General features: G+C 36.1%; 1 protein-coding gene across 2 annotated transcripts; it reads right to left on the bottom strand.

The window, feature by feature from the left end:
• Positions 1 to 36,245: 36,245 nt before the first annotated feature.
• LOC136222963 (putative hydrolase C777.06c) lies at positions 36,246 to 48,781 on the bottom strand. 2 transcript variants are annotated; one of them, XM_066010669.1, is made up of 13 exons: positions 48,550 to 48,781; positions 47,811 to 48,445; positions 44,226 to 44,350; positions 43,979 to 44,091; positions 43,611 to 43,652; positions 39,716 to 39,771; positions 39,492 to 39,568; positions 39,124 to 39,243; positions 37,316 to 37,392; positions 37,162 to 37,225; positions 36,980 to 37,030; positions 36,716 to 36,764; positions 36,246 to 36,598 (listed from the first exon to the last, which is right to left on the bottom strand). In XM_066010669.1, exons 2-13 carry the CDS (start codon positions 47,983 to 47,985, stop codon positions 36,480 to 36,482), a joined length of 1,068 nt encoding a protein of 355 aa, XP_065866741.1. In that variant the 5' UTR covers positions 47,986 to 48,445; positions 48,550 to 48,781; the 3' UTR covers positions 36,246 to 36,479. The 2 variants fall into 2 exon arrangements, with proteins under 2 accessions (XP_065866741.1, XP_065866740.1); XM_066010668.1 differs by having other exon boundaries at positions 47,811 to 48,781.
• Positions 48,782 to 72,089: the final 23,308 nt, after the last annotated feature.

Genomic DNA, 72,089 nt, shown 5'->3' with positions numbered 1-72,089 from the left:
ACCTCATAAATTTGTAGAATTAAAAACACATGGCGGGTTGGCCTGTGTTGTACATGTTGCAAGCCCAATAGGCATTTACATGTAGGGGTGTGTTGGGGATTAATATATTATTTAAATTTTGTCATAATAGGCAACAAGCTTGAATTCTTGTAGTGATATGATGAACCAACACCCTTCGCTATCTTAGCAAGATACGGGGACTGCGACGAGACCAACAAAAACAAAAGGAATATTTAGGACATTCCTATCCCACATGTGATACTTATAAATAGCGAGGCCCTTTCCATAATAACAGACCAACATTTTCTCCTTCTCTCTACCACTTCTCCTTACTTTCTTTCTAGATTCACCATTACCTTTCAATATTCGTTTACCTTGATCGTCAAAGTTTTTTCTAGGGATCGCTCTCAGCGCAGGTATTAAAGCTAAGTTCTTCAGAAAGCCTTCGATCCCAACTTCTTTTTTTTTTTTTTACTTCTCGTCAATAGCAAATGGTAAATTAGTAATTTAAATAAATCGAGTGAATAAATTGTTGAATAGAACGAAACTTAAAACTCCTATAATATATTATTGAACATACGAGAATTAAACAATGTATTAACTAAAAATATAATTATTTCCCTAATTATATATGTAATGAGCAAAAGTTAATGTGTAAAATTTAAACAGTCATTTTATTATATTCAAAATATTACGTGGAATTGATGAATACTCAGATATGATTTCAGCACAGAAAAATATCAGAGAGGAGAATAGGGCTCAAAAGTTCTTTATTCCATCATAATGATTGCAAAACAAAATACCCAGCTATAAAGGACAGTGTACATAATAAGCAAACAAAATAGGAAAACAACCCCACCTATTCTGCAACCTACACGTGTCTAGCATAAGGGAATAACTAACAGTACAAAAAAAAAGGATAAAAGGAAAAATGCTACTAGAACTACTAAATTATTAATTTGAGTTAGAATTTCCTTCAATACTCTCCATCAAGCTGTGAATGAGACGTTGGTGAAACTCCCAGCTTGTGAACATGGTGGAGATGGTCTTTAACTGGCAGGGCTTTTGTAAGCAAATCAGCAACTTGATCAGATGAGGATACATGGAAAGGAATCACAGTAAGTACCAGCATTGACTTGATCACGAACATAATGACAATTAATTTCGATATGTTTTGTGTGTTCATGGAACACATGATTTGCAGCAATTGAGATAGCTGCTTGATTATCACAATGAAGGATAGTAGGAGGTAAATACTTAAAGCCAAGATCTCGAAGTAAAGTAGTAAGCCACACAATTTCACAAGTAGTAAATAATTATCATATATATTTATTATCTGGCTAGCTAATTAGCCAATGCAATGTAACAAAAATAATAGGCAATGCAATTAATCAGATATGAGTTTTATTATATATATATAAAAAAATGATTTAATATACTTATAATTTAATGTTAAGATATTAGATGTCATAATCTATGAGGCGGCTGAAATACCTATATTATATGGGTCGGCTAATCTTTTTGTTCCATAAGGTCACTCTCGGTGAGTCGGTGGTAGCTAGCTACGGATTATTTTTCTTTTTCTTCTTTTCTTCATTAATCAGAAAAGGAAATTTTATGACCTGTGGGTGGCAATAAGACGGGATCAAGGCGGAAATGCATTCTACGAGACTTATAATTAGGGATGTAAATGGGATGAGGATTATCTATCTCCATTAGTGATCTGTCTCGATAGGACGAGGAATCCTCTATAAAAAAATCCTTATGAAATAAGGATGGGGATACTTTTATCTCCTGTGATGGGGACGGGGAAAGGTATCTCTGTTTTGTTGGGATTCCCGTTCGGGTTCTGTTAATCCCTATTGAGGATCCCTGAGTATGGGTGATAATTGATTTTTTTGGATGATTTAAGTACATATTAATTAGGTGTGTTTTATTTTTAATTTTTTTATGGTTTGGAAAATTTCAGAATGATTATTGATGTTTGATATTATTAGCTATTGATTCTTAAAAGTTTTAGGTATTATTATTTTTTTAACATAAACGGTGATTTCCCATGAGGGATGGAGAATGGGGAATGGAGAAGAAGTTTTTGAAAGATCTGTAAACGAAGAATGAGATCCCTATAGAGACGGGGGATTCCCTGTAGAATGAGGATAGGAAATAAATCTACTATCGTTTAACTCACAGGGACAGAAATAAAGAATTCCCAACTAATTAGGAAACGTGAATATTATATTTCCGCACTGTCTCATTTACATCTCTACTTATAATTGATATTTCGCAAAATAAATGAAAACAAACATAAACATATTTAGCTTTCGGAAATTTGAATTATATAATTTTGGAGATTTCTACCGGTTTTTTTTTTTGGAATGGAACAGAATCTCTCCTGTTTAGAGATAATAATTTCCACCCCATCCAAATTTTGCCATCGGTGGGAATGTAGTTTTTTTGTTTCCTTTGTCCAATTCTTTTTATTAAATTTTAAGACAAAGAATGCAAGTTGAGGTACGAAATGTCTATCCAAATTTGATTAAAATTAATTTATTCCTTATATATATGTCATAGTCTCCATGACCTTTAATTTAGGTCCAAACTATACAAAACTGAGCTTTATTTAATTGATTAGAGACGTAATTAAATATATATAATATGGTTCAGTATGCAACTTAATTAAGCTAATTTGATATTGCATATATAACTAAGTACTGAAACATTGCCTAACTTAACCATCCAAAAAGACAAAAAAACATTGCCTAACTTGTTTGATTAAGACATTATAAGTTGGTATTTTCTATATCTTTTGTTTTATCAAATAAAGATATAATTACATCAGCATATTCCATATTCTTGCATCTCGTTATGAACGTTTTGTTAAATAATACTAAAAAAAAAAGTTCAAAATGAGAATTTGAATTTCACTGAATTACAATTAGAATCTATTGTAGTTTTGAATTTTACAAAATGTTTTCTTTAAATCTCTTTTTAACCATTCTATTAGAGACATAATTAAATATATATAATATGATCATTCTTTTCTCTCATCAGTGTATATTGGCCAAACTTATGAAGACCTTTGTATTCTTTATTTTAGAACATGTTTAGTGGTAGTAACAATGTATATTTGACACCAAAAATAACATCTTATTAGAAGTTATTGTTTCTTTAAGATTTTGTGGGGAAAAAAAAATATAGGGCTAATTATATATAGATGTCTTGTGGTTTCGTCGATTTGCAGATGAATACTAGTGGTATTTTGTTTACAAACGCAACTCTATAGTTTGCGCCGTTACTAAATTCAAGGAAAATAAATGGAATCTGTTAAGTAGGTGCTAAGACGAAAAAGAAGAACTTAGGGTTTAAAATTTAATATTGATGGAGCCGAGACCGATTATAGTAAAGCAGACTCTTTTGCTTATTTGACGCCATCCGTGGTCCTCAGTTCTTTTAATGCCTGTTTTTTTTTAATCTTAAGGAGTGATATAAAGTTTGTTACCAAACTTAGTAACATACCACACAAAAAGTTACAACCTATATACTACCTGGTTACAATCCAATAGTGTATTTTTTTTTGATAGGAAATGCTAAAACTTCATTAAAATATAAGATTGATAGTACATGATGACAATAGTAAGGAATAAAACCTCACATACATATAGGCTAAGCCTAATACAAGAACCACAAGGGCATGAAAAAGACTACGAAAAGCAAGAAAAAGACTACGAAGAGCAAAAAATACCATTAAAGGTACAACTAAAATAGAAAAACGTTGAAGCATATATTTATCGGAATCCCAGATACGCAGCAGAACAACGGTAGTCCAATCTTCATGCTTTGAACCATTCTGAAACTTCGGATCTATGTCCTTTCTTTTGCAACCACGTAGATCCAGTGATCTACGGATAAGATCTACCTTTTCTGCACTTGCTACAACAGAAAAGGTTACAAAAACAAAAGTCTTAAACAACAGATGTATTTCAAACGGATCCAGAGATCGGATAGAATATAGATCCAATTAAAATAAACTGATACACACCAAAAGAAAACAACTAACACAAAAAAAACAAAGACAGGGGGAGGAGGAAGAAGGAAGACAAGCTTCCTTCTTCCTCCTCAACTTGATAGAGATAACTTGGGCTTTGTTATGAGGAAGATGGAAAAGAAAGGAAAAAACTGATATTTTTCAGAAAGAAGGAGGAGAAGAGAAGGAGAGGGCGTCGGCGGCGAATGAGAAACAAGAGGGAAAGTGATAAGGTTAGAGAGAAGGGAGACCTTCTCTCTATTATGCTGTTTTTACAATCCAATAGTGTAAAGTAACAAAGACTTTACTACCATTAAACATGCTCTTGCATAACATTTCATAAAATATTGCCCTTTCCGTTTAGAGAGAGTAGTCATGTTAGATAACACGGGTAGAGAGATAGGATGTCAACGGAGAAAATGAAAATATTAGATTTATCACTAAAATATTTTGTAATGAGAATTTTTATTTGAAATTTAATTATATTTAGAATCTATCATGGATTGGGTACCATTCACGAAATTTTCGATAAGAATATCAATATCTGATATTTAATGCTCTCCAAACAAAACAATAATTTTTAATAAATTTGCATCCATCGACCTTTACAGTTTGTTTTTTTTTTTTTTTTTTTGTCTAGTTCCACCGTTGTTAAATAGCAACATATAATTAGGGATGGTAATAGATATTGTATCCGACTCTCATGAGATTACATGTATCCTATATAAAATTGTATATGACGGGTGAGGATCAAAAAAATTACTCGTCACGAGTATGAGAATACCGCGCAGATACCTATTACCCAGTACCCACCATATAATAGTTTTAGATGTAGGAAGAGATTTAGAATTTTTAGTGTATTTTAATTTCTTATTAATTGGAGTGATTTAAAATTTTTGAATTTGAAAACATTTGCTAAATTTGTAGATAAATTTTTATGGATGGTTTATTAAATTTATCATTTGTTAAATTTGTAATATTTTTTATTTTATATATTGATTTTTAACGGGTAAGGGTGCCCGCCATTTAAATGGGATGGAAATGAGATTCATGAAGTATACCCGTTAAGGTAATGGAACGGGTACGGATAGTAAAAAAATAAACGAGTAAGAATTTGAGATTGACACTACTTGCGGATATTCTACTCATTGCCATCCCTACATATAATCACACATGAAGTGATTATATATCTTTTAAAATGGAGAATGTGACACGCGTTTGATAAGTGTCGTGATTTTAACTGTATATATATAGTTTATAACTATTATATATAAGAAAAATTAGATACTTTTGGGTATAAGGTCTATTAGTCATATAAAAAAAAAATATTGTACCCTAAGGTATTTTAGCAACCACACGTTTAACAATATTGTTTCCTTCTTTAAAAAAAAAACAATATTGTTTCCACAATGATTTAATTTTCTAATATTCAATGAAAGCAGAATGAGAAAAGAAAGCATAGCTATACCAACATCTACTACCATATGAATAGCAAAGTTTAGCCAGATCGAGATGAGAAAGACTTGTTAAAATATTGAATAGAAAAATCGATCATTCCTCTTTTCCTTAATTACACATACAACAGCAAAACCAAGTAAGTTATTGCTATTTATTGTTGAACCAAGGATTCATATTAGTTCAACTTATTCATAATAAGAAGAATGAAAGATGTGAGTGAAGCTTCCTACATCACAGCCAGCTAGCCAGTTTCTTTACCTTGTAGAAAGATATGTGTGCTTTTAGAAACCTGCTTTTGCAGAAGTGTTTTAGCGTGCTTCCTGTGGTTGGGACTGTGCCAAAGAGACGATAGGTAGTGATTGAGTAAGGGTCAAGCCCTGGGTGAACGTACTAGGGCTATGGTACTTCCTAATCTTATGAAAGAATGTATGCTTACCTGTTTTAAAACTTTCCAGTTCTATGTAGAAACTATGTAGATGAAACTATGTTATGCTTTTTCTTTAAAATCAATGTGGGAGCTTGCCTTAGGACTACACGACTGGAAATAGATGCCACTAGCACTGAAAATATATATTCATCCTCAATAAGTTTCTTCCTTATAATGTATCAAGTGAGATTAATACCACAAGAATGTCGAAATGGAATCTCTCTATAAGAGGAAGTAGCTTACCTAAATATGCTGGCGTGGCGGGTCGACACATCATACACAATTCTAATTAGAAAAAATGAAATTTTAATTAGAATAGAGAAATTTCATTGTAATTCTTTCCTACAAAGTAATAATCAGAAGATATGAAATTATTGTTTGCCAGTTACACTAAAAACAAAACCCTTAAAGAACTTAACATACTTAGTAATGGGAATTAATGGCCATTAAAACATACAAAACATTCTCAACTTTAACAATGGATAGTCAATCCATAAATCTTGAAACTAGTTTCATCTCCTTCTTCTCCAATATAAATACTTACTAACAAGGCAGTATAAGAATTTTTTTCTGCATCGGATTTAACATTGAAGCAGCAAACTGATGAACTAGAGGAGTGAAGAGAAATTACCTGTTTGAGGAAGAAAACCAGACTTCAAACTTTAAATGACGGACAGACGACCGAATGAGGTGATTAATGATCGCCCAATTTAGGAATTTCAGGGTATTTGAGGATTTCAGTTTTAGGGATTTGGGGATTTAAGGTATCGCTTCGCAAACGGATGTGGAGCAGATGACTTTTTTTCCTGTACTAAGTTTGTATATTTGTTTTTTATTTAAATTTTTTTCTTTTTCTTAACAAAACAACGTTTTTTCAAGAAGAAAGGCAGAAAACGGCTATCTTAATTCATCTTCAACCTTGGAGATGCAGAAAATGAACCAAAAAGCTTTATCCGCCAGCAATGGAGGGGGAAAACATTCAAATGTCAAAAATTACTGTATAGGGTTTTAAAGATGTCTAGATCTCAGTGGAGGCAAGTGCCCCCATTGCCCCCACTGTAGATCCGTCCCTGGTGGGGATATACCTTCTAGCGCATAAAAGGCATAATGGAATTAAATCCTTAGAAAAAAACCTCAAATGAACCTCCAACCTCAGGGAAAAAAAGTTCGTAGCAAGGTCTATGATTGCGATTTTCATCAGAATGAAGGCCATCCAACAAACCATTGTAGGAATCTGCAACACGAGATTCAAGATTTGATTGAAAAAGATTGCCACGATAACTTAGATCTCCTAAGGTGGGTGCCGATGCTAAATTAGATCTAGACTCTCTGCCATAGGAACATTGTTAAAAGATTATTGTGTGCTCCTCTATCCATTGGGAAGGCATCTTACCTTACTCAGGTAGCTAAAACTACAAGTGGTAATTAAGAATGATCCTATCTGTCTGTCATAATGTTTCCACTATATCTCTCAGGAGCAGCCTTTGCATAGGAACCTCTGATTGGGCCTACGAAGCAGCCTTACTGAATTCCAAATTGTTGAGCTTGGCTCACTTCATCTTCAGAGTTGGATATTGCTAGCTTTTAGGGGGAAGCATGCATTGGTACAGAAGCGGCATATGATGTTTCCCGTTATTTCCCTCTCGACGATGAAGCTTATCCTCCATCGTCTCACTATCTGACCTTGTCAACTCATAGCAAGGCAGTGTACATGCTTATATTCTCCAAATTAATCCCACATATAAAGCCTTCCAGCTCGACCTCTTTTTTCTGTGAGTAAATATTGAGACAACAACTTAAACTAGCGGAGAATTCTCATAAGGCTTTTTTACTGTTGCTGACTAATGAGATTAATCTTGCTTTAGGGTAACCACTTCCCAATCATCATCCTCATGGAGATTGGGGTCTCCCCACATTCTATTTACATCTAGGCTATTAACGTCCACCAATCCCCGCTCTATTTTTTCTAAGTTAAAATGGGTGACCCAAATTTTGGTGTCCAAAGTGTAGCCTATTTGCTTAAGACCGTTACGTAGGTAACTCAGTTCTCCATATGGGAAATGAAAGAAAAATTCATTCGAATCCTCCCACATATTCAATCTTTTTTAGCGGTTTCTCTAGAGATCTTTATAGTAGCAAGCTCAACCAAGGAGAAATGGGCCTTATACGGCTTAGACCCTAACCAAAACAGTAAGATAACTCTATAACCAGAACTAACAATACCGTAGCCCAGACTATCACTAACGCTAGGCTTATCTAGCTGCGTAACCTCATACACCCATTCTTCTCATCTAGGCTAACTTAACTCACTTTCATCACTGCCTCTAGTTGGGATATTCAGGTCAAGTTCAAGCACAAATTTCCCAAAGGTATTTTCGTATTTTCCTTTTCCATCCATGGACATCTTTATCCAAGGATGTTTTTTAAATTTTCTTTTTCTATAATTTCAATGTTGGAAATTATGTTTATTTTGTAAAATAAAAAGAAAAGAAATAAAGTGGGGAGATGGAGGGTCTAGAATGATCTACAAGGGAGAAAGTGCATACTACTTCTACATACTATAAATATAAGATTAAGGCATCAATTCCAACCTCGGACCAATCAACTAATCAATCCTATAACCAAACAACTGATGGGAGAAATTGCACATAACATTTCCAAGAAGATGGGAGAAAATATACGTAACATTTCCAGCAACTTCTAAAAGGCGGTTAGTTCTACGGACTATAAATACAAGATTTGGGTATCTATTCCAACCTCTAACTAATCAACCAATCAATTATGTAATTAAACTACAAACCCGTTTGTGTAATACCCCAAATTATATATATTTAAGCTATTTGCTAAAATGAATTAGTTAGAAGGAGTTAAGGCTAAAATATAATTACTTTTAGGAATTGTTTTAAAAGATATTATAAATATAGGGACCAATATGGAAATTTGACCAATTGGTGGTAAATTAAAATCTGCTATTACGCAGATCACCTTCTTCCCCACATTCAAGCTTCATTTCCATTCTACAATCTTCACATATCTTGTTCTTCCTCATTTCTTCACCGTTTTTGACGTTCTTTATACCGAAACGAAGCTCTCAACTCCAGCTACAAGTGCATGTAAGTTTTATTGTGAGATTTTGAGTTTATAAAAATCATTTAGAGAGAGAAAATTCGCCACTTTTGCTATTCTCTCTATTTCTCAGTCCTATGTGAACAAATGGTGGCTTCCAATTGTATGTTTCTGTATTGATTACGTTGAATATAAATAGAATACAGATAAGGAGTTACAACTGAAAGATATCCTAGATACAAAGAATATTTGACTAGTTCAAATGACTTAGTAATTATCCTAAATGACAATAATATAAACAGATATACATCAATCGGTATATTACAATACCGTCCTCTATCAGTCCCCCTCAATTAGAAGGAAGTTGAACCTTCAAATTATCCCTTAGTTGAAGAAATCGACTCCTGGAGAGGGGTTTTGTAAAGATATCAGCTGTTTGATCCAAGGTAGATATATAACCAACTTTGAGCTCCTTCTTTGCAACCTTGTCTCTGACAAAATGAAAATCTATTTCAAGATGTTTTGAGCGATCATGGAAAATCGGATTGGCAGTGAGATAAGTGGCTCCCAAATTGTCACACCACATCATTGGAACCTTGGGCGAACCGAAACCAATTTCATGAAGCAACATGCGTAACCATAAGATTTCAGAAGCAAGAGAAGCTAAGGCTCGATACTCAGCTTCTGTTGAAGAACGAGATACAGTTCTTTGCTTGCGGGAACGCCATGACACAAGGTTAGGACCAAGAAAAATGGCAAAACCGGAGGTGGACTTCCGATCATCAGGATCACCGCCCCAATCGGCATCGGTGAAGCCAATGAGATCAAACGTATGACCTCGCTGAATTGAAATTCCATGCGAAGGTGTAGAGTGGAGGTAGCGAAGAATGCGCTTTACCGCTTGCCAATGCTCCATAGTAGGACAATGCATGAACTGACTAACTTTGTTAATGGAAAAACTGATATCAGGACGAGTGATCGTAGTGTATTGGAGTCCTCCAACGATGCTTCGGTAAAGGCCAGGATTATCAAAAGGTTCCCCGCCATTGAGTGTTAACTTTGCCGAAGTACAAGCCGGTGTCGAAATTCCATTAGCACCATTCATTTGAGCTCGAGTAAGTAAGTCTTGAATATACTTATGTTGATTCAAGTGAAGACCAGAATCTGCCCAAGAAGCCTCAAGACCGAGAAAATATTTGAGCTGCCCAAGATCGCGGATAGCAAACCGGGACTATAATTGACAAATTAATTTTTGAATTGCAGCAGCACTAGACCCAGTTATCAATATATCGTCGACATACAGGAGGCAAACAGGTTTGTGTTGTGACGATTAAAACAATAGAGATAAGAGTCAGCTTTAGAGCACACAAATCCAAGATCAACCAATGCTGTTGTAAGACACTGATGCCACATACAAGGAGCCTGTTTTAATCCATACAAGCTTTTCTTTAATCGACAGACATGATCAGGAAACTGAGGATGAACAAAACCGGGTGGTTGTTGCATATAAATCACTTCATCAAGGGAACCGTGTAAGAATGCATTTGAGACGTCTAACTGACGAATATCCCACCCCTTTGTTACTGCAATTGCCAAGAGAACCCAAATTGTAGTTGGTTTTATAACCGGACTGAATGTTTGTTCAAACTCTAGCCCAGGCCTTTGATGATAGCCCTTTGCAACCAGTCTAGCCTTATAGCGATCAACAGTGCCGTCAGGGTTTAATTTGATGCGAAACACCCAACGACATCCAATTTCATTTGCCACTGTGGTCTTTGGTACGAGTTCCCATGTCCCATTTTCGAGCAAGGCATTATACTCTTCCGCCATTGCCTTGCGCCACTCAGGTCTTCGGATTGCTTGTGTATAGCATGTCGGGGTATTGGTTTCAACAGCAGCAAGGTGTGTATTGGGGCATAAGGATCCAGTTTGTGTCCTGGTATCCATTTTGTGCGTTTTTGTTGGGTTAGGGACTGCTGGTCTGTGCGAGGGTTTAGGAATTGGAATAGGGGCGATGATATTGGGTAGCAGGTTCGGTGGAGTGGGATTTGTGTTTGCTGATGATGTAGCAGTATTGGTAGAGTCAATTGTCAATGGAATTAGTGTTGAAGTAGTATGTCGTGGGGCTTGGGTTTGTGAGATTTGCTGCAAAAAGTGAGAGGGTGCAGTATAGGGTATAATAGCACCATTTGTGACCAGAGTAGATGATGTGGGTGCTGTTGAAACCAAAGGTGTATAAGAGATGGTTTCTCTTGGAGGAATCACCGTAAAAGGTTCCCGAATCGAAGGAAAAGTTGCCTGAACCGGTGAACTGACTGTCTAGCATGTTGATATGGAGCGAATTTCATTATCTAACTCTGAATAGGGAAACACCTGTTCATTGAACACAACATGACGTGAGACAAAGATTTTATCAGTTAGCAAATCATAACACTTGTATCCTTTATGAACTTTGCTGTAACCAAGAAAAATGCATTTACGAGAACGAGAAACAAGCTTATGATTATTATAGGGTTTAAGCCACGGATAACATAAACAACCAAATGGACGAAATAAGTTATAATCAGGAGCAACACCAAACAATCTTTGAAAAGGAGTACAATTATCAAGAGATGATATAGGTAATCTATTAATAACGTACATAGCACATTCAAAGGCATAAGTCCAGAAGGAATTAGGAATTTTTGCTTGATGTAATAAAGATAGACCAGTTTTGACAACATGTCTGTGTTTTCGTTCGGCACACCCGTTTTGCTCAGGTGTGTAAGGACATGAGACTCTATGATTAATGCCATTGGATGACAAATATTCAGTTAGAGCCTGAAATTCTCCGCCCCAATCAGATTGAAAGGTTTTAATTGGTTTCTGAAAGTATTTTTCAACAAGTGCTCGGAACTTTATAAAGACACTCATGACTTTAGATTTGTATTTAACAAAAAATAACCATGAGAATTTACTGTAATGGTCAAAAAACAGTACATAGAATCGGCATTTGTCATGGGAAGGTACGGGTGCAGGACCCCAGACATCAGAACAGATTAAATCTAAAGGAGCAGATGCAACATAATCAGATTTAATAAAAGGAAGTTTATGGGACTTGCTAACACAACAGGAATCACATAAATCATTGGATTTATTATTAAACGGAATGTTATTCAAACAAAGTGCTTTCTTAACAAGAGGAAAATTCGCATGGCCTAATCTAGCATGCCATTGCAATAGAGAAACATTATAAGCTTGGACCCGATGAGACATAGACTGCGGAATCGAGAGAGTATAGAGGCCATCTTTATTCCTTCCTCGGTAAATTTCCTTCTGTGTCTCCAAATCCTTCAAAATAAAATGATTAGCAAAGAATTCCACAGATATAGGATTGGATTTGGTTAGAGAAGACACAGATAATAGATTATTGACAGTTTTGGGAACACGTAGTATATCCTTAAATTGAACAGAGGAATTAGAAAGACGAAAATTCGATTGACCAATATGAGAGATAGGAATTGTATTACCATTGCCAACTGTTACTTCTTCGGGGTCGTCATACTCTGAATGAACAGTGAGGTTCCCTAGATTAGCAGTGAGATGATGAGTGGCTCCAGAATCAACAAGCCAGTCAGTGGAGCTAGAATTTGATACAGTTGCAACATTGGAAGAGGGCCGATAATTGGTTCTATTGTTACTGCGATGTGGTCTAGGTGAGGGACATTGTTTTGAGATATGCCCAGTACCTCTGCAGTTGTGACAAGTCAGTGAACTGACATCAAGAGGAGCAGAGATGGTGTATTGAGGTCCATAGTTATGGAAATAGTTTCCGCGGTCGCGACTTCTGCCTCTCCCATTAGTGCGGTCGGCATAATGAACCGATGGAACAAAGGTTGGTGCTGGTACCTCTCTGGTTAATTGTCTTTCTTCTGACAGTAATAATCCAGTTAGGTCATCAAACGGGATTGCCTCCATACGAGCCTCAATGGCTCTGGTGAATGGACGAAATGCGGGATTGAGTCCATCAAGAACTGCCATGACAAAATCATCCTCGGATACAGGACTCTGAAGAGCAATTAACTGATCATAAAGAAGTTTGGCAGTTGTCAGATAAGTGGCAATTGAATCGTTATTTTGTTTGAGATTGTGAATTCTCTGTTTCAAATCTCTAATCTGAGTCCGAGACCCAGTTCCATAAGCTTTCATCAACTTAGTATAGGCTGCAACAGCAGTCTTTGCACCGACGACTTGCGGTAACACACTCGCATCAAGCGAGGAAATTAGCAAACTGAGGACCTGTTGATCAGTTTGCTCCCATCGTTTGGACGCCGGATTGACAGCTCCGGTAGGCAATTCTTTCGGTGGAGGTTCTTGAGTTGCGTCAATATGGTGCGCTAACCCCTGTCCTCGCAGCAGCGGCATCAACTGTGTTTCCCACAGTAGGAAATTAGATGACGCGAGCTTTTGGGTAATTTGGGCAGAAAGATTTGCGGTGAAGCAGGCGGATGAAGTAGCTCCGTTGGTGGTCATCGTGAAAAGGAAGCAGAAAAAGGATCGAAAGAGGGATTTTAATCCTTTTGTAGCTCTGATACCATGAACAAATGGTGGCTTCCAATCGTATGTTTCTGTATTGATTACGTTGAATATAAATAGAATACAGATAAGGAGTTACAACTGAAAGATATCCTAGATACAGAGAATATTTGACTAGTTCAAATGACTTAGTAATTATCCTAAATGACAATAATATAAACAGATATACATCAATCGGTATATTACAATACCGTCCTCTATCACTATGTTCATTATTTTACAATTCTAACACCAAAAATGGACTCAGGGGGTCGATTTACCTATGGATACATTAGATTTTGATGCATGCAAAGAGTTTTGAGGTGTAATCGGAGCTACACCGGAAAAAGTAAGAAATCTAACCAAAGTTTAATTTTCCGGTTGATTTTGGGTGTTTTGAGAGTGATTCTAGACTCCTGGAATCATAAGGAACAAAGTGGTATAATTAATTTCTCAAAACAATCAACTTTAATTTTTCCGATAGGCGGATCCCGAACACCGGTGATATTTTCCGGTGACATACAAAATAAGTGCAGAAAAATTATTTGGTTAAGTTCAGAATGTTCTAAACATTATTTGGAGCAACATTAATTCTTGGACCTTGGCCAAATTCCTTACCGTTTAGTCTCTATAAATTACGAAAGTATATAATCGGGTGAAATTAAGGAAAATAAATTAAATTGGGTTAAAAATAATTTTTGGATCCTTATTTAAATAAATATTCAGAATATATAATTTTAAAAATAAGGGTTGAAGGAAGATTGGACTAAACATAATTAATTAATTATACTCTTAAGATTATTGGTTAGTTAATTTGATCGATATAGATATTATGAAAATGAATTATAAGTATATATGTTTATATTGTTATTTGATTATGAGTAAATTTGGAAGTAAAGTATTGGAATTGCTGACAGTTATGGAACTGTCAGATGATTGATGTCCAACCGGGTTGATAATTGCAGTCTATGGAGTACTGGTTTGGACTTTGGATATTTTTAAATATAGAAGTGTATTTTATTGCAGGGTTGACCCTAGTTATTACTAGGAGGATGTCCGTTTTATAGGGGAGACTCTGCCGAATTTTCGGTAGACAGTCTGTAAAACGAGACAAAATAAATTTTAATATTTCCCTAAACATATATAAATTCTAAAAATAATATTATCTCTTTTAGATACTCAACTGGTAGGAGGAGCGGCAGTACCTGAAAATTAGGACAGTCGGCTAGGAGCAATTTGTGAGTTAATTATATGTTATGCATTTTTAATTTAGCATTTGCATTCATAATAAATGATTTCATGATATTTCAAGTAAAGTATTATTTTTACTTATAAGAGTGTCTTATCGTTTATAATAATTTATACGTAATTATTTGTGGATAAATACGTGTTATGGACATGCTTCCTGGTGAGCGGTATCAGGACCTTGTGCGCACAGGTACTATCGGGTTATTGGATATTGATGATACTAATGTTGTGAATGTTGTGATATATGGATAAGCTCGATTGAGATATTCTCGAGCTATATGATATGTGGATTTTGGATTTTAAGTGAGGCTGTGTACGGAATCGGTTGAGTTATTCTCGGTCCTCCAGCTAACTGGGCGTGTGGTCGGTTGAGTTATTCTCGGTCCCCCAGTTATTGGATAAAAGTGATATGGTGATTATTGGTGGATTATTAGATTGGGTATTGAGGTTTAGGGTCCAACACACGTATTAAACCACATATTTATTTATTTACAAGACAATTTTATGAAAAGCATATTGTGTACATACTTATATTATATATTATTATTATTATTATTATTATTATTATTATGTGTGACATCAATGTTAAATTACTCATGCATTGCATATAATTAATTCACTATGGGAGGTTTGACTCCTTTAATTTTTCAGGTGATTAGAAGTCTCTTGCAGCCCAATATCTTCTTCCGGGCGGCACACTTATCTTTATTTGTATAATCCTTCTAGCTAATATAAAATTCTAATTCTAGACCGCGGTACCAGATATACGAGTATTTATTAAATTATATTGCGCAATGATTTAATGTTTAATACTTTTAAATATTTTATTAAAAAAAATAAATTTATGTAATTGATTAGCTAAGATAATTTAGGCTTGCTACGGGTTCCGGTAGCTTAAGCTTACCCGTTCCCTAGCGCCGGTCACGGTCCGTGGGATGGGTCGTGACAAAGTTGGTATCAAAGCCTAGGTTAAAGATTGTATGACCTAGGATGATAGAAAATCTGGATACTGCGGAAATAGGTTTCGAATTCGTCTTTGACAGTCTTCTTATAACTAGAGTTCAGCGTACCGTAAGAGTCTGTTATTTTCTAATCATTCATTATTTATTCACAAAATGAGGCAATCAATATCTAAAATAGTTTAAACCGAATTAGTAAAAGAACTAATTACACGTGATCTTGATTATGAGATTTTGTTCGCAAAAAGTGTAATGATTTATTACCCCAACTACCTCCTCGGAGATGAAGATGCAGTTTAGAAGGCAAACGAACTAGAGGACTAAACAATTGGAATCTCATTTGAACCAACAAGTTCGACAAAAAGAAATAATTTTCTCTATAAATGGAGGTGGTTTAAAATTCAATCAATTCTTTCCATTGTCCTTCATTCGTTCTATCGATATTTACATTTCTCCTCAACCTCCGGCTTACCAAACTACTATTATATTTTCTTATGAATTGTGACTTCAATGCCTTACATTAAAGCTTATCTCATTTTGCCCTCAATTCCTAAATGCGGCACATATATCCATAATTTGGTTCGTTTTCTTTCATGTCTCTAACGAACCTAGAACTTATTAACCCTTTTGATCATCTACTAACCTTCGTACCACACACACAACTATTCACCTCAACTCAACTTGTACAAATTTTGATAAGATGATATCAGTTTGGTGGAAATTATCGCAGTTTATGTTAGTTGAAAGGTTTTTCAGAATGATACATACTATGTATGATGGTGTCGCAAATTACCTTATGGACTAGCTAATTAAGTAGAGAAAAATGCAACAGCTATCTTACTATACATATGGTAGAGTGCTCTTTGAAGAGTGATGTATAAGTATGGTTCAAGGATAATATCTAAACTTAAATGGAAAGTATGATGTGGGATCAATTTAAGAAATTATTTACTCTTACTCCACAAGATAATGAGACTTGAAATGTTTCATGGGACGCTATAGTATTTTGGATCTTGGTGTTACTCATTCTTTTATTGCTCTTTGCTTTCCTATAATAATAAATATGACTCTAGAAAGGTTAGAGTTCTCCTTATCTGTTGCTACTCCACTAAGCAACTTGGTGAAAACAGATCTTGTATTTTCTTCTTGTCTTGTTACGGTAGAATGAAGAAATCTACTAGCAGATTTGATTCTATTAGATGTGATTGATTTTGATGTCATTTTTGGGAATGGATTGGTTATCTCAATATTTTACCACTTTAGATTGTCGTGCAAAGGTGGTGAGATTTAACATACCGGGAGATGTTGAATTCGAATTCAAATTCAAAGGCAATAAAGATACTTCCTCTTCGATTTTGATATCAACCATAGCAGCTAGAAAGTTGTTGCATAAAGGGTGTAGAGGATATTTAGTCTTAGTCAAGTATACAATGGCAGATGAGGGTAAAGTAGAGAATGTTCATGTTGTTAATGAATTCCTAGATGTTTTTTTTTCTTTCTTGAGGAATTACCGAGGTTATCTATTGAAAGAGAAATTGAGTTTTGTATTGACTTAGTTCTTGGTACTACCCCAATATCCATGCCACCTTACAGAATGGCGCCAGCAGAATTGAAAGAGTTGAAGGAACAGTTGCAAGATTTAATTGATAAAGGCTTCATTCGATCTAGCGTGTCTCCTTGGGATGCTCTTGTGTTGTTCGTTCAGAAGAAAGATGTGTCACTTCGGCTTTGCATTGATTATAAACAATTGAATAAAGTGACAATCCGTAGCAAATACCCTCTTCCTCGAATTGATGATTTATTTGATCAGTTGCAAGGTACGTGCCACTTCTCTAAAATTGATTTGCGGTCTGGATATCATTAGTTGAGAATCAGGAGCGAAGATATACCCAAGACAGCATTCAGAACACGATATGGCCATTATGAATTTTTGGTGATGTCGTTTGGCTTAACCGATGCACCAACATCATTTATCATTCTAATGAATATGGTGTTTAGGCCATTCTTACACTATTTTGTGATTTTATTCATTGATGATATTTTGATATATTCACTTAGCAATGTAGAACACGCATACCATTTGAGGATGATATTGCAGACTTTGAGAGAACAACTTTATGCCAAGTTCACTAAATGTGAATTTAGAATGGAAAGTCTGTCTTTCTTAAAACATGTGTTGTCCAAATATGAAATACAAGTATATTACAAAAAAGTAGAACTAATCACCAATTGGAAGAGACCTATACCACTATAACCGAATTTGTAGTTTTCTAAGTTTAGTCGGCTAACATAGGAGATTTGTTCAAGATTTTTCCAATATATCAACACTTTTAACTCGGCTAACTCAGAAAAATTTTCCTTTTATATGGTCAAAAGCATGTGAGAATAGTTTTCAAAAGCTAAAAGAATGTTTGACTTCAACATCAGTATTATCATCTGGATCAGGAGGATGCACTGTATATTCTAATTTTTCTAGAGTTGGCTTAGGCTGTGTTTTGATGTAAAATGGTAGGGTTGTAGCTTATGCTTCGAGACAGTTAAAGAAATATGAACAAAACTATCCTACTCACGACTTAGAGATGGTAGCAGTAGTATTTGCACTAAAGATCTAGAGACATTATATGTATGGAGAAACTTGTTAAATTTACATGTATCGCAAATGTCTTAAATACATTTTCTTGCAAAGGGATTTGGATTTTTAAGGCAGAGACATTGTATGAATCTTTTTGAAGGATTGTGATTGGATCATATTATATCTTTCAGGTAAAGCTAATGTTGTGGAAAATGCTCTAAGTAGAAAATCTTCAGGAAGTCTAGCTCATATTATCTTAGAAAGAAGACCTTTGATTAAAGAAATGCACGATCTGTATGATTCTGAAGTGCAACTAGAGTTGGATCATCAGGGCACATTCTTAGCTCACTTTAAGATTAGATCGGTATTACTTGATAGAATCAAGGCAGCTCAATCAAGAGATCCTCAGTTGTGTAAGACTGTAGATGAATTGAATGATGGTGAGGCTCGAGATTTTAGAATTGACGATGGTGGATGTCTACGATATGGAGACCAATTTTGTGTTCCCAATGTAGATGATTTGAGGAAAGCGATCATGGAAGAAGCACACTTTGCAGCTTATAATGTGCATCCAGACTCTACAAACATGTCTCAAGATCTTAAGAAGCAATATTGGTGGAATGGTATGAAGCGAGACGTAGCGGAGTTTGTATCTCAATGTTTAACTTGTCAACAAGTGAAACTCGAACATCAGAAGCCTTCAGGATTATTACAACAATTGCTTATTCCAGAGTGGAAATGGGAGTGAGTAACCATGGATTTTGTAGTTGGATTGCCCCGTGCTTTAACCGGATATAATTCTATTTGGGTCATAGTTGATAGATTAACCAAGTCAGCACATTTTCTTCCAATAAAGACAACATATTCAGTGGCAAAATTGGCACAGTTGTACGTGGATAAAATTGTTTGCCTACATGGAGTATCAGTGTCTATTGTGTCAGATAGAGGGTCGGTATTTACTTCAAAGTTTTGGAAAAAACTCCAAAGTGCTTTGGGCACTAGGTTAAAATTTAGCACAACTTTTCATCCGCAGACAGATGGTCAATTTGAAAGAACAATCCAAACGCTGGAAGACATGTTGAGAATGTGTGTGTTGGACTTTGGTGGTCATTAGGATACATATTTGCCTCTCATTAAATTTGCATATAATAATAGTTACCACTCAAGCATTCAAATGGCTCTTTATGAAGCATTATATGGTAGAAAGTGCAGATCTTCTTTATGTTGGGAAGAAGTTGGTGAAAGGAAGCTCACTGGTCCTGAGCTAATACAAATAACTTTTGAAAAGGTTCCTATCATTCGTCAAAGATTGCAAACTGCCTTCAGTAGGCAGAAAAGCTATGTCGATCCAAGGAGGAATGGCGTGGTATTCATGGAAGAGGACTATGTTTTTATCAAAGTGTCACCAATGAAAGGAATCATGAGATTTGGAAAGAAAGGAAAGTTGACACCTAAATACATTAGACCATTTGAGATTTTGAAGAGAATATATGAAGTTGCATATCAATTAGCATTGCCTCCTAACTTATCACAAGTTCATCATGTGTTCCATATATCAATGCTAAGGAAATATGTTCATGATCATTCTCATAATCTCCATCCTCAAATTATTGAAGTTAGAGATGACTTATTCTATAAGGAGCAATCATTGATCATCAAGTCGCCAACTTAGATTAATCATCCTAGTGGTGAAGGTGTTATGGATTAACAATTCTATATATATAAAAAATTGCACTTGTGAATAAGAAATACAAACATAGAACAATTATCCTTATCTATTTTAAATATGAGATTAGTCCTTCAAATTTAAATTCGAGGACGAATTTCTTTAAGGGGGGAAGAATTGTAATACCTCAAATTATATATATTTAAGCTATTTGCTAAAATGAATTAGTTAGAAGGAGTTAAGGCTAAAATATAATTACTTTTAGGAATTGTTTTAAAAAATATTATAAATATAGGGATCAATATGGAAATTTGAACAATTGGTGGTAAATTAAAATCTGCTATTACGCAGATCACCTTCTTCCCCACATTCAAGCTTCATTTCCATTCTACAATCTTCACATACCTTGTTCTTCCTCATTTCTTCACCGTTTTTGACGTTCTTTATACCGAAACGAAGCTCTCAACTCCAGCTACAAGTGCATGTAAGTTTTATTGTGAGACTTTGAGTTTATAAAAATCGTTTAGAGAGAGAAAATTCGCCACTTTTTCTATTCTCTCTATTTCTCAGTCCTATGTTCATTATTTTACAATTCTAACACCAAAAATGGACTCAGGGGGTCGATTTACCTATGAATACACTAGATTTTGATGCATGCAAGGAGTTTTGAGGTGTAATCGGAGCTACACCGGAAAAAGTAAGAAATCTAACCAAAGTTTAATTTTCCGGTTGATTTTGGGTGTTTTGAGAGTGATTCTAGACTCCTGGAATCATAAGGAACAAAGTGGTATAATTAATTTCTCAAAACAATCAACTTTAATTTTTCCGATAGGCGGATCTCGAACACCGGTAATATTTTTCGGTGACATACAAAATAAGTGCAGAAAAATTATTTGGTTAAGTTCAGAATATTCTAAACATTATTTGGAGCAACATTAATTCTTGGACCTTGGCCAAATTCCTTACCGTTTAGTCTCTATAAATTACAAAAGTATATAATCGGGTGAAATTAAGGAAAATAAATTAAATTGGGTTAAAAATAATTTTTGGATCCTTATTTAAATAAATATTCGGAATATATAATTTTAAAAATAAGGGTTGAAGGAAGATTGGACTAAGCATAATTAATTAATTATACTCTTAAGATTATTGGTTAGTTAATTTGATCGATATAGATATTATGAAAATGAATTATAAGTACATATGTTTATATTGTTATTTGATTATGAGTAAATTTGGAAGTAAAGTATTGGAATTGCTGACAGTTATGGAACTGTCAGATGATTGATGTCCAACCGGGTTGATAATTGCAGTCTATGGAGTACCGGTTTGGACTTTGGATATTTTTAAATATAGAAGTGTATTTTATTGCAGGATTGACCCTAGTTATTACTAGGAGGATGTCCGTTTTATAGGGGAGACTCTGCCGAATTTTCGGTAGACAGTCTGTAAAACGAGACAAAATAAATTTTAATATTTCCCTAAACATATATAAATTCTAAAAATAATATTATCTCTTTTAGATACTCAACTGGTAGGAGGAGGAGCAGTACCTGAAAATTAGGACAGTCGGCTAGGAGCAATTTGTGAGTTAATTATACGTTATGCATTTTTAATTTAGCATTTGCATTCATAATAAATGATTTCATGATATTTCAAGTAAAGTATTATTTTTACTTATAAGAGTGTCTTATCGTTTATAATAATTTATACGTAATTATTTGTGGATAAATACGTGTTATGGACATGCTTCCTGGTGAGCGGCATCATGACCTTGTGCGCACAGGTACTATCGGGTTATTGGATATTGATGATACTAATGTTGTGAATGTTGTGATATATGGATAAGCTCGGTTGAGATATTCTCGGGCTATATGATATGTGGATTTTGGATTTTAAGTGAGGCTGGGTACGGAATCGGTTGAGTTATTCTCGGTCCTCCAGCTAACTGGGCGTGTGGTCGGTTGAGTTATTCTCGGTCCCCCAGTTATTGGATAAAAGTGATATGGTGATTATTGGTGGATTATTAGATTGGGTATTGAGGTTTAGGGTCCAACACACGTATTAAACCACATATTTATTTATTTACAAGACAATTTTATGAAAAGCATATTGTGTACATACTTATATTATATATTACTATTATTATTATTATGTGTGACATCAATGTTAAATTACTCATGCATTGCATATAATTAATTCACTATTGAAGGTTTGACTCCTTTAATTTTTCAGGTGATTAGGAGTCTCTTGCAGCCCAATATCTTCTTCCGGGCGGCACACTTATCTTTATTTGTATAATCCTTCTAGCTAATATAAAATTCTAATTCTAGACCGCGGTACCAGATATACGAGAATTTATTAAATTATATTGCGCAATGATTTAATGTTTAATACTTTTAAATATTTTATTAAAAAAAAATAAATTTATGTAATTGATTAGCTAAGATAATTTAGGCTTGCTACGGGTTCCGGTAGCTTAAGCTTACCCGTTCCCTAGCGCCGGTCACGGTCCGTGGGATGGGTCGTGACAGTTTGTTTGGGGGAAAATATTCTGCAAGGAAAATATTTTCCAATTTTCCACTGTTTTTTTGGGTAGGAAAATAAGTCAAAGGAAAATAAGTGGAAAGTCAATGGAAAAGGAATAAAGAAATAAGGGAAAATGTTTTACTCTTTTCAAAAGGGTAAAACATTTTCCCCAAAACATACGCGTCTAAAGAAAAAAGGGAAAAACGTTAAAAAATGTAAAAATACAAAAATATGGAACACGAAAAAACATGAATAACGTGAAAATGTTACAAAACACGAGAATATGGAACAAAACCTTGCAAAAAACATGAAAATGTGAACAAACGTGAAAAACACAAAAACGCAAAAAAAAAACACTTGAAAAGGCACAAAACATGAACAACGCGAAAAAGTGAGAAAACACAAAATATACAAAAATGTGAAAAATAAAAAAAACACGAAAATATGAAAAAATACGAAAACGCGAAAAATGATAAAATACAACAACATGACAATAAGTGAAAAACACGATAAACATGAAAAGACGAAAAAATATAAACAAAACACGAAAACTTAAAAAACACAAAAACGTGAAAAATACGAAAAACATGAAAACTGAATAACATGAACAAGTAACAAAATGCGAAAAATAAAAAACACGAAAAAAAAAGAAAACGTGAAAAGGGGAAAAACCGAAAAACTAAACGTGAAAACACAAAAAAAAATGAAGATAAAATGCAAAAAAAAACACAATAACGTTAATAACACGAGAAAACGTACAAAAAAATGCCAAAAATTTGAAAAAAAACATTTTTCGTGTTTTTAACATTAATTTTTTTTTCGCATTTTTGTGGTTTTCACATTTTTCCATGTTTTCAATATTTTTTTTACTTTTCGTGATTTTTGTATTTTTCCAATTTTTGTGTTTTTAACAAAATTTCACATTTTTTTTTTGTGTTTTTTCACGTTTTTAGTGGTTGGAAACTATTTTCCAGTGTTGTAGCCAAACACCGTAAAATATTTTCCAGTGTTGTTGCCAAACACAGAAAAATATTTTATTTTCCTGCATAAAATTTTTCAGAACACAATATTTTTCCCCAAACAAACGGGTTAGAGTCTCAAAATCAATTCAGATCCCAAAGATCTTCAACCTTAAGTTAGACAAATTTAGCTTTCATTAACTCTCCTTATCATCGAATTCACATCGAGTTAAACATTCTTTTACATTTCTTTTGTAAGTCAATCTATTTTTAAAGTTCAGTATACTTTTCCTATACATTTTCAATAGAAATCTTTATCTTTTACTTGTTATTGTCTTTTTTTAATTAAATTTCATGTTAGAATTAATTATGAACTTTTATCATTTTCATCATTTCTGCATTCACAAAAATTGGAAGTGAAAGCAAAGCACACACATTATTTTTATAACCATTTGCTTTTAAAGTAATCATTTATTTTTGGATTAATATCAAATAAAACCCTACGGTTTTACGTTTTTTTAGATCAGTACATATGATTGGCAAAAAATTTATTTACCAAATTTAACTGATAACGACCTCAAAATAAAAATTAAGAATTAAAGTTGTTTAGTATCATATTTATTATGGAACCACATTTTTTACTTTTTTCTCTCTCTCTAAACATTAACTTTATCTCTCTAAAAAAACAACACCTAAATGACCTCAACCTAAAAAGTTGAAGAATTAAAGTTGATTAAAAATTTTCATTTTGAGGTCGTTATTAGCCAAATTTGGAAAAATGAAATTTTTTCCAATCATATGTACCGATTTGTAAAAAAATATAAAACCACAAGATTTTATTTGAAATTAACCCTTACAATATTTTTTCAACAATCAGTAAATTTAACTGACATATTTTGAAATTTTGATACAAGTCTTTGACACGCTCACAAAAAAAAATTATTTCTAAGAGCACAAAAATAAATGTATTTTTCATTATACTTCTAAGGAAAAACTTAGGGGACGTTTGGTTCGTGTAAGGGCAACAAAATAGAATCAAGAAAGGAAATAATGAGAAATGAATGCAATGACTAGTAATTCCTTTGTTGTTTGTTTTGGTTCTAGAAAGGAAATGATATAATTTTCTTTGTGACGGTTTAGTTCAAATAAGGTAATAAACTAGAGTTGTGGAAATGTAAACTAAACTTAACTTCACAAAACAAAATAAGTTTTTGGTTAGTAGAGAGCTCTAAGAAGCAACAGAGGAATGCCCAATAGAGAAGAAGATGAGTTAAAAAAAATATTGATTAAAAAGGGAATTTCGAGTTCTTTCATCTCTGCTGCTGTTCAACGGATATGGGTCATGTCATTTAACAAGTTTGGTTTTGTTTTGTCCTTTGACAAGTTTCTTCTTTTCTTTTCAATTATTGCATTAAAAATTCTTTTTCCATCTATGACATCATCAAGTAATCACTCTAGAGAATGCATTCTAGTTAAAAGGGAAGCTTTTCTAGGAAATCTCAGTCATCAGCTAGCCAAGGCCATGACTATCACAGAAGCTTTAAGTTGGATTAAGATGCATCGCCCCAGTGAGAAAATTCAAATTCAGTTGGATTGTCTCGTCATAGTCAAGGCAATTCAAATGCATTTAGAAGGCCCTTCATATTTAGTTGACATTATTTCTTATTGTATTCATTTATTACGAGATTTAGAGTTGTGCTCTATCTCATTTATTAAGCGTTCAGCGAATTCGGCTGTCCATGCTCTAGCAAAAATGGTCAATTCTGTGTCTGTTCGGGGTGAGTGGGCATGTCCACCACTATTTTTTAGCAATATTGTTTTATTTGATTTAAGTTAATAAAACTTGGCATTATTTCAAAAAAAAAAAAAGACTAAAGTTGTGGATTGTTTTAACAATAATTTATATACATACATGTGTCTGTATTAATAATCACATGTAAATATAAGAATTAAAATCAATTACTTCAAACATTAAAACAAAAAAAAATAGTAAAACTGAAATAGAATTAATAAAAAAATACATAAACATTGTATTAAAAAAGAAAATAATCATTTTAAAATAATTAAAAATAAATAATAAAACTGAATAATAGAATAAAAAAATTTGGTTAAAATTATTTTTCAGATCAAAAAAGTAAAAATAAAAAAATACAAAGATCAAACTTGAAATTATCCTATAAATAAAAAGGTAGAAATGAATAAGTATTAAAAATAAAATTTGTTCAAAGAAAAAATTTCAAAGGGAAAAAAATTAAAAATATACAAAATACAAGAATCAAAAGTAAAATTATTCTAAAGATAAAAATAAATAAATAAATATACGTATCAAAATAAAATTTAGAAAGTAAAAGAGAGAATAAAGTATATTTTTTTTAGGATAATGATAGGTTAAATGTAGTAAAGAAGATGAAAGAAAATAGAAACCCTTACGAGATGTTTGTTAGAGAGGGAATATAGGAGATGTGATATGGATAAAAAAAAAAACGAGATAACTTCATGTTTGTTTGTGAGATAGAAGGGTTAAACAAAGAAGGGATAAACCTCTTATCCAACTAAAGTTATACGTAGAAGAGGATTGTATAAGACATGTGGATAACTTATCTAGATGGAAAAGTCTAATTTGTCTCTCAGATTTTATTATTTATTCTGTTTGTTGTGTTTTGAAAATTTAGTAGAGTGTTCCAAATAATTTTAATCTTTTAACTTATGAAAACTTAAGTTTCTCCATATATTATTGTATTATCAATCTTACCCCAGGTCATATCGAACCAGAAAGAGAAGCGAAAGGTCAAATAGGTTCTTTTACGGTCCTTCATACAGACCGCGAAGGCCATTTATTAGAACATGACAAACTAGCCTATCTTTCGGCTGGATGGTCTGCCTAAACTGTCATTTCATTCGAGGCGGGATCGGAGGACAAAGTATCGAGCATCGGTACTCGCAGCCTTTAGGTAATTGTCAGATTTCCAAAGCCGACAAGCCTTCACGCCCCAACCCTCAGATGCGAGGAATAAATTAATTAAATTTAATATACCATCCTAAATATATTTATTATTCCATTTTTTGTGTTTTAAAAATTTTATACAGTGTTACAAGTATTTTTGAAATTATAATGATAGATTAAATTTAATTTATTTAATTCCATATTTATATTACAATAATATATGGACCTATTTAAATTTGGATATGGGTAATATAGTAAAATGTATCATTTTATCTCTATCTATATCGTACATACCAAACATGAGATAATAAGGACCCGTTTGTTTTACCTACTGTTTGCTGTGGTTGTTTGCTGTTTGCTGTTACTGCTTGTTGTTGCTAGTTGATGTTTGCTATTGGAAAAGCTGCTTTTCCAAAAAGCAGAGGTTCTCTACTTTTGTAAAAAACTGCTTTTCAGGTGTAAAAAAGCACACAGGATGTCACTAATCAAACACCTAATTATGCTTTTCAGGTGTAAAGGGTAAATAGGAAGGTCACTAACCAAACACCTAAAACTCTCAATTTTGAAGTGAAAAAGCAAACATGAGCACGAAAATGAGCAACCAAACACCCCCCTAAATCATATAATCTTATTTTTTTTTTTATCTTTATTCAAATCTTTTGTCATTATCTCTATTCCAACCTTTATCTATATATCTATCTCTATAGACCAAACATCTTCTTAAAGGATTAAATAATGAAAATTGAAAAAATTATGAATAAATCCAAAACTAAAAAAATATACGGAATAAATATGAATAAAAAATGAAACCTACTCATTTTTTATCCATTTGTGAAATCCCGAAATAAACACCGCCATCCTTTTGTTTACAATTTTCTTTTTAGAATTTCGAACAAAAATAGATATTTAGTATGTTGAATTAAAACTCTATGAGCTTAATATGTAAAATTTATAAAGTTGAGGGACTTGGTTGTGATGCTTTAATTGATATCCCCAAAGAAAGTAGGTCCTACATTAAATGATTGAGAAGTGAGTGGTCCTACAGACACAATACACTAATTTGTCAAACTAGCCATCAAAACCAATCCACGGTGGTCATAACGTGATTGTTCATGGAGGTTGATCAACCCTAGGCACCACGGTAAAAGTTGTGCCTTTTTCACTGTTTTACAGAATATTTTTCACCTTCACCGTCACCTACTTTATCCACCCGTGAGAAGGACTTATCAAAGACTAGTAACTGACGCAGTATGACACGTGGCTGACTGTGAATGGAAAGAAAACATACAAAACCATGCAAGCTGCGTCACTTTCTCATTTTCTCTTCCCTTGTCTGAAAAGGCGGCAAAATTCTTTTGACATCTGTCTTTTGCTACTCAGCGTCATTCAGTATTCAACATTTCTACTTATATGGCTTTAGACTTTAATATTCAACATTTCAACTTATGGCTTGTATTAATTCAAGTTCATAACATGGGATACATTAGTTTAAATTTGATAAGTTTTAGATATAAAAACTAAGGCTCGTTTGGTTCACGGAAGAATAGAGAGGAATAGAATAGCATATTCCTAAAGAATAGCTATTCCCACATTTGGTTGATTTTTTTTAAGGTAGATAATTTATTAGTCCCCTAGTTTTTACCTAACACACTGTTTAGTCCCCCTATTTTGAAAAACACATTATAAGGTTCCTAGCTTTTGCCAATATTAACCCTTTAGTCCTTTTGTCTAGTTTTTTTAGACTTGTAACCGTTATATTTTAGCATAAATAAACATATATAAAATAACAGGGTAACATGGTCAACTTGTATTGTACTGTGATTGTCCTAAAAGTTAAGATATGTTCGGTTAAAAATCTAAAAAAATAGATAAAAGGACCACATGGTTAATATTGGTAAAAGATAGGGACCTTAAAATGCGTTTTTCAAAATAGGAGGACTAAACAGTGTGTTAGGTAAAAACTAGAGGACTAATAAATTATTTACCCTTTTTTTTTATGGAATAGCTATTCCATGGAATCCCTATTCCTTGATTTCATGGAATAACTATTCTTCAATTTAGGTTAGGAATAGCATATTCCTAATATTATATTTTTGTAATTTACAAAATTATCCTCCATTAAATCCTCAATCTTCTCTCTAATCACTTTCCCAAATCTTATAAATTTTGGTCAATCCATAATTTATATCATATAAAACATGAAAAATGGAAAAATGACGAAAACGTTAAAAAATGTAAAAATACGAAAAATATGAAACACGAAAAATGTGAAAATGTTACAAATACGAGAATATGCAAAAAATAAAAAACGCGAAAAACATGAAAACGTGAACAAATGCGAAAAACACGAAGACGCAAAAAAAAAGCAAACACACGAAAACACAAAATAGGAATAGCGCGAAAAAGTGACAAAACACGAAATATTAAAAAACGTGAAAAATAAAAACACGAAAATGCGAAAAAATACGAAAAATGCTAAAACACAAAAACGTGACAATATGTGAAAAACATGAAAATGCGAAAAACGCAAACAAAACACGAAAACGTTAAAAACACAAAAATATGAAAAAATACGAAAAACATGGAAAAACGTGAATAACACGAAAAAGTAACAAAATACGAAAAATACAAAAACGCGAAAAAAAACAAAAAGGGGAAAAACCGAAAAACTAAAACGTGAAAAATCGAAAAAATGAAAAATAAAACACAATAACATGACAAAACGTGAAAAATACGAAAACGTGAACAAACGGAAAAAAAAAAGAAAACTTGGGAAACACGAAAAAACATAAAAAAAACGTTATAAACGCATTTTTCGTGTTTTTAACACTTTTTCATGTTTTCGTGTTTTTCGATTTTTTCACGTTTTTCATTTTTTTTCACATTTTCGTGTTTTCCACTTTTTTCATGTTTTTGTGTTTTTTACGGTTTGCACATTTTTTGTGTTTTTTCATATTTTGCGTGAGTGTTTTTTTTTGTGTTAACATGTTTATATGTTTTCGCGTTTTCACCCTTTTCCACTTTTATCTCATTTTTTTCTTTTGTTTTTGTGTTTTTAATGTTTTTTTTTGCGCTTTTACATTTTGTTTTTTTACCTCTTTTTTTTCGTGTTTTTACAATTTTTCCGTTTTCATGTTCTTATTGTTTTTTCGTTTTTAATGTATGTTTCGTGTTTTTTTCGTCTTTCGTGTTTCCCATTTTTCTATTTTTTATATATTTTTTAAATAATATATATTAAATATTTGAACAATTTATAGTAAAAAATTAAAATTTTAAAAGAAATAAGAAATTATATTTGAGGATAATATTGTCTTTTTAATAAAAAAATTATCTATTCCATTCTACCTTATTCCACCAACCAAACATAGGAATAGTAATTCCTAAGAATTTCTATTCCATTCTTTGTTATTCTATTCATTTGGAATAACCATTTTATTCCATTCCATTCTATTCCGCGAACCAAACGGCACCTAAATGTATTTGAATTAAATTTATTGAAGGGTAAATTTTAAATAAAACCCATGTGGTTTTACTAATTTTCAGATAAAGAACTGTGGTTTACTTTTTGTCAAAATGAGGATTGAGGTTTCACACTTTTAATAAAACAAGGACCTTTTAAATTAATGTTATTAAAACCATCTTTAACGACCTAAAAATGAAAATTTTCAAGAATTAAAGTTGTTCAATATCATATTTGCTATGGAACTACATTTTCGATTTTCGAAAATTATCTTTTTTTAGCATTTTCTCTCTCTAAACATTAATTTTCTCTCTTTACCAAACATCATTTAAATAATCTGAAAATAAAAAAGTTGAATAATTAAAGTTGCTTAGAATATTAGTAGTTCTTAAAATATGTCATTTTTGAAATCGTCAATGGTGATTTTAATAGTATCAATCGAAAAAAGTTCTTACTTTGCTAAAGTTGAAAACCTCAGTCCTTACTTTGAAAAAAAGTAAATCACAGTCCTTTATCTGAAAATTAGTGAAACTACATAGGTTTTATTTGAAATTTACCTTTTATTAAATATTACCAATTTAATACTTTACTAATCCTATTTGCCAATTTAGAACCATTTTCAACTTTAAATCATTATTTTATATAAAAAAATGGATCCATAACAGAATTTAAATGAGTTAGGGAGCATTTATTATTATTATTATTATTATTATTATTATTATTATTATTATTATAGGTGGAGTTAGGATCTAAACATTAGGCGGTATCAAAAAAAATTAAATGTTATTTCAAAAAATTAAATGTGTAGGGTTTTTTTGGTAGGGTCGGAGGATTGACCGACTCTCCTCACCCTCTCTGGTTCTATACTCTTCCAACCTTCCACTGTGTATATAGCTACGACCTTGTAGGAGAATAAGGGTTAAAGTTTAATAGGTTAATAAATCAATAAAATTAACATGAGAATAAATTTATCGGGTCATCGGTCAATTTTCCTATTTTTCAATTCGTTATGATATGTATAATTTTGAATGAGTTAACGAATCAGATCAACTCGATCCATTTAATTTTAAAATAGATTTATATAAAAAAAATATCTTACAAACTACATGAAGGAAAATTATAATTGAATCACTTTTGTATAGAGATTTAATAATCTGAGCACCAATTATTGATGACTTGCAACAATTAATTGCTCGATTTTGGTGAAATCATGATTCCAATTCAAAACGAATTCATTCATTAGCTCAATTGTGAAAAATTATGTGTATCAAAGGAAGATGAAGGTTTGGATTTTAGAAATCTATGTTCTTTCAATCTTTCTTTACTTGCTAAATACGTTTTGCAGATGATTGATAATCTAAATTCTCTAATTTTATAAATTTTTAGACATAAATATTTTCTAATGCAGGGGTTGCTAGAAGCAAAACTTGGTTATTGTCCAAGTCATGTCTTGTGTAGTCTTCTGCAAGCTAGAAATGTAGAGAATTTGAGAGACGTTTAGTGAAAATTATACAATTTAGATGGATACTGAATATTCCTTGTAATCGACCTTTGACTCTTGTAAATGATCTTCCATATGATTGGGTTTCAGATTTGATTCTTTTTGTTGGAAAAATGATCTAATTTATTTTTGTTTCACAATAGAGGTGGCCGAGGCAATTTTATCTATTCCTTTAAGTTGACGGAATGCAGTAGACTTGTTGTTTTGCATACATTCACGAAGAGGTGATTATTTGATAAAATCAGGATATAAAGTTGTTGTTTGGTATCTACAATTATCATCTTCTTTGGGTTCCACATCTTTCATTTTGCAACATTTCTAGAAGGTTTTATGGTCAATACATGCTCCGGAAATTTATCCACACAGTTTGGAGTGCATCGAAAAATATCCTTCCATGTTTTAATAATCTTTCAAAAAAAGGCATTTCATTGTATAATAGGGGTCTTTTTTGTGGAATGGTTGAAGAAACGCTAATTTGCCTGCTTAAATTTCGTTCGGTTACAAAGTTGTACTGGAAATCTTTAAAGTTGTCTGTTATGGTATATAAGTTGATAGGTCTTGACTGCACGGACTGGTTTGTTATTGCTTTATCAACAGTTTCACGGGAAGAAGCTATTATATTCTGGGAAATGGTTTAGTTTTTGTGGTATTAATGGAATCAAGTGGTCCATGGCAAGAATAACCTGGGATTTCTAGTGGCTGCAGAATGTGTTTTTTCGGCGTTGCAAGGGTTTGTGGCAGGTTTAACAACTAGAACTTCAACAGATCGAATTTTAGGAGCTGGTTAAAGTTCATCATCTAATGTATAGTTGCTTGCTCTCTCGTCTTGCATATATAAGGTGAACTGTGATACTTCATTTTCGCTGAGATCTCACCATGTTGCTTTTGAACTGGTAGTACGTGATTCAATCGGGTTGGTCGCTTTATCCGGAGGGGCCCGAGTGGCATGGTATTATCTACTTTACACATAGAATTAATGGCAGTCCTCGGTCAGAATTGTTATAACTGTTGGTTTTCATTTAGTCTTAACTGCTTCAAATTCATTAGCTACATTGTGATGACATTGTATCTAATTGGATTGAAGCAGTTATTGCTGACATTTTGGAGGAAGCAATAGGCTTTTGTACAGATAGAATTTATTCACGAAAAACGTGAAGCTGACAAGGTTGCACATTCTCTTGCTGATTGCAGTGTTTTGAAAACCGGACCGGACCGGTCGGTCGAACCGGTCGAACCGCAAACCAATCAAGTGTCCGGTCCGATTTTAGCTATACAGGTTCAACTATATTAAACCGCATCAAACCGGGGTTGAACCGCGAACCGGTGTTGAACCAGTGAACCGGATTGACCCTGGTTTTTTGCCATTTTTTGAAGAACATATTGAATTAAGGAAAAAATTTAAAAATTAGATAGAGAACAACCTCTTTAATAATTGGTGTTAATATATGATAAGAAAAATACGGGGGTTATGATGACAAGGCAAGAATCTTCCTCGTTCAAGTGGAAAAGCCGCATGCGAACCAACATCCTCAATGACTTTATGTTCATGAGCTGGCTTTTACTGCTTTGCCTGGATCTTCATTCAAGACCTGCTTTCTTCTGTCTTTACATCAGAATCAGAAAGAACTTTTTCTGTCTTAGGTAAGTTTAAGTTTAGAGGATAACATCCCCATGGATGGTTTTTAGATTTTAATCTTAATATTGTATTAAACTATGTGTTTGATTTTAGATGTGTGAATTTTTAATTAATGTGTTAAATTAAGGATTGGTTACCGATGTGTGAATTTTTATATTATTTGTATGAATTTTTCATTTTTAATTAATATGTTAACTTAAGAATTGTTTATTATATGTATGAAATTTTTAATTTTATGTTCAATGAAACATCATTTTATTTTTATATATATATTTATTTATTTATTTATCCGGTTGAACCATTCCGGTTGAACCTATTGAACCTTGAACCAGTTGTCTCACTGGTTCAACATCCGGTCCGGTTTTTAAAACATTGGCTGATTGGGCTAATTCTCTTTCACATAAAAAAAACTATTTATTGAAGATTTCCCATTGTTTGTTTCCACTTGTATTGTATTCGATAAAAGTCTCTTAATTATATATATAAAAAATCCAAACACTTAGCACTTAATTAAGTCTAATCTCATTCTTTCAACACTTGAAGTTTGCCACTTTATTTTTGTCTTTCACTAGACTTATTTTACATTTCATAAGGTTTCTGTATTTACTTTGCATAACTCTAAATAACAACTTGAAGTGCTAAATTAATAACTAAAGTAACTTCCAACCAAATCCTATAAGAGTAAATTATACTCATAGCCCCTCAACTTTACCATTACTTTCTTTATGACCCTAAATTTTAAAACCATACTCAAAAGCTCTTAAACTATGCTCCTTACTTTCTTTAGGCTAATTTATAAAAATGTACCTTATATTTTTACACTCATTTAGATATATACTACCAAACTGTACTCTTCCAATATATTTTTCCAAAAATACCCTTATTCGCACAAACCCCTCCCCCCTCTTATTGATGTTTGATTTTGTGATAATTTGGCATGGATTAAATGTGTTAAGTTTGGTTAAAGATAATGTTAATGGTATAATGATGATTTTCAAACTCATTTTGATTGTATTTGTATCATTTATTGGTTTAGAAATCGAAATATCTGGTTCTAAGTTAATTTGCGATACTTCCCATTTTATGATTTTGCGAATCGCATTTTATGATTTTTGCGAATAGTTTTACTTCCGTTATACAAACTTGAACCAAAGTTGAATTCCATTGGTTCGGGTTCACATAATTCAAACTCAATGCTAACACCAACTACACAATATATTGCCTCACCTTCTATTTTACGCCGAAGACAACCCACCAAGAAGAAGAAAAAAAAAAAAGTTAATCAGTAATGTTCCATCCCCATTTATTGACACATGCAACCAAAATATCTGAACCTAAAACTTATCACAAAGATCCAACTTGGTTTAATGCTCTGGAAGAAAACCAAATCTGGTATGCAAACTAACGGGGTGTTTGTTAGGAGGGATATAGGAGGTGGGATAGGGATAAAAAACACGAGATAATTTATCCCGCGTTTGTTTGTGAGATAGAAGAATGAGACAGATGAAGGATAAGTCTCTTATCCCTCAAATCCTATACCCAGGAGGGGGTGGTATAAAGAGGTGGGATAAGCTTCTGCGATTTTAATAGGATGGAAAAGTCCATCTTATCCCTCAAATTAATGTTATGTAGCTTAAATAAGGTTAAAATAGTAAAATGTATTATTTTATCTCTATCCCCATCCCACGTACCAAACATTGAATAATAATTCTCGAATTATATTTTTATCCTTATCCCAACTATTTATCATTGTCCATATCCCAACCTTTATCCTTATCTCTATCCCAATAGAATACCAAACGCCCCGTAAAGGTATTTTTTGGAAAAATATAAACAAACAAACAGTATACATCTAAAATGACCTAAAAATGTAAATGAATTTAAAAATGTAAATGGCCTTTCCACTGGGCCTGTTTTGTAAATTGACGAACTCAAAATGACACATGAGTTGAAAATGAAAAAAAAAAAATCAATAATTAAAATAATTTAGAACCGCATTTCAAATGTCTGTTTTCGATTTTTTAAGTCACTATTTATTAAAGTTGATTAAAATATCATTTTCAAAATAGTACTTTATTTAATAATAAAATTAAAAAATAAATATAAAAAATAATAGAAAATAGAAAATATATATGACTATAATATATTCTATAAATAAAAAAGTTTTTACCAAATACTACAAGCCAAGTTTAGGGATAAAATTGACCATTTAAAAAGAATACACAAGTTAGATGATTTATCACCTCTAAAAAAAATAAAAGGTTAGATAAAGTTAGAAAGAATGCCTATTTCTGATAGGAATGTAGGTTGTACTCCTAGCATTGAAATTATGTTCCTATTATATTGGTAGGACCATGTGGAAAAACCTGGTCTCAAAAGAATATGATTATTCAATATAAAATTCCAAACCTAATATTGGACCAAAACCACATTAAGCAGATTAGGATTTATTTTTGTCTAGTTTTCCTTCACATATTTCCATGGCTTGGCTTCACCTAACCATTTTCACATTCCCTACAGACAAAAATTCACTTTCAGAAGCTAATTAGTTAGTGCTAGTGTTCACTCATTTCACAGCAACCCATAACTTCATTATGTATTTTTGCACTCTCCAAATTAATCTATGTTATGTTATGTTTCCCCAACATCTTCTTCTTAAATAGTACTTGTCACTATCATCAATTTTTCATTCAACTTCATAAAAGAATATATCACTACCAACAACTACATCATTCCAAAAACCATATCTGGCACTAACATGTTTCAAGGGAAAATAATTGAATCAAGGCCTTTTTGAAAAAAACAAAAAATAAAAAAACAAAAATCAGAGGTGCTTCAATGTTTGTGCCTAACAAAGAAAGGAGCCCCTGTACTTGGTCAAATAATTCGATTGGCCTTGTGACCTTTAAAGATGTCTCATTAACCCCTGAATTTACTTAAAGTGACATGATTAACACTATAAGTCTTACGTGGCAGAGCAAAATTGTGATTTGGACAAGTTTGAAGCACGCATCACTTTAAGCGAGGTTGTGGGTGTCAATAAGTCACTTTAAGCAAGTACAAGGGCCTATCAGATTATTTTCCAGGTACAGGGGGACTTAATGTATTAAGTCTAAATGAAATGACAAGTAGTTCAATACTATCCAAGCATTTCTAAAAGTTCACAAGCAATTGGGCTATTGGTTTGCAGCTCTAAAGTAAAGGGAAAAGCAATAGTGCATCTGGTCACGGCAAAAACTATATATCACCATGACAAAAACTTCACTATATTTCTTTGCCTGCCACATGATTCATATCAACATGACACTTTAACTCAAAATGATTGAAAGCTTCCAAATATGACAGTGAACTTCATGAATTGACTTATCAAATAAGCTCATGAGAAAGCAATTGAGATTCGCAGTAAAGAATATATGCTATATGCATTTATTGAGAAAAAATGAATTGGCAGATGGAAGAAGAGATAAGGAACAAGGTTAAAGTGTTACTGGTATACGCAACCCGTCATAGCTAAGTTGTACATCGATTCCTTCTGTCTCCTTCAACTTCAAAAGCTGTTCATTTACCTCTTCATGATCCATCAAGTGCATCATTCCTTCACATTAACAAAATTGAATGAAGCAAATTATTTTCTTAACTAATGTTACATATAACCTATGGGCATTTGAAACCTTAATGAAAGGAGTTGAAGAACAGAAGTGCTCACACATACCAGTGAAAAGTGTTCTCTTTGGTCGAATTTTTCGTACTTCATCTAAGGCCTGAAAAGAAATTGAAATAAGAATAAGAACCTGACCATACAATTAGTTTTTACTACCAATGAAAAGAGCAAGTCTTTTTGTTTGTTTTGATACTCATTTATAAAGAGAAAGCAAGGTTGTAATGCGTTTTCTTTATATGATTAAAACAAAACAATAAACAAGACATAATAAGCACAGAAAGTTGTGCTTCCTAATGGATTGTATGAATCACATACCCTTGGAAGTCCAAAGTGTGTTGAAGAAGATCGATCAGGCCTTAGAGCATCCTGAGTAAATTAACAAACATATTGGCTTAGCATACAAGAACCAACTGAAAAACAGGGTATGTGCATGTGGCTCTATTGTGAATACATGAATTCATGAAGAGAGAGAGAGAGAGAGAGAGAGAGAGAGAGACCAAAATCAGAATTTCACAATCCTCAAGTAGTGGATAAGTTTCTTCAGGTATGCCACTGACATCACTGCAAATCAAGGATTTTAAACTTAGGATACCGCTAAAGAAAGGGAAAGAGGTGATTATTTGAAATCCTTATGATGCTTAGAAGCAATACCTGATGTAACAAATGTTACCAAAGCGAAAACCAAGGGATCGATAATCGCGACCATGCCACACTGGTAGAGGAGTAAACTGAAGTAGAACATGAACATGACAAATGAGAATTAGCAAGCATAGAAATTTCTTTTTCTTTTTCTTTTTGGTACATAAAAAAGAACAGAAGAAAATGTTTAGCTTGTACTTCTATAACTTAATAGAATGTAATATTCTACTTGAATGAGTTCCATTTCAAAATATTTTGTGCTCAGATTGAAAATTCAGAGAAGAAAGGAAGGGTGCACGAAGGCATTAAATTTCATGGAACCGTTCAAAAATTCATTGTAAGTTTGAAGTAAAAATTGAAAAATTCCAAGTAATTCCTGTGGGCCTGACCTCAATTCAATCACGACTACCGGGATGGCTAACAAGCTAAGCCAATAACAAGTTGGCTGTGTTCCCAACTTCAAAAACTGAATTGAAACCCTCAACTTGAAAAGGCAAATGGTAATAGAAATGGAATTATCAGCAATTGTTCCCCTCAGTTATATGCTCTAATAGACACTAATTCATTAAAATAGTTAAATTAGCTTGATTACTAAAGAAAGGGATAAGGGTAGGATTTTCCCTGAAGGCTACTGGGAAAGATCAATTTTATCCCTATAGTATAAAACAGTACGATGTTAACTCCATTGTAGAAACCTTAGTTCAATTTTACCCTTATCGTAAACACCCTATCTCAATTTTACCCTTTTCAAGTAAATACGGACGAAAATCACTATTAAAATCCCTTGAAAAAGGGTAAAATTGAGCTAGCATTTCTACCATAGTGGCCACATTGGGCCATTTTGTACAATACGAGTAAATTTATAATCTCCCCAATAACCTTAGGGACAAATTTAATCCTTATCCCCTAAAGAAATGTGAACTTTTTGCAATGAAAATATGTTATGGAAGGATATCAAGTTCAACGTGTTCTCCTATTATTTAGGCAGATTTATTTTATTATAATATTTAGGCAGAATTATCTTATTTAGGCAGTAATATGTTATTTACTTTCCAATTAGTTAGACAGTGTCACAGTAGTATTTTATTTTATGAAAATACATGCTAGTAATTTTCCTAATCAGATCAGTAGTTTTCCTAAGTAAGAACTCTTTCTTTTCTATTGTAATGTCTTCATGTCTCCTATAAGAGGCAACATCCTTTAATTAAAAAAAGGACATAGTTAAGCTTTAGTAAAATTCAGAATTAGAGAGTTAGGGTGATCCCTTACAAATCACCATTGAGTCTCAAATATAGGTCCTCCGAAGAACAGGAAAAACAAGGGAAATCAGGAGGATTTTCCTGTGAATAGACCTTTGACGAGATCCTATTCATGGACCCATAACAAAATATGACCAATAGGATCATATTCCACTTGAACCACTGAGATTGGCTCATTTTATTTTGACTAATGTATCACATATTACATACACACTTGCAAGAAATATCAATTTTTAGTTTTTAGACTATCAGTAGCGTTCACCTGGACCTTGAATGACCAAATGAATTTGGTCATTCACCGTTAGATCTATGCTCATTAAATCTACACCTTAGAATGCTTTTGATATCCACCGTAGGATTATAATGAGCATAGATCCAACGGTGAATGACCAAATTCATTTGGTCATTCAAGGTCCAGGTGAACACTACTGTTTAGACTATATAGCCATAATAGCTGGTGATAAAGTATTGCTTATTCTGGTAGAATTAGATCCCAAAAATTGAATATCAAAAGCTTCATAACATGTCCAAATGATAGTAACTGAAAAAACTTATTGATACCTTCAAATCAGATGCAACAAATGGCTCCCCGTGTATGACGTTAAATTGTATCTTTGAGACGGCAGCACCAGGTGTTACCACACTTGTATCAACCAAATAGTAATGAGTCTTCTTCATCACCTGTATTGCTTGGATCCGGATACAATCAGTTTTGAGATTTCATAAATCAAGATTGCAGTAATGTAAATTTAGATATCCATTCAATTAGACATGTTTCTTACAAGACTTAATAGCAGCAAGTATTTCATGCACCAGTTCAAATTAATGTGTATATAAGGGAAGAAATAGAAACAGATTACAAGCAACAAAACCAAACACATGCAGAAAAAGAACAGAACAATCTACAGAAGGAAAATTAAAATCTTGACCTCAAAATCACGCTCGCCAACATAGATTGGAATGTTAGGCTGAATATTGTTTGTCCAATCCCGAAGATCATCCAGACCTGGGGATCGAAGTTGAGAAGTACAAGGACCACAATTAGTGAAAACAAATTGAGAATTTCTACTTTAAAAAGAGAAGAAGCTACAGGGATCATTATAATAGTCATTTTATTTACAAAATAGTATTAGAAAGTGTTAATGTCGGAGACCTCCAATGGCATCAGCATGAGAATGAGTAATAATAACCGCATCAATTGTTCTTAGCCTGACAGAAATGCAACTAGTTATAGAAGGAAAATACATGAAAATAGATGCATATGATATGAGAGACCCAGCAAAGAACTACCAATTGAATAAGCTCCCACACCCTCCTCCAGTTTTTTGAACAATGCAAATAGATTTACTCTTTAGCTGGTAAAAAAACAGGTGCGATGTTATGATCGATAACTTAAATAAATATTTAGGAAGGAACAATACTACAAAGTGCGTGTTCAATTTTAAGACGATGAAACCATAAATTCTGTCATTTACAACGGCATAGCATTTTCTTTCTGCTAATACATTACATGATACAACTCCGCCTGTGAGGGCCACTTGGTGGCCTTTACAGCCGGTCCCAAGCCCGGACGAAGGAGGAGGGTTGCGGTAGGTTTGTGGCGGCCAGCGTAAAACTTAGCCACATCTTATGACATGAACCATAATATAAATATCGTTGGGGCGTTCCCTACTCAGCGACGCGCTGCACTTCCTAGACCCGGGTGTAGTGATAAATGTGCAAGGGTTGCTAGGTCGTCGCCCCGAAGCGGCGCGCCACCCCAAGACCCGGGGGTGGTGTCAAATATGCAAGGGTTGCGGGTAAGTAAGCTAGTCCACGGTAATAGTAGGGGTAGGGGTAAGGGTAGTAGGTTACGCTTTGGGACATGAAACATAGGTTCTTTGACCGGAAGATTAGCTGAAATTGTAGATGTTATGAAGAGGAGGAGAATAAATATAATGTGCCTACAAGAAACCAAGTGGGTTGGAGCCAAGGCTAGAGAGATAGCTCCTTGGGGTTATAAGCTTTGGTACTCAGGAAAGGATAAGGGTAGAAATGGAGTAGGTATTCTTATTGATAGGGAGTATATTGAGGATGTAGTAGCGGTGTCTAGGAAGAGCGATAGAATTATGAGTGTTAAGCTAGTGATAGGGGATGAGGTTGTGAATGTCATTAGTGCATATGCGCCACAAATAGGATTAGATGTCTCTATAAGACAAGCTTTTTGGGAGGACTTAGAGGAAGTGGTGCAACAGGTTCCTAGGGATGAAAAAATGGTACTGGGGTGATCTCAATGGACACGTGGGTTCTAGGCGAGATGGGTTTGAGAGTGTTCATGGAGGGTATGGTTTTGGAGATAAGAATGAAGCAGGAAATGATATTTTGGAATTCGCATCAGCCTACGACTTGAGTATCATGAACACATGGTTTATGAAGAGAACATCCCACTTAGTGACTTATCGGAGTGGCGGTAATGCGAGCCAAATTGACTTCTTCTTAGTAAGGAGTGCGTGGAGAAAGAGTTATATTGATTGTAAGGTGATCCCTGGTGAGAGTACGACAACCCAACATAGAGTAGTGGTGCTTGATTTTCGAAGTAGGAAATGTATACGAAAACAAACACCACAAGTAGAGACTAAGATTAAGTGGTGGAAATTGCAAGGGGAGAATCAACAAAAATTTGTGGATGAGATGACCAAAAAAGATGTTTGGACTTGTAATATGGATTTAGATATAGATTCGATATGGACTAAGATGGAGCATAATATAAGGGAAGTAGCGAAGGAAGTTCTAGGGGAATCTAAAGGTAGCATGCCACCGGGTAAGGACACATCTTGGTGGACAGAAGAAGTACGACAAGCAGTAAAGAGTAAGCGAGAATCCTATAAAATATTGGGGAAATGTAGGAGTGACGAGAACTACGAAAAATACAAAGAGGCCAAAAGGAAAGTAAAGAAGGTCATACGAGATGCTAGAGCAAAGGTGAATCGAGATCTGTATACAAGATTGGATACGAAAGAAGGGGAAAGAGACATATATAGGATTGCTCGGATGAGAGATAGGAAGACGCGAGATCTCGGAAAAGTTAAATGTGTGAAGGATGTGGACCAGAAAGTCCTAGTTGGAGATAAGGATATCAAGGAACGATGGAGGTCCTATTTTGATGACTTATTTAATGGAGATCGCAGACAAGATGTTGGAGATATAAGTATCCATCACGATATGATAAATCATGAATGCTTGCGGAGAATTCAAAAGGGGGAAGTCAAAATGGCATTAAGTAAGATGAAGTTGAAGAAAGCAGTAGGACCTGATGGCATCCCTATTGAGATTTGGAGATGTTTGGGAGAAAGAGGAATCGATTGGTTGACGACGTTCTTCAACAAAATTTGGAGAAACAATAAGATGCCATCAGAATGGAGGAAAAGTATCTTAATCCCTTTGTATAAGAACAAAGGCGATATCCAAGATTGTGCCAACTATCGGGGAATCAAATTAATGAGTCACACTATGAAACTTTGGGAGCGAGTGATCGAACAAAGGCTAAGGAGGACGGTGAAGATCTCGGAAAACCAGTTTGGCTTTATGTCGGGAAGATCAACTATGGAAGCCATCCATCTAATGAGACAATTAATGGAGCACTATCGAAATAAGAAGAAAGACTTGCATATGGTTTTCATTGATTTGGAGAAAGCATATGATAAGGTACCAAGGGAAGTACTTTGGTGGGCCTTGATAAGGAAAGGTATTTCGCGGAAATATATTGACATCATAAAGGACATGTATGAGGGAGCATGCACGAGTGTACGCACTAGTGTTGAAGAGTTCCCTATTACGATTGGAGTGCATCAAGGTTCCGCACTAAGCCCATTTCTTTTTGCCATCGTTATGGACGAACTAACAAGTTCACTTCAAGATGCTATACCATGGTGCATGCTGTTTGCAGATGATATTGTGTTGGTTGATGAGACGAAAGAAGGAGTGGAGAGGAAGTTGGAACTATGGAGACAAACTCTAGAATCTAGAGGCTTTAAGTTGAGCCGAAGTAAGACAGAATATTTAGAGTATAAGTTTAGCGGCCATAGGAGTAGGGAGGCAGGGACAATCACCCTAGATGGGAGAGTTGTTCAGGCCTCGGATTGCTTCCGGTATTTAGGATCTATGATCCAAACGGATGGAGAAGTAGATGGAGATGTTGCTCATAGGATTAAAGCTGGTTGGTCGAAGTGGAAGAGTGCTACGAGTTTCCTTTGTGACCCCGGCATGCCTAATAGATTGAAGGGAAAATTCTACCGGACGGCAATTAGACCAGCATTGTTATATGGTACGGAGTGTTGGGCAGTGAAACACTGCCACATCCATAAGATGTCGGTGGCGGAGATGCGTATGTTGAGATGGATGTGTGGTCATACGAGAAAGGATCGGGTGAGTAATGAAATAATTAGGACAAAAGTAGGGGTCACATCTATTGAGAATAAAATGAGAGAAAACAGACTAAGGTGGTTTGGCCATGTGAGACGTAGAGCGCCGGTTAGGAGAACCGAAGAGTGGCAAAGGGATGTAGTGGTGAGGGGTACGGGAAGACCTAAGCAAACTTGGAGGAGGGTGATCGAGAGTGATATGAGTTTACTGGGAATTGAGGAAAATATGGCAGTGGATAGGACGGAGTGGAGGGAGCGAATTTGTGTCGCTGACACGACTTGATTTCACGGTTTTATACGATGGTTCATGTTAGCCGACCCCGAATCATTTCGGGACTAAGGCTTTGTTGTTGTTGTTGTTGTAATACATTACATGATACAATCTAGTCCATCCCTTGAATGAAGTAGACATAGTGACTTCAGTTTCCTCGTTTTTCTATGTAGTAACTAGACATTTTTCTTAGAATTTAGAATTCCACTAGAGCAAATTAAAGCGTGAAATGCAGATATCATTCAATCTAGAGTCATTTGACCCTCAAGAAAATAGTTATTATTCATAATGATTGACCAACTTATATTCATGCAACCAAGAGATATTAATTAAATATTGAAGACCATTTCAGAAAAAAAAAATCAACAACAACAAACCCGTATACAGGAAACCATCGAAGAGCGCTATGGTAGAAAAACCTGCAAAACAGAAGTCCAAAGAAAAAGCTTAACAAAACTAAAATTACATTACATAATTGGTAAAAACCAATAAAATTATGCTGAGTTGACATGAGCTTCTTAGCTGCGCACATTATTGAGTAGGAAATATAATATATGATCGATGTAAGAAGGAAGACATAAGGAAAGATGAAACTTCCATTTCCATCCAGATCTAATAGTATAAAAGGAAGTGCACCTTAACAAAATGAAACCGCACAAATAAGCTTGCATCCTCAACTTACTAAGCTTTGGTGCAAAGCATAAGTAATAATACTATAGCCAAACTAGAAAAACTCTTCACTTACTTGCCAGCATCTATTAGAATGTTCCGCAACCCAGCAGGTCCTGCATACCAAATGAAGAGGCCTGTGTTCAGTCTCCTATTCTTATCACCTGGTTCCATAGCCTTGGTGCACACCTGGGATAAGAAGAAAATAATGAATGCATGTGTCAGAAATTAAACACTTCATAATTCATATATATATAAGAAAAAAGAAATAGCAAGATATTTGGTGTTAAAAGATACTTATGTAGGATTGCTTGCAGCAATACCGGACATTTCTTTAAAGGATTAGTTATGCAGCTGAGACGTGGAATCCCTTCACTAGTTCCTGTTCCCAAAAATATGATTTCTGATTGATCTACAGGTAACCGTGCATCAGCGTTCCCACTCACGTCTGTAATGAAATATCAGGTTAAAACATATCTCACCGAAAGGCAAAAGAATCTGCAACCCGTATACATCAAAATTCATCCTCTCTGATGAGCAAAACCATAGGAAAACTTAGAAAGTATCTTCATTTCTCACAAATGCAACAAAACCATTCAGATTTTGAGTTTTATCAATCAAACATTTGATTTAGAAAGGCTTGCACAGTTAAGGAATAGCAATATATTTGTAGCAATTTAGACAGACAAATGTTAGCAACAACCATAGTTGTTAAAGGCGCAAGGCGCGCTAAGGCTCCAAGGGGTTCTGGAGCCTAGGCTCAAGGCGCAAGGCGGGGCGCGCGCCTTAGAAACACGAGGCAAATAAAATAAAATAAAATATATACTCTTTTACTAGTTAAGCATAAAAAAGGGCGGCCCAGTGCATTACGTGTCCCCGCTTAAGCGAGGGTCCAGGGAGGAGTCCCACCACAAGGATGTATTGGGGGCAAGCCTTTCCTTGCCAATTTTTTGACAAGAGGCCGCTCCTAAGACTTGAACCCGTGACCTCTCAGTCACATGACAACAACGTTTACCATTGCGCCAAGGCTCGCCCTCTTACTAGTTAAGCATAAACAAAAACAAAAAAAAATGACCACACAAACAAAACAAAACCACATAAAAACATAATACTAAATCATAAATATCAAAAACACCAAATTAAGTTCATTCTTCATAGAGACACTAACATATACTTAACACTCTGTGTCTGTGGAAGTTTGTTTTTGCCTGAAGTGGAGGATACTTCTTTCTTTACGTGAGTTCTTCTCCTAATCTTTCTCTATTTTTTTATTATTTAATTATGATTGAGACTCTTGATATTCTTATTTAAATTAAGGGTCAAGATTAATCTTATTTAAGTTAGATTAGTGGTTGAGATTAATCAAACAAATATTTTAGAGAAAACTATAAAAATAAAAACCTAAGTAAAAACCGCCAGGCGCACCAAGCTCCAGGCTCCCAGGCGCAAGCGAGGCGCACAAGGCAAGAGCCTTTTGTACAGAGCCTCATTTTCTAGGTTCAAGGCTCAAGACCCTGAGCCTTGACTGAGGCACGCCTTTAACAACTATGGCAACAACAACCCAGCCTTAGTCCCAACTAGGTTGAGGTCGGCTATATGGATTCCTTTTTTATATTTATTATTTCTCCCTATAAAATCCTCTGAAAAATCTAATGCTCGAAGGTTTAACAACCTTCATCCAAGTCATAAAATGTAAGCAAAAGGCAAAAAAGAAAAACGACTATCCCAACCTAAATTCCCAATAGCAGTGCAGAAAAGCAATTCATGGTGAATGATATTACCTAATCCACAAATTAAGCTGAAAAAGGAACATCGTGCTCATGCCATGTAGCAGTATCATATCTGGCACTACTAAAGCTCAATGCAGTGTATAAAATACAAACGCCATTTAACTAACTGAACGGACAAATAAGAAGTACTTATAGAACATAATGCACTCCAGGAGCAAAGGAAATACTACCATGTTAAAATTAATGGATTGTTTTCCCCCAAATTTGAAGCAACGATACATGTAAAAAAAAAAAATTGAATTTGTCAATGCAAAAAACATAAATAAAGTGCTTCCATGGAACCCGAATTGTGGCCTAGAAAAATTAAGAATAGAAGGGTGTATTAAAACTTCTATACTGCAAAATAACTACTAATGTTAGGTTTTTAGGCCACATGTTGGAATATACAACATTGGTATCAGTTGGCAGATAAAGTTCATTAACAAACACAAATGAATGAACCTTCAGTTATAAATTAACATGGAAAGCAACAAAATTATTCTTAGCATGAGCTATAATCTGAACAGATAAACAAATCACAACACAAGAAAACTAAGATTTCTTAATTCCATAGAGCATCAGAAAGCAGGTACATGAGTGAAAATAATCACTTAAAAAGAAAATCAAATCTTAGAAACATTAAAAAGAAAATCAAATCCAGAAACCAATCACAACATCATAGTTGTTAAAGGCGCGCCTTACGCAAGGCTCAGGGGTCCGAGCCTTAAATCCCCTAGGTGAGGCTCAATTTAACAGGTGCCTTGTGCGCCTTGTCTAGGCTTCGGAGGCTCCCCTTAGGCGCACCTCAGTAACATTAGTCTTTTGATTAGGCATTTTTTTACTGTTTTCTTTAAAATAAACTGTTGATTAATCTGAACCACTAATCTAATCTAAGTAAACTTCAATTTAAGAGTTGACCTAATCTAAAGTGTAAAAAAGCTAAACAAGAATATGAGGAGACGTAAAAGAGTGTAAGATGTCAAAAGAATCTATTCATTCTCCACTGGACCACTGCGACACAAGAAACACAACCAGCAGAGAGCTAGAGACGTTGTTATGAATGGTTAATGGTTTACTAGGATCAGTTAGGTTAAGGATATGTCTCTATGAACTTAACTTGGTGTTTTTGACGTTTAATATTATGTTTTTATGTGATTTTGTCTTGTTTGTGTGGTTATAAGTATGTTTTTTGGTTAACTTACGCTTTAACTAGTAATAGAGTATTAGTGTCCTTAGTATCGAAAATTGATATTCAGATTTTGTATATAAGTTTCTTTTATTTTCTATGCCTCCTGTTCATCAGGCATGCGCCTTGCGCCTAGGCTCTAGGACCCTCTTAGCGCCTTAGTGCGCCTCTAATAACTATGCACAACATGAACACTTCAAACAACCAAATGATGTACATACAAGCTTATAGCTTATGCCGTACATATAGTGAGATGTAAACGTTAAACTAAGCTGAAAAGAAATATCATCTGCATGCCATGTAGCAACATCATATAGGCCACTACTAAAGCTCATTTATGCAGTGTAAAAAAATACAAACGCCATTTAACTAACTGAACGGACAGGAGCAAAGGAAACAGCACGTTAAAAATAATGGATTGTTTTTCCCCCAAATTTGAAGCAACAATACGTGTAAAACAATTGAATTTGTCAATGCAAAAAACAGAAATACAAATTCCCCGTGAAACCCTGATTGCGACCTACAAAAAGCTGTTAGTGAATCGAAACTTTTATACCGCAAATAACTACTAATGCAAGGTTTTTAAGCCAATACTTGGTCGGAGTATCCAACATTCGTATCAGTTGGGCAAATAAATTTCATTCACAAACACAAATGAATGAACCCTCAGTTATCAATTAACGTGAAAAACAATAAAATGATCATCAAATTTGAAGCATGAGATATAATCTGAATAGATAAAGAGCTTGGAAATGCATAAGAAGTTAGGAACCCAGCTCATACTGACACAAGGCAGACATTTGATTTTGGAATACCATTGAAAAGAAACAATTGCCATTGCCAACCCAAAATTAGAATCAAGATTCTGGAAATGAATAATATGAACTTGATTTGACAAAAGGAATAAACAAAAAACAAAAATTATCATGAAAAACAGAATTGGCAGAACATACTTGACATGAAGCAAGCTCGGAGAATCTTCTTGAACGGAGAGAACCCATTCTTTGGAAGTGGATATGAAGTAGTCGGAAATGAGAAGGCAGAGTATTGAAAAGAGAATTGGCGTCTATGAGGTGCAAAACTGGCTAGAGAAGGAGATACACGAACTGTACCTAGAAATTGAACCATAGTTGGAGCAAGTTCTGAAAATGTTAGCAAGAATGTAGTGAAGATGAAAAGAAAATATGCTTCTTCAGATTTCGAATCCAAGGGTGTCTATGGAGAGAAATTGGTTGGGAAAGACTCAAGAGAAAAGAGTCTTGACAACAACTGATTAAAGAAGGAGCTAAATCATTTTCAGTAAAGTGATTGATGGTGTAAAATTTGCAATCTATCTCGACGCTTAGGAGTGGCTGGACTGCGGTTCTGGGCCTCCTGTGGCCCCTGTTGAAGACAGGATCAGCCCGGATGGAAATTGAAAGTCCAAAACAGCCTGGAACCTCAAAGACCTCTTATCACTTGTACCGGTCTTAAAGTCCCGACACTTTCTTGCTGGCTTAGCTTGCTTTCACTCCTACTGGTCTTTAGTGGAAGCACTTATCTTTGTCTCGTCCATCTGAGGCTAGGCGGATTCAATCTTCTGCAACCCCTGTGTGATGAGGGATAAAAAGTCTAAGAGTTTTTGAGTGTCCTTCGAAAACCCCTACCGAAAGCAAGTGGGAAAAAGGGGGCTTTTCAGAATGTAGCACTTACGGAAATTTTCTTCTATTCTAGGCGGCGAAGGGGATCTCGCGGTCTCTTTATTGAGAGCTTTGACTTTGTTTTCAACCAAAGCAAGAAGAGATAAATGATGCTCCTGAATGATCCTTCTCACTTTTCTTTGTTTCGAATAAGTATTTGAATCTCTGCTAGCGGCGGCCGACAATTGGGGTGAAACCGACTTAAGTCCCAAAACAGATTCCAGACTTTCGTTCCTAAGGGAAAACTATCACTTTGAAGGCCGGTTGAAGGCAAGGAAGCGGAGAAGAAGAGCGGAATGCCACCATTTTAGTCTTTCGTGCACGCAAAGAATAAGAATGGGTATTGCTAAATACCGCCCCTAATTTCCGGTTCACCGCACTGTTTATACCCTTGCCACTTTTTTTCCCCTAAAACCTTCAAAACTCTCTCTAGTTTTCTCTCCCGAGCACAAATCCCGGATTTGAAAAAAATGGATCAAAAAATTCCCGAAGACAATGAGTTCGAACACGAGGTAATATTACGAGAATTAAAAACGTTATTTAGCATTTTTTTATTTTTTTTATTTGGTTTTTGCCTGGGCGGGTGGCGATTACCACCCGTTCCTTAGGCCGAACGGATGAACTACCCGTTCGGCCTAAGGAACGGATGGTAATCGCCACCCGCTCCACCCATGGAACGGGTGGTACGCGCCACCCGTTCCACCTTTGGAACGGGCAGTACGCGCTGCCCGTTTCCACCTATGGTGAAACGGGTAGCCTGCCCGTTCAGGCCAATATGGGCAGAAATTGCCCCGAATTAATTTTGAACGGGAGAAATAGCCTCGAAGTATTTTTTTTTTGTAATTTTAATGTCAATTTTTCGTATATTCAGGTACCGATAGAAGATTGGAACCCCGATAACATTGATTATAGTTCGCGTTTCATAACGGATACCGTTTTCCCCTCCAGTCAGGATGTTATTGATTGGGCAAAAAAAAATAGATATTCAGAATGGGTTTGAGCTTGTAATATCTTCGCACAAAAATGGGGGAAAACAAAAGTTGTTGCGCTGTTCACGGGGTGAACGATATAGAGGTGTTGTGAAAAATGATGAAGATCCTGCAATTAGGAAAAGTAAAACTAAAGCGTGCCGCTGTAAATTTCAGATTAAAGCCTATCAACATGCAGACCTTTCGGGATGGGGGATAAAGGCTAAGGCTGGGTTAACTGGAATGCATAACCATACAACGCGTATGTATCCAGAGGGAAGTCGGCAAATGAGCGGACTCAGTATCGCATCTAAACAAATTGTGCGTGATATGTCTTCAGCTCAAGCAAAGCCTTGTGCTATTTTAGCAGCAGTTAAAGAAAAATACCCAGAGGACAACTCAGTAATTAAACACATATATAATTACAGGGACAAAATGAGGAGGGACGCGTTTGAAGGTAGAGACCTGGCTAGTCAATTCTACCATATTGCTGTGGAGAACAAATATGTCCATTACACACAGACTGATTCAGGTGTGATAACGCATGTGTTCATGGCACATCCAGAGTCAGTTGATATGTTTAGGACTTACCACTGGTACATCGGCATTGATTCAACGTACAAAACAAACAAGTACAAAATGCCGTTTGTTGAGATTGTTGGGATGACGCCATGCAATAATAATTTCAAGATAGCGTATGCTATTGTTAAAGACGAGACCGAAAGGAGCTATCGTTGGATTTTGCAAAGGCTGAAGATTTTGCTTGGGGATGATCTGAACCCGACCGTTGTTGTTAGTGACAGAGAGCTTGGGTTATTAAAGCCGATACAAGAAGTTTTTCCACAAGCAGCGCACTTGCTATGCACTTGGCATATAAATAAGGATGTGGAAGATCGTGTGTATAGAATCATTGGAGATAAGGCCTTGCCTCTAAATTCAAGAATGGCAAATGGAGAACAATATTAGAATCATTAACCATTGAGGAGTACGAGACCAATCTTATGATGATGAAGGAAAAGATGAGCAGGTTCAAAGGAGTTATCTCGTATGTTGAGGAGACATGGTTGGTGCATAAGGAGAAGTTTGTTGTTGCTTGGACAAAGGAGTTTCTACATTTTGGTAACACAACTACTTGTCGAGTGGAGAGCGAACATGCTAGTCTAAAGCAATGGCTCAATACGGCAACTGGGTCCCTTGACACGGTATGGCAGAAGGTTCACAAGCAGATTGAATCACAAGCAACCAATATAAGGCATTTGCAATTTTTTCTACTGCGATTTTGGAATTTGCATTTAGGGTTGTATCATTTCACTAACTAATAATAATTTTGTCTTCGTATCAGGTACATGCTTGAACAGTCTCGGCTTCATCAAACAGTCACTTTCACCGGACGCCCATTAAGCCAACTTGTATTCAAAGTCTCTCATTATTGTCTGCAGTTGTTGAATCAAGAGTTAGAGCGTATGAGAGGGTTGAGCCATGAAGTGTACGTGCGTTGCGGTTGTGTATTGAGAACATCGCATCAGATACCATGTGCATGTGAGCTGAAACGAGCTTGTGATCTGGAACAAATGATCAGTTCTGAGAGTGTTCACGTGTTTTGGAGAACACTTTTAATCAATCATGGTCCACTGATGAAAATGACGGGCGTAATGATCTGAACGAGGAGCAGCGATATTTTAAGTCCTTAGTGGACCAAGTCTCTAAAGCCGACCCATCCGTAATGCGTAATATTTCAATGTTTATCCATGATCAACTACACCCTGATCAAGCTCAGTACACCGAACCCGATGTCAAAATTAACATGCGGGGGCGACCTAAGGTGAGCAAATCCACAAAACGTATGCCGAGTTCTTGGGAATATAATGAAACTCATCGTGGACGGGCTCGTTCTACTAGTTCATCTAGGAGTCGTGGTAGAAGTGGCAGAATTAGCTCGTCATCCTCGGTACATAATGCTGCCTCATCAGGTAAATTATATCTGATAAACCTAACTTTTTTTTATAACTGTTTTGCAATATAGAGTTGTTTTACACTAATATACATGAATGCAGATGGAAAAACGTATCATGGTTCTGAATTCGTACATTCCGATAAAATAGTTGGCATAATTAAACCATACGTCGAATCATACTACGACGTTGTAGGTGATGGAAATTGTGGTTTCCGTACGGTAGCAACTTACATTTTTGGTGACGAAGAAGCGTGGCAGACAGTTAGGCATCACATTCGAAATGAAGTAATTGCTAACCGTTGTTTGTATCAAAGAGTGTTTGTTGATACTGTTGATGCAGCTCTTCGTAGAGTAAGTTGGGACGGTGCAGGTTGTACGCTGGATTATTGGATGATCGTTTGGGATGACTTGTGGCCGGTTGCTACCATGTACAATTCTGCTATCATGTTATTTGGCTTCTCAGGTGGGGACACATTAGCGTTGTGTGGTACTATCTTACCATTGTATGTCGCATCGACTGCTACAAGACCATCACGTGAGATTTGTATAGCTTATTTAGGGAATCACTGCCAGCACTACATACGTTTAAATTTATCGCCTAACTTTCCGGTGCCCCCTATAGTACACTGGTGGTTTGTGCACCGAGGCCAAAGCATTGTAGGATGGGAGCGCTTCTATCAGGATAGGGTGACACAGTGGACCAGATTGGCCCAACTTAGGGGATATTAGTGGTTGATATTCTGTAATGTTACAGGTGAATTCTGATGAATTATGTGTGGTTCTGTAATGTTACAGGTGAATTCTGATCAATTATGTGTGGTTCTGTAATGTTACAGGTGAATTTTGATCAATTATGTGTGGTTCTGTAATGTTACAGGTGAATTCTGATGAATTATGTGTGGTTCTGTAATGTTACAGGTGAATTCTGATCAATTATGTGTGGTTCTGTAATGTTACAGGTGAATTCTGATCAATTATGTGTGGTTCTGTAATGTTACAGGTGAATTCTGATCAATTATGTGTGGTTCTGTAATGTTACAGGTGAATTCTGATCAATTATGTGTGGTTCTGTAATGTTACAGGTGAATTCTGATGAATTATGTGTGGTTCTGTAATGTTACAGGTGAATTCTGATCAATTATGTGTGGTTCTGTAATGTTACATGTATCAGCGTCTATATTCCAACGTCTATATTCCAACGTCTATATTCGAACATGTGGTATTCCAACGGCTATATTCCAACGTCTATATTCCAACGTCTATATTCCAACGGCTATATTCTCCATCTATAAAATTAAACATTCTTGCTACTTTAGTTATCCACATTTACTCTTTAAATTCTAATCAACGAAAACTCTGATTTTACCAACGAGTTCCCTAATTTTCCTCCCGAGAAAAGCATAGTATCAACTTTGAATAAGTCTGATTGCACGACGAAGATGTTGATTACCAATACTACGCAATCCGTGTATATGGAGAGACATTTGTGAGTCCAACAATGTTCCATCCTGAAACTCCATTTATGTTTTGCTTCAAGCTTCCGTCTGCTGATGAGTTTCCAATATACTCACTACACATGCTGTGGTTCTTATGTTATATGTATTACATGCCTTTTGAATTTGCTCTAGAGGAATGGTTGAACAATTTGAATGAAGGAAATATTCCTAGTTATATTCAAACATTTCTGAAGTGGTTTATGCCTATTGATGACTGGAAAGCTATGTTCGCCAGACTACTGCGTGATAATCAGAGGGGAATTATCCCTAAAAAAAATTTCAACTCCATCATCTTTTTAAGATGGACAGAGTCTGAAATTTCTCATGAGGTTCATCGAACTTATCCTTACTCGATCGTGAAAAATTGGAATCGCTATAAATTAGAGGTTCGAGTACTACAGAGTATCAGCGCTTCAAAGAACGATTACCTGCCAGGACGAGCTTGGCCAAGAAATAGAGGAAATGCTCCATGGAACATTTTTCCTGTGGAATATGAGACGAATATTGCAGAGGAGAAAGAGATATACCTTGCAATACAGTCAGGTGTACCAGCGACATCTTCACCAAACATTCAGGTGTACGAAGAAGATAGTGACTAATGTCTTTTTTTTCCGGTTTATGTCGTTGTAATGTATTTTTTCAGTTTATGTCGTTGTAATGTATTTTTACAGTTTATGCCGTTTATGTCGTTCTAATGTATTCTTAAATTTGCAATAATAACAAAACGTACCACAAAAAAAAACCAAATTCTGTCATAATAGTACTAAAATATCAATCCACCAAATTCAGTCAAAATAGTACTAAAATACTTCAAAATACAGTCATAACTCACTTGGCCAAATGCCAAGCACCCATAATCTGCTCTAACGACTGCCTATATACAATCGCAGCATCCTCGTCCAGATGACTCATGTGATCCAACACAATTTCACCCCAGCCAGATAATCGACTAACCCACTGTAAAAAGTAAGGAACAAAAAACAAGGTTAATATCACTTCACATTTCAGTAAATATCATTTCACATTACTAGACCAGTCAAGAAAAACCAAAAATAACTTACAATCTCACTGTTCGAGCGAGTATAAACAGCCGGTCCGGGTGCAACAATCTCTGGAAGTAGACGAGGGTGTGAATGACGGGTGTACCAATGCATGTACTGATCCTCACAATCTGATGGAGTATGTGCTGGAGTGAATACAGACAGTATAAGGACGGACGACTGGGGAAAAGAGTCCCAAATACCCTGCACCATCACAGCTGGCACCTCCACACGATACTTCAAACTGGTCCACGGGCGAATAGCCTTAGAAGGCTGCAATATCGGTCTAGGAATGGTCTGCACATGTCCAAGCTGTCGAAGGCATCGCCCCGGCATGTACGGCGATCACATCTCGATACCGTATCCATCCAGAATATAGAGTCCTCGGGGTCTCAGTAATGGCATCAGGGCCATACGGCATCCACATGACCTACAGATGTATAAAATTACATTAACACATACAAGTAATACAAATTTGTTTTAATTGAACAGTATTTATAATTATATAGCAAGTATACCTCATCTGTTGTCAACACATCAAGCCGGGCACGAAATGCTCTCAGCCGCTCATCGCTCTTCTCCATCGATATAGATGGCCACAACGAAGCCCTAGGAAGATCCGGGTCAACTGTAACTGCCTCTCGATGTGGCCTGAAGCAAGGAAAATACTCGTAAATCCAGGACTGGAGCAATGTCATACAACCCGTCATCTGCCCGCAATCTCCTCTGGTAGCAATACCAAGATGACGGTATAGATATGCTAGTGTAGCTGATCCCCAAGAAAGTCCAACGGCTCCAGCCGCCGAGTCTTGCACCTCTAACAGACAAGAAGGTCGGATGCGGTCACCACGCTTGTCTACGAACAAGGTGGAACCGAGCATCAGCCACGTCCAAGCTATAGCCTAGGTCTCAGGAATCCGATCACCTCCACAGTGCTCCATGACGGAAGCGGCTCGTATACCACCAGAAGCATAATGATGGGCATCTAACTGAACCCGAGTCATCCCAAACAAATCCATCACGCACTCCTTAAGCTCATCAACATTCGCATCAGCAGTCACCATGGCACCATCTACGGGGATGCGCAATATCTCCCACACATCATGCATCAAAATGGTCATCTCGCCAAATGGCATGTGAAATGATGACGTGTCTGGCTGCCACCGCTCTACAAATGCCATGATCAGAGCAGCATCTATGTGACTGTGCATAATACCAGGTAAATGGAACAAGCCAGATGACTCGATACGCGACTGAATCGTCCTGGAAGAACCACTGTACCATAATCTCAGCTTCGTGCAATACCCTGATCTGGTATGACACCTAAGGACGCCCCTATCCTGACCGGCCCATATAGCACATGCAATATGTCCCAAAAAGCTCGGGATCACAGCACCATCAAATGGACCCCCGAGGATGGGGTCCTTCACAACCCAGTCATCCTCTACACTCCTTGATCGCTTGCTGCTACCTGAAATTACAGCAAACGGTTTACATTAAATTTTTGGTATATTTTTCAATAATCACGATTAACACAAATACAAATAAACACATTTTTTAATTTCTCTTACCAGAAGAAGATGCTGCGGTAGAAGAAAATCATCCGTCTCGACCCCTCATCACGACGCCACGATCTATGGGGATAGTATCAGCACTAGGACGATGCATAGAAGCATCCCCGTCCATGTCTATATCAGCCGCCTCATCCTGTCCCTCAGCACGCTCCGCCTGTGCAGCATGTGCCCTCCGGGCGTCCGCCATGAACCGATGCTGCTCCGCCCGGTCCCGCCGAGCAGATGCAGTAACAGGACGTGAAGACGTGCGTCTAGGGTCTGCCTACGCCCGGTCCGTATAATTTTTTAAAAAAAAAATTCAAAATTTGCCCCTTTTTGGCCTGGGCGGGTGGTTTACACCACCTGCCCTAAGGGCCAAACGGGTGCGGCGCACCAGTCGGCCTTAGGGCCGACCAGTGCGCCGCAAACATTTGGCCCTTAGGCCAAACGGGTGGCGCATGCGCTCCACCATAAGGTGGAGCGCATGCGTTGTACGCGTTCCACTTTAGGTGGAACGCGTACGACGAGCGATCCACCGCATGGTGGATCGCATGCGCCGCGCGTTCCACCTTACGGTGGAGCGCGTGCGCCGTGCGATCCACCATACGGTGGATCGCTCGACCCGCACCATCTCCACCTACGTCAAATTCTGGGATTTTAATCCCGAATTTCAGCCCGATTACTCACGATTTTGAAATTTTTTTTATGGAAATACTTACCGTAATACCCATGTATCCTGTACCGATGCCTCCTCTTTGTGCCATCTCGTTTTTGGTCGGTTTTTTTTAGAATGGAAAATAAGTTGAGAGGATTTGGAATATTCAAAACTTATGTTTGAAATAATGAGAAGGGCAAAAGGGTCAATACAGGGCGGTGAACCGGAATTTTAGTGCGGTATATAGTCGCCCACATAAGAATAGCATCCAGGGGCGGAGCTAGGGGGTTAGGGGAGGGTCTCCCGACCCTCGGACCCTCGGGAACATCCTTGACGAACGATGGTTCAGTCCCGAGCAGCCCCTCAAAATAGTTAAAATTAGTAGACCCGGCAAAGCGACACACGACCCGATGACACGACATGATTTGTTAGTGTTAGTGTTTAGGGCTTTATGACACGATACGAAAGTTAACACGACACGAAATGACACGTTAATTTTCGTATCAACCCGAAAAACACGAAACTGACCCGAAATTTAATTAAAGAAATTAAAAAAATTAAAAATTATGATAAACTAGGTTAAAAATAGACATGACTTTTCTTATTTATTAAAGTATAAATATAAAGAGTATAAAAAAAAATCCTATCTTATCTTATTATCTTAACTTATTAGGTTTTAATTTTTCAAATTATGAATTTGAAGTAAAGTTCAAAATATTTGGAATGACAGATCGGGTCATGTTGAGCAGGTCAGGTCGTGTTAGTGTTGAGCTTAATAGGTAATGGGTCATTTTTGGATTGACACGAAACTGACACGCTAATTTTTTAGTTGAGTTAGTGTTGATATGTGAATCTAAAAACGACACGAAATGACATGGATATTGAAAATTATTGTTATATTCTCTTGTGTTTTTTATGTCACTTTATTAATAAAAATAATAAAATTATAATTATTAATTGCAAATATTGATTTGAATTTCCTAAATTGTTATAAACACATTACATGACCCTCTAACATGATATTATCGAACTTTTCGATAATTATTGTTAACATACTAATCTAAAAATGATATAAAATGTTTAAAAACAGTACCATATCTTCTTATATTTTTAAGAGTTATTATTAATATATATGCATAACAAAATTACATGTAACCCGAAAACACGACACGAAATCGACACTAACCCGAACAGGTTAACACGACTTTGACACGAAAGTTTTTGGGTTGGATTTGGGTTTACTCATTTTTGACACGAACCCGAAATGACACGACACGAACACGACTCGAACACGATAATTGTCAGGTCTAAAAATTAGTGCTTATAATGTAGAATATGATTATATGACATAATACTAAGTTTGCATAGTTGGTTGTAGTGATAATTAAAGAAATCTTTACATCCAATTGGTTCTATCTTCGAATCTCACTCTCTTCACGTTTTTTTATCTCATTTTAATTTTTTTCCTTAGACCCCATTCTCATTTAAAAATATTAAGTATCATTTTTAATCATTATTAACCTCATTCTCCTTTATTATTTTTACTTGTATTTTTTAATTACAAAATTCATGACCGAGAAGACAATTTGATGAATAATTTCTCCAATTGACCAAACTTGTCGAGGTTACGGATAAAATTACTCTTGGCTGTCAATGTTAAGGGTAAAATTGCACCATTTTAGACGTTAGGGGTAAAATTGTTCTTAGGTGTAAACATTATAGTATTTTTGCACCTTATCCTTACTCTATATTGAATCTCAGTTGTTTTGTACCTTAATGTTTCCAACTATGATCAAATTTACCCTTATATTATCAAAAATTTGAAAATTTTGTTTTGACTACTATGAATCAAAGCCTTAAGTCGTTATTAAGAAAAAAATATATTCATACAATGGAGCCCCTCCGAACTTTGAGCTCTGGCTCCGCCACTGATAGCATCTCGCCACTCTCACAGTCTCTTGTGGCTATCTTTACTCTTGAATCAGGTTTTTCTTCTTCATTTTCCCTCTTTTCCAAATCTGTCCGCGTAACCATCTCATCTGGCCGTTCATGCGGGGCGTTTAGCCCCAAAAAAGAAAATTTCTGACGGGGAGCGCGCCGAGGAAGTCGCTCAGCGCAGCGTTGGAGGTCCCATTTCAGTCGATGTTAGAGTTTGATCATGAAGTTTAAGAATAGGAAGTATGACCATTTTATCCACGCTTTATCTCATTTAATCCATAAACACGTGCAATCCCATCTCCAACTGATACCACTCGACCGATCTCATCCACTTTCAAATTTGTGTAATAGTTAGTAATTCGACTCTCTAATAGAGTTGTTAGTTCCGAAGCTCTGCCAAAGGGAATTGGATGATAGGGGAAACGAAGTTAGACCCCGACGTCCCTGGCAGGCCAGCCGGGCCGTGAGCGCGGTGGGAACGGACTTCCCAAACACCCTAAAACTGGTTTCAGCAGTCCGCCAGCGACAAAGGCTCTGAAGCAGCTTGACTGTCTCGACGAAACGACCAACCTGGAGACAAAAAGATCGGATAAATGAACTTGAATCGCAATGAAGTCTCATTTTGCTTACTTGTGCGATGTTTCTAATAGTGGTATTATGCATTTAAGAAAGATGGAGTGCGGCCTGTAGAGCACATGTAACGCACAGTCGAGTTGCTCCTGCAGCGGATCTCTCTCTATCTATAGATAGAGAGAGGGAACTCCTAGTTAGCCGGAGAGGTTCGAAGATGCTCGACGTTAGCCAGAGAGGCTTCAATCTAATCTTGGGGGTAGAACCCGATCATCGAGAGAGCATGAAGCTTGCTGGCGACATCGGTGTCGGCGGAGTGTTTCGCAAACCTCCCAGCCTCACCCTAGCCCTAGGGTTGGCTCCGTTTCGAATATGAAAAAGAAAACGACGACGTACTTGCTAGCATTGTAATTAACTTTTGCAAATAAGTCTATCAAGTTTTCGTATTTATGTTATTCAACTTTTTAGTTTAACTTAGTTTTATAATTGAAAAACATAGAATATTTTTAAACACAACTAGTAGATACACTCGTTCGGCTTCCAAAAATTATTTTCTATTTTTTTATTGATATAATGATGCGGGGCATCTCCTTGGAGGATCGGGTCTGGACGAGGGAAGTCGGAGGAAGAACCAAACACGAGCAACAAGCGAGTAAAGAGGCTAAAACAGTGCCACACAGCAGGTCAGCAGCTCAGACACGCTCCACGTGGATGAAAGCACGCTCCGCGTGAAGGAAGGTTTGATCTGGAGAAAAGTCCAACAGCCAATCCACGCTCCGCTTGGATTTGTTCACGCTCCGCGTGAATAAAGGATTGATCCGGATAAAAGTCTAGAGACCAATCCACGCGGGGCTTGAAATTAGGCACGCTCCGCGTGGATTCATTTAAATGAACTTGGCCCTTACTTCAGCTTCCTCCTTAATTACAATCCTGCCACTCCTTATTTACACCTTTGTCACTCTCTAATTACAACTCTACTACTCCTATATTTACACCTATGCCACCCCTTTATATCCAACCTAATTTACCCTTATCTTCATATTTTTAATTAGTTATGTTCTTTACCCTTTATTGTAATTTGACAATTAGGTTTTACATGATATAAATTCATCTCTTTCTTTGTAATCTTTAACTTTTTATCAATCAAAATATATCTTCTTCTTCATTGAAACTTTTGTTAAGGTTTTCACCTTCAACAATGGGGATTTCACTATTCCTATGGATTTAGTCCATAAAACTGGGATTAACTCCTTCTAGTTTAGCTAGAGAAGAAATATCTTTGTTAGTTTACGATTAAAACTAACACGTTCCGAAACCGATCTGTATCATATAAATTAAAAAAAATATGTAATAATATAATTGTTTTTTTGGTAAATGAGGAAGGCGCAAGACTCGGAAACAAAAAATAAAGAAGTAAGAAAACTAAGAAACTAAAATCAAATAAGCCGATTAGCATAGATCCTCTACTATGCGACAATATGATCTCCTGGAGACCTGCAGGGGCACATCAAACTCATGATGGCCCATAGAACAAGAACCTTCTTTGTAATTATGCAAAAACTCCACGGACCAATCTCAATCCCGTAGCTCCTAGCAGCGGGTTAGTAATACTGCAATATTACATAAACATAGAGTAATTATACTAAAATGATAATATTAAAATATAATATTTGTACACTTTCAAAAAAAAACCACCAGTTAGGCTGTTACAAATTGTATAACAAAAAACAGTAAATGTTTAGATAAAAACAAGGTAAGCAAATAAGTTGAACGTCGCTTACAAAACACTGGTCACGTATTCTTAGACCAGAGTTCTCTTATATTAATATTTTGTTGATGACGTGTATGTTGTCCTTAGAAAGTTCAAAAGTGACAACGTGTAAGAAACATAAAATGTAAACGAAGTAAGTCTCTACACATACTCATTGTGCTTCCTCTTTGGTGACGCCTATGCACTTGACTTTCTCTGGCAATAGCAGGATATCCTCAAATCATAGCATTTTTTGGGCTGTCGGAGAAATGGAATATTGAGACAATGGAGACTTTAGATGGGTTGATGGTGTTGATACATGACTTGGTATTTCTTTCTTAGCAGTTAGCAAAGTATCCTTGAAGACGAACATAACTTTGAATGCTATGTTGCATGGATCTTCAACCAGATTGCTAACTTGGACCTAAAAAATATAATTATCCCCGATAATTTTAGTCATAGCAAGATGTATATCAGTTATGACTTTAAAATTTATGTAACCATATATCCATAAACTATAAAATTTACAATCCATGTACCATCTTCAACAAGCAACTTGAGCCTATACATGTGAATTGCAATCGAAATAAAATAGTATATAAGACAAAAATAGACATCAAATTACAACCGTAAATAAGGTAGTTAATTGACTTACACCATGTCAATGGTAGATCATTGATAAACCCACAATTCTTACACACCATAACTTGTCATTAAAATTCTGGATACTAATTTTACATCTTGAACATACTCGATAACACCATCCTTCCAACGAATCTATTTCCTTAATCTTTGCTTTACATGTAAACTTTGTTCCTGTCCGAAGACGTAGACAAATCATAATTGAAAGATATGGATTATTTTCCAAAAACACTATAATTTTCAAAGGTTCAGGATTTGACATTGTCTATTTGTATATTAATATGTAGCAATTCATAAATAGTCTTCTAATTTAACTCTTTTCTCAGCCTCAATGCTAGTGATGCGTGCGGCTTGGACATGACTTTTTTTTCCAAAAGAGGGAAGAATTTTTTGTACACTATAAAGGAAAAATGTATAAATATTTGAAAAATAAAATCATAAAAATGAATATATTGTATGTCTTCATGAATGAATTATCTTTAGGATTTATGGAAAATCTGGTTGCGCCAAAATTGTTAAGTGCAAATTCATCTATAAAATAAACACATGTCTTAACAATAAGAATGAGTGTATTTGATGTGCAGTAACTAACATATATACAATATAATTGTAAGGTTTGGGTACCATTACGACAAAAGTAATCACAACTGGCTTGTATTTAGAAATCGAAAAAACAAATTCTTTGGAAAAAAGGTTTAATATTGTAAACACATTGGTTTGTATAAGGAAGACCATTTGTGGGTATTTCTCATGCATTATCTTGAATTCTGAATATTGATGCCATACTTAGTTTTTATTTGGTCCAAAGATCGAAACATGTTCAGTATTCTCAGCTTTTGTAACCAAGTCAAATGAATCTATCATATAAAAATTAAAATAGTATGAATATCTATAATAAAATGTAAAAAACCAGTCATCTCATTTTAAAAAATGATGTAATATTCCATTTGAATGGATAGACAAGTTTTTACGTACCATTCAAGTAGTCTATTATCAGGCCCAACGTCCTTCTACTTTAGAGAAATTAAGGAAATTGAATTTTGTTGGTCCCGTATAACGTGACAATAATTGTTCCAAGGGGGGGGTTAGGAACTATTTAAAATTTTCTCTTATAGCTGACTGTCAATTTCGAACTTAGACTTTTTCTCGAAGTCTTTTCGCACTATGAGACTGAGTAAGTTTTAGATACAGACTTAGTCAACATGTGACTAAGACTTAATCTATCCTTGAGTCAGGAGATAGCACTTTGAGTCTATTCCTGAACTCAGCTTCTCAGTTCACTCAACTCAGCTTGTGTTCGTTTTAGCGTTTAACTAGGCAGTGTTATAGCAAGCAATAATTAAGGGAGATAAGGGTTAGAAGGATATTACTCAGCAGACGTATCCTGGTTCGGTCTCTTCGCCTACGTCCAGTCCCCGGAAATTCTTCTGAGCTTTTTGAATCCTCTATTGAGCTCTTTAAAGGTAGAGCACAAACCTTTTACAATAGAAAGATGAGTATACAAGAGTACCTTCCTCTATACCTCTACTCACTCCTATTTCTACCGCTGAGTACTATAACCGAGTACTCAGCTTCTCCTTTTTATTCTTCTAGAAATGATAAGTGTTTTTGTCCTAAACAACAATTGCTAAGACACTTTAGATGATTTAGATCACTTTAGACTTTTACACAGAATTGGAATTGGTGTAAGATTTGCTTTGCTTTCCTCACAGAACTTCAAGTAACAATTTGGTCAGCGTTTCGACTTAATTGAAGATCTGCATCGAATGAAGCATTTGAGAGGCCTATTTATAGTGACACTTGAAGCACCGGTGATTTCGAATTTCAAAATAACCGTTGGAGGGAAACGGCTTCCTGTCGCTTTCACTCAGTACGTGCTCAACGTCCTTGGCCAATAATATTCTTGTATCTTATGTCTTTACCAGTGCTCAGCAACTTTTCGTCAGGTGGAACAGAATATTTCCACATTTATAGTAAAGTCTTCCAGATAGCTTTCTGCGTCTTCTGAGCTTTACCCAAAGTAGAAATACTTTGTCTTCAAGTTTGTTCTATTCTGCCGCTGACCTGAATACCTTGTCGCTCAACTCAGCAGCTTCGTCTTGAAGCTTTTGGTAGAAGGCTTCTCGATCCTTCTTAAAGTTGGGCTTGCGTTTTGACTCAGTACGACTGCATTTTAGTCCTCTTGGGCCGTGAGGCTTTGATCACTTGACTTGGGCTTGATTCTCTTTCATGGGCCTTGGGGCCATTTAACTTAATGTCTTATAACTCAAATAACTCAACATTGAACAAACACATTAGTGTGAATAAATCAAAGCATTTAAATTTAATGTGTTAGAATATATATATTTTTTATCATTAACATGAATAATTTTGTCAAATCAAAATCATGTGGAAAGGTGTTTCAACAAACTCCCCCATTTTGATGTTGGCAAAAATATTCAATAAGGAACTCAGTGTTGAGCTCCCCCATGATGATTAACCTTTTCTTAACTTCTTAAGATTCTCCCCCGTAAGGGTTGAGCCACTGACTCAGTTTTACTTTAAACATTTTAAGGTTTAATCAAGTAAGTCTAAAGTCAGTGTTCAGAGTTAGGTCAGTTCTTGGACCAGGCTCATTTCACTCTAGTTTCGATATTAAGTTAAGCGGAAGATTAAGTTCAAATATCAGAGTTAGCTGAGTGATTTAATTGAGGCTGAGTAGTTTTACTCAGTGGCCAAGTACATGATTAATTCAATGTTGTCAAGCTTTAGTTACTTTGTTCAATTCGAATAGGAAGACATGTGAGACAAGTCATGAATTTAGATCAACACAGCAGATAGGCATAAAGTGATAATCAGATAACACAGATGATTTAATGAAGATACGATTATATTTAGCACAGAACATGTCATCAGCAAATATACAAGTTTACAAATATCTATCGCTTAATGTTGACAGACACTTGGTTGGATTTGGTCTTAGTTTGCTGACTAGACTTGAGTGTATTTTGTTGCTGGGGTTGAGTGCTAGGAGGGTCAGCAGAAGTGGAACCAAGATGTTGTTTCTTTTGTTGAGTTCCAGCTGGATGTTTATCTTTCTCCCCCTTTTTGCCAGCATCAACGGGCTGAGGGACAGCAGCATAAAACTTCCCTTGATCAACAGCACGAGTCAGGAGGGCGGAATACTGTTGGAGTTGAGCCGTACTGTGTTTAAGCCCGTCAAAGACTTTGATTCCACCAGCCATATTGGACGCCGGAATGTCCATATGAGAAATGATGATGCTGAGTATAAATTGAAGGGACTTGCCTATCCAGCTCATGGTGTCGGTCATCATGGCGTAAGACTGATGGTACATTTTGAGCAAACCAGTGTCGTAATGGTGTTGCTGGTTAGATTGATGTGTGATATGGTCATAAGTGGCCTTGGCAAGTTGAAAAATCTCAGATGACTTTGCCTGGTCAGCTTGCATCTCTTCTTTCGATAAGTTGAGCAGGCGGATGGCTTCAGCAATTTGCTCTATTGTGCATTGTGAGGAAGAAGCAACCAAGTCTCTAGTTGTAGTGAGCTCAGTACTGAGTTGAGTGAATGCTTGAGCCACTTGAGCAGACTGAGCAACACTAGAGTTTGCGGCAGATAAGTCATTCAGCTTACGTTCAATAGTGTCCATGTGGTGCACCATATGCAAATGAAGGTTAGCCATCTTTGTAGCGAATTCCTGCTTTGGCTGCTGAGCAACCATATTAGTTAGCACACACAACAGCTCCTTAAGACTTTTGAGTTCAGTCAGAAGTTGCGTTATGGTGCTCAGTTGAGCAGGCTCAACAGGATGACACTCAGCATCAGAGGCATGAGTTTTTTGTATGTCTGCGATCAGTTCTTGAGCAGCTTGGAGAATTCGCTTTCCCGACACGGAAGAAGTAAGAAAGTTCAGCGGATTACCTGATAGAATCTCGGGAACCGAGTTCTGGTTAGCAGCAGGTGATTGCATATGTGGTTGCTCACCAGAAATGGAGGTGCCCTCTTGAGTGGTTGAAGGTTGAGCAATTAGAGTGGCAGACTCAATGTTGAGCCCAGCAGCAGGAGCTGACTGGTTTGCTGATTATTTAGTTAGAGGATTGGTTTGGACAGCAGCAATATCTGCCTGCTCAGTATTAGTCTGAAGCTGAGTATTGACTTGTGGAGGAGTCAGCTTGAGATTGTCCTGAGCAGGAGTTTTCTCAGGTACTTGTTCATTTTCTTGAACAAGAGGTTCTTCGATCACTTGCTTTGTTGAGGCTTGAGCAGCGGTGTCGGTAGACTTCTGACCTTGAGGAGCGTCAGCTTCGGCATGTTCATGACTTTTAGAAACAGAGGCTTGTTTTTCCTTGACTGGCGAGGTCTTGGCAATAGGTTTGGAGAAGAAATTAAAATCTAAGTCAGACAGGTCAACAATTGGGTCATGAAGAGGAGAGTCATCTAAAATGTCAAACATGAGTGGTTTGTGTGCCTTCTTCTTATATCGTTTGTCACTGCCTTCTTTAGAAAGGTTTGAAGAAAGGAGTTGGTCAGTGGTGTTGGATGACTCAAGATGGACTTTCTCAGCGTCGGTAGTACTGGTGTCAACAGTTGACTTAGCACTAGGCTCAGTAGGCGGATATTTTGAGGTTGATTTACTTGGCACACTTTTCTTTTTCTGCTCAGCGGAGACAGACTGTTTCTGTTGATTGGTTGATGGTTGAGTGCTTTTATCAGATTCCTGAGCTCGTAGAAAGAAGGAGTCCTTTAGAATAGAGATATCCAGAGGAGTTGCATTCAAAGGAGTAACTCTGGAGGCCTTCTTTCTCTTTAGGGGTGGCTCAGTATTTTCTGGTTCATCATCAGTTTCCTTGTTAGTGGCAGGTCGTTTTTGGGCAGCTTTGGTAGGCTCAGCTTTCTTCTTAGCGGACTCAGCTTGAGTGGGTTTTGCTAGTACCACCTTGATTCTTTTGGCAGTTTGGAGTGCCGGCATAGACTTTGGTATAGCTGAGGCATCTGCCTTTCTCTTTTTCCCTTTATGGGTTGGCTCAGCTTCCTCTTCATCTTCGATCACCGAATCCTTTCCTTTCTTTGATTTAAAGGGAAGGTTGTGTCCGAGTCTAATAAGATTTTCAATAGTGATTTCTATTCCTTGTATGCTTTCTTCATCCTCAAAGCTAATCTTGTGATCCTTGAGAATCTCGGTGATGAGAGATCCCATTCGAAGTGCTTCAGTGCTTCGTTGTATAGCCCCGATCAAGAATACAGGCATGTTCAGAGGTTTATAGTTGAGCATGTGCCATAGGAAACACTGCTCGAAGTTGGATGCAGAGGATGTGGCATGGACCTTTGGGTATAAGTAGTTGGTCAGTAGGTAGTGGGCGTGTCTTTGATGCTGAGTAAGTGAAGTGCATGAGACTTCGCCGACATGCCCTTCAGGCTTATAGAAGGTGGTGGTGTATTTGACCTTTTTATAGTCATTGGTTTTTCTCAGCTCAGCTCCTTCATCCTTCAAGTCTAAACGAGCGGCTAGGTATGAGCGGTTGATGACGATTTGCTTTTTATTGACATATGTGACTAGAAAATCAACATCGTTTGTAGCAACCAGTAGATTTGAGTAGAACTCAGTTACAAGCCTTGGGTAGGTTAGCCCGTTTAAAGAAAAAAATTTGGTCCATCCGTTTTTGGATATCCAGTCACTGTATGGTTTCTCAACTTCGACGAAGCTCTTTGAGAACCAGCGTGAAGCGACGACATCAAGTCCTTCAACGTCTGAGAAAACGGATCGAAAGGTTCTTTCCTCAACCTCATTTGATTTCTTGCCCTTGTCCTTCTTTTTCTTATTTGAAGGAGTTGAGTGCTCAGTGTTGGGATCTATACCAAGGATGCTGATCTCATCCATAGGTTTGTCATGCTGACTATGACCAGTGTGAGCCTCACCTTCTGGGGTCTCAACATATTCTTGCTCAGGTGGAGAGTGGGGATTGATGTCTGAGCGATTATCTTCATATTGGTCACTAGAGAGATTCTGGGAATCAGACATGGTGTTCTTGAGAACTTCTTTGCAAAAGCTTAGAGATTAGGGATTTAGAGAGAGAGAAGGTTCGAGTGCGAATTTCAAGCGTAGAAGGTAAATAGTGAGAAATCGTTCACTATTTATAGACGATAAATGGTGATTTGAGAGGCCGAAAAGAACGGTGGGAATTTGAGCTGTCGGAAGTCAGTTATTATTGACATTAATTGCGAGAAACGGCGCGTGCTTTTACTAATGATGACGCTTATGTCATCCTAGAGGCTACGTAACTATGCGTGCAAACGCTAATTGTGCAAGTTGCCTTACTCAGCAATGTAGTTACTCAACAGTTCATGTTCTGAGTGAATAAAGCAGTTTTAATTCATTTTATGGTAAAGGATACTTAGCATGTATAGCAACTCAGCATGAATCATACTTAGATTTTATTGAAGAGGATTAAACATACCGATAGCTTCTCTGAGAATATTAAATTGCTCACGAGCCAGCGGCTTGGTGAAGATATCTGCAAGCTGCTCATCCGTTGGGACGTAGGTCAGCTTGATCTATCCCTTGAGTACATGGTCTCTGATGAAGTGATGTCTTATGCTGACGTGCTTCATCCTGCTGTGCTGGATTGGGTTCTTTGATAGGTCAATGGCACTCTTGTTGTCACATTTGACTTCAATTGTTTTAGTCTGAACACCATAATCTTCTAGTTGTTGCTTAATCCAGAGGACCTGAGCAGCACAGCTTCCAGCAGTAATGTACTCAGCTTCAATGGTTGACAAGGCTACTGACGACTGCTTCTTACTGAACCAGGACACAAGACAGCTCCCAAGGAAGTGACATCCTCCTGAGGTACTTTTTCGTTCAAGCTTGTATCGTCCATAGTCAGCGTCAGTGTATCCAATGAGTGTGAAATCATAATTATTGGGATACCATAAACCTGCATTCACTGAGCCTTGCAAATATCTAAGGATTCTTTTTACAGCTATGTAGTGAGATTCCTTAAGGTTAGATTGATATTTAACACAATAACATACTGAGAACTGAATGTCCGGTCTACTAGCAGTCAAGTAGAGTAGAGAGCCAATCATACCTCGGTACAATTTGCTGTCTACTGACTTACCATTTTCGTCAGCACAGAGGACAGTGTCAGTGCCTATTGGGGTAGATATTAACTTGCAGTTCTCAAGTTCATACTTCTTCAATATCTCCTTAGCATACTTAGTTTGACTGATTAAGATGCCATTTTTCCCTTGTTTGATTTGAAGTCCAAGGAAGAAGTTGAGTTCTCCCATCATTGACATTTCAAACTCAGTCTGCATCTGCTTACTAAATTCCTTGCACATGGATTCATTAGTGGCACCAAAAATAATGTCATCAACATATATCTGAGCTAGTAGGGTATCTTTACCTTTTCTCTTAATGAATAAGGTTGTATCAGCTTTACCTCTGACATAATTTCTAGTCAGCAGGAAACTGGTCAGCTTCTCATACCAAGCACGTAGTGCTTGCTTGAGACCATACAGAGCCTTTTTGAGCATATAAACATGGTTTGAGAACTTGGGATCCTCAAACCCTGGAGGCTGATTAACATAGACTTTCTCGTTTATAACTCCATTAAGGAATGCACTCTTAACATCCATTTGAAATAACTTAAAGTTCATGTAACTAGCATATGCACATAAAATTCTTATAGCCTCTAGCCTTGCCACTGGGGCGAAGGTCTCACCATAGTCAATACCTTCTTGCTGACTATAGCCCTGAGCTACAAGTCTTGATTTGTTCCTGACTATGTTCCCTTGTTCATCTAGCTTGTTGCGGAATACCCATCTTGTTCCTATGGTCTTCTAGCTTTTTGGGTTTGGCACTAAGTCCCATACTTTATTTCTTCTGAACTGATCAAGTTCCTCTTGCATTGCACCCATCCAGAACTCATCGTGCTCAGCTTCAGAGAAGTTCTTTGGTTCCAGAACTGAGACGAATGCTACGTTGCTGAGGTATCTCCTGAGTTGATTTCTTGTCATCAGGGTGTTTCCAGCAGCTTCAAGAATAGCACTCTCTGAGTGTCCTCTTGGTATTCTAATATCTTTTGGTAGAGTGATGTCTTGAGCTGGTTGTGTTTCAACAATCTCTGCAGGTATAGATTGGTCAGTGAAAACAATTTGAGTTTCGCTTTTACCTTTGGTCAGCCCTTGAGGTAGTGACTCAGCGGCTATTTCTTGGTCAGCAGGTGCTGAGTATGGATCATCCTCAGTCAGCTGATTGTCTTTTCCTGCAGGGTTAGTTTCATCGAACTCAATGTGTACGGACTCTTCTAAGACCTGAGTTCGTTTATTGAAAACTCTATATGCTTTACTGTTTGTTGAATAGCCTAAAAAGATAGCTTCATCAGCCTTTGAATCAAACTTAGCAAGGCTGTCTTTAGTATTTAGAATGAAACATTTACAACCGAAGGCACGAAAGTATCCAATGTTGGGTTTTCGTCCTTTCCAAAGTTCGTAGGGGGTCTTCTTTAATATAGGTCTGACTAGAGCCCTATTAAGTATGTAGCAAGTTGTGTTGACAGCTTCTCCCCAAAAGTACTTTGGAAGCCTATTCTCACTCAGCATTGTTCTGGCTATTTCAACCAAGGTTCTGTTTTTCCTCTCAACTACCCCATTCTGTTGAGGCGTTCTAGGAGCAGAAAAGTTATGGTCAATGCCGCTGGCTTCACAGAATTCAACAAACTGTTGGTTTTTGAATTCTCCACCATTATCACTTCGGATGTGAGCTAACTTTAGGTCTTTATCATTTTCAAGTTTTCTTACTAATGTTGAAAACGTCTCAAAGGTTTCATCCTTGCTGCTCAGCAAGATGATCCAAGTGTACCGAGAAAAGTCATCTACAATGACCAAGGAAAATCTCCTACCACCCAAGCTCAGCAGCTGGACTGGTCCGAAGAGATCCAAGTGTAGCAACTCAAGTGGACGCTTAGTTGAGACGATGTTTTTACTATGAAAATATTTTTTAGTTTGTTTTCCATACTGACAAACATTGCATAATTGATCCTTTTCGAACTTAAGTTCTGGCAGTCCCTCAACTAATTGCTTTCTTGCTAATTTGGACAGGAGGTCCATGCTTACATGACCAAGTCTCCTGTGCCATAGCCAGAAATTTTCTTCCTTTGACACTAAGCATATATTTTTTGAAAATTTCTTTTCCAAATTCAGCATAAAGACATTATCAACACGAGGGGCAGTTAAAATTAATTCATTTATTTTTCCCTCGAGTATTTTACATCTAGTGTCATCAAATATAACTTTTCTACCGTTGTCACACAGCTGAGCTACGCTCAGTAAGTTATATTTAAGTCCACTGACAAGGGAGACTGACTCAATAGTAGGATTACCACCAACGGTTCCTGACCCTACTATCTTACCCTTTTTGTTGTCTCCGAAACTTACGCTTCCACCTCGTTTACGCACAAGTGTGATGAACTGAGTTTCATCACCAGTCATATGCCTCGAGCATGCGTTGTCAATGTACCACATCTTTGACTTCTCAGCACACCTCAGGCTTACCTGCAATATTACTAGTTATCTTTAGGTACCCAAATCTTTTTGGGTCCTTGTTTGTTAGGCTCAGCAGGTGAAACATCATGTTTAATCTTATGACGACACACTTTGATAGTGTGCTCATTTTTCCCACAAAAGTCACAACTGACCTTCTGTTGGGGATATCTCACTGGCTGGCCAGCACCCCAATGCTGAGCATGCCAGCACACCTTTGTGGTGTGTCCTTTCTTCCCATAGAAGTCACACTGGACATTCCACTGAGGATTCCATCTTTACTGACTAGTACTTCAGTACTGAGTGTTTAGAGGAATATTTCGTTTATTCGGAACCTTGAATTGGTTCTGAATAGATGTGATGTCATTTCTCAGTTTCTTAGAATCTGATTGGACCTCAGAGACAAACTTGTGCATAATTTCCATGTTGTCATGCAAAGTTGAGTTGTCTTGGAGAAGATATCGAAGGTCACTGAGTTTGACCTCTTCAATCTCATTACATCGCCTGCTGAGTGCTCTAACCTTCTTGTTTCACTTTTTGATAAGTGTGTAGAGGTCACTCAAGGCATTAATCAGTTCATTTCTAGGCAGGGGTAGTGACATTACCTCATTTGAGTGTTCCTCATTGTCAGATGCAATAGAGGGATCAGCATGCTCAGAAACACAAGGCTCAACAAGCTCATCAGCCATGAAGCAAATCTTTGCTGACTCGGTGGCATCAGCTTCTGATGATGATGACTCATCACTGTCACTCTAGGTGGCCACCATTGCCTTCTTGCTGTTCTTCCTTTCTTTCTTCAAGGAAGGACAACTTGATTTGATATGGCCAGTTTGATGGCATTCAAAGCATGTGATGGGCTTTGAACTGTCCTTTTTGTACTTGCTGTCGCTGGACTCAGCTTTGTACTTATCAAACTTCTTGTAAGGCTTCTTGGAATATTTATCATTTTTCTGAACAGCCTTTTCATTTTTCTAATGAACATGGCCATTTCTTCATCGTCTGTTGAGCTCCCATCAGTGGAGTCAGCTTTCATGATAAGAGACTTTTGCTTCTTGTCCTCAGACTTCTCCTTCACCTCAAAGTTCTTCATTGAGATCTCATAGGTCAGCAGAGATCCAATGAGTTTATCATACTTGTAGGTGGTCAAGTCTTGAGCTTCCTCAATAGCAGTTTTCTTGGCTTGCCAGCTTTTGGGAAGACTCCTCAGCATCTTCTTGACTTGCTCTTCCTTAGTAAAGATCTTGCCAAGTCTTTTAAGCTCGTTGATTATGTTGGTGAATCTTGAGTTCATTTCAGAGATTCCTTCACCATCATTCATTTCAAACAGCTCGTATAACCTCATGTGCTGGTTTACCTTAGACTCCTTAAATTTGCTGGTTCCTTCATAGGTGACCTCCAGTTTCTTCCAGATTTCCTGTGCTGACTCACAACCTGAAATTTTGTTGT

Source organism: Euphorbia lathyris, chromosome 3, assembly GCF_963576675.1.
Source record: "Euphorbia lathyris chromosome 3, ddEupLath1.1, whole genome shotgun sequence".
Lineage (NCBI taxonomy): Eukaryota > Viridiplantae > Streptophyta > Magnoliopsida > Malpighiales > Euphorbiaceae > Euphorbia > Euphorbia lathyris.
Note: the sequence above shows the minus strand (reverse complement) of the source record. Positions and strands in the feature narration are given on the sequence as shown.

What these genes read in the sequence shown, in the direction of transcription:
- LOC136222963 (XM_066010668.1), bottom strand. Translation starts at nt 47,985, where the DNA reads ATGGTTCAATTTCTAGGTACAGTTCGTGTATCTCCTTCTCTAGCCAGT. An exon ending in CGATGGTTTCCTGTATACGG is followed by an intron (nt 39,772 to 43,610) that starts GTTTGTTGTTGT and finishes CATTTCTGTCAG; the next exon opens with GCTAAGAACAATTGATGCGG. An exon ending in TTGTTGCATCTGATTTGAAG is followed by an intron (nt 37,393 to 39,123) that starts GTATCAATAAGT and finishes GTTCTACTTCAG; the next exon opens with TTTACTCCTCTACCAGTGTG.